Raw genomic sequence first — 72,089 nt, 5'->3', positions numbered from 1 at the left:
GAAGGAGGAGCGCTTATTCCTTTTTCATTGTCATTCCATCGTTCGTTTTTTAATGGACGTTTATAGTAACCGTTTTCCAAAGGATATGGGAGACTTTCTACAAATTTTGAATAAATATCAGTTAAATCGTCAACATTTATTTCATTTATTTCGCCTATTATTTCTTTAGTGTTAACCCAAACAATTTTAATATTTTGATCTATGAGATTTGATGGCATAGCTAAAATTTGTAACAAAATGTTTGGATTGGGTAAGATAACATTACCAGGGAAGAAAGTTATGTTCTGTGTTTGTTTAATTTGGGGATAAATTTTGTAATTAATACCAAAACTAGATAGAGCATGCCAGAAATATCCTAAATTATAGGTGTGTATTCCAATGTTATTAAGGCACATTTCATTATAATGAAAATCATTTAAAGTTTCCCGAAAGATTAAACCCATTTTCACATACAAACATGGTTGGCATATGGCAGATAAACTTATATAAGTATTGGATTTGGACAATTTTTCTTGCGCTTTCAGATAGAGTTGTTCAAGTTGAAGTAAATAATAATCTTATCTTCTGTTTATACATTAGATAAAATTGCATGTTTACAAATACATTGAGTACCTATCATATTTATTTGTTCTCTAATCATCGTTCTAATTAAATTATGTTGGGTTGAATCATCATTAATTTTAGAAATTATATTAATGACATCAGAATTAACTATGGGATTTTTTATTGAAAGTGATGATGTCAGTGATTGAGGTAAAGATGAAGACATTTATTTACCTTTTTATTTTAGTTTCTCCCAGAGAAACCCACAAACAAACACCATAACACAACAATCAGTAGTTGGTCTAACTCCGAATTCATCTATAACATCAATAATGGCCAATCCAAAAGTTAATCCAGAAATATCTGAAGTTCTTTCCAAAATTCAAGATATGACTAGATATATCAGTGACCCTAACCAACGTGCTTCTTTCATAAAAGCTTTGGGTCAACAGTTAAATATGATAGGTAATTCTTCTAAATGTGTTTGTATTCACGCTCTATTTCCTGACCTAAAATATGAAGAAAGAGATTATCATTTACAACAAATTGAAGATTTGTATAGAAAAGTGCGGGAAAAACCAGTACATAATATTTATAAAAGTTTGTCTGCTATATGTCCACCCTGTTTATATCTAAAAATGGGTTTGTTATCAACAGACGTGGTGAAAGATTTTAAAGACTCATCTTGTTCCAACAAAACTGGGCCTCACAAAACTTATAATTTAGGACCAATAGCTCATGTCTTAACAAGTTATAATGTTAATCAAAAAGTCTATCCTAACATGCAAAATGCTATGAATATATCTTTTCATCCAGGTAATATTCTAATCCCTGATTTAAAAATCTTTTTACAGATGTTAGCTATGCCATCTAATCTCATAGATCAGGGGGTTAAAGTAATTTGGGTTGATACAGAGGAAACTGTTCCTTGCGTTAATAATAACATTAAAGACCAATTGCAATTTTATGAAAAGTTTATGAAGGCTTTCCCTGCTTCTCTTGATAATGGTTATTACAAAGGTGAGCCTACACCAACTGACAAGAGTAAATTAATAACTTCTCCACCTCTTAAATTTGTTAAAGCAGCTAAAGGTGAAGAAAGTTTAGTTTTACTAAAAATCTTTGATGTAAATTCAGTTTTAAACATATTATTCTCAACTAATTCAATCACAGCGACGTTTACAAGTGAAAACTATAACAGATAATGATGGAAGTAGATTATATTTAAATCGAACCAACTTTGCTTGTTATGAACCCTTGTCCACACATCGAATACATGATTTTCTAACCATAGCGATTGCCCTCTCGAATAATCCGGAAGACCTTAAAAAATACCCTCCACTCAATTACGAGTGTATCACTACTCCACATAATATTCTCATCATTAATAATAAAGGGAAGGCCGTGTTTACTGACAGTACTGAACCTAAATCAACTACAGCCTGTGAAAAATTGAAACGAGGACTTAAAGATGGTACTAAATATCCACCTCATAAACGATTTGTAAATACAGCACATACCATGACACCTAATACAAATCTCAAACCTGGAGATCCTATTTAACCAGACAGTTTTCCTAACTTAAATAATACCACCTCTCCTGATCTCGCTGATATTGCTATGGAGAAACATATTAACGATTCGGAAATGTTTCGTAAGAATTTAAAAGCAAATATAGACAATTTGAAAAATTACTTTTCAGAGTTTAATGATGACCTGAATAAACCTGTTGATATAAATAATGTTAATTATTCGATTTTTGATATTGCCATTGGAATGTCTCCCTCAAAAATACTCGATATCAATCATAATCTTGCAGGTGAAAAACCCAATGATATAGATATATTTTCAGACTATCCCGAAAATGGCACAAATATTCTTGAAATAGCATCGCCTAATGTAGTATATTCAGATCAAATCGGTTTTGTTACTCTCAAAAGCCTATGTTCTAATGAGATGTTAGTATTAAAAAATACCATTGCCCATTTGCAAAATATTATGAATCGCAGTGTTGGGGTATTTAGGAAATTTGAAGTAACACAGGGAAACAACATTACAACTCTTCAACCTAATTATTTAGTACAAATACGAGATCCTTCTGAATATCTTCAAGTTGTTGATAAAACTATAAAAGCAGATACATCCATCCCCTACTTCCAAATAGAACCTCCTAATGTACATCATATACCACAAGATTTGTGCGATTCAATGTCATTGAATCAGTATGTAAATTTGTATACCCCACCTAAAACACAAGGATGTATATGGTAATTTATATTATAATTAGAACTTTTCAATTATAGTTAATAATGTAATGTAATGTTGGCCAATAAACGGTCTATATGGCAATTACCCAAAATACTTAGTTTTTTTTTTATGAATTACCCTCTAATATTTTTTTTATTTTGGTTATTATAAAAAAATTAACATTTATATATTTGTTGTTGGTATATGTTTACTAATTATTTTATTTTTAATGTGGATGAGAATCCAATCCACAAACAGCGACACCATCTCTCCACAATCAGAAGATGTCAGTGCCACCCCACCGACGAGACCACAAGTGGTTATTCCAGCGATGCCATCTCCTACTGTCACCTACACCAGCTCCACCAGCACTCCAGCTGATAACGCATAAATGATATTCCCACAATTTTTTTTAATAAATGGCTAAGAATTATTGAACATTGACAGGTTTCGTTTAGCATATTATAAAAAAAAAATAATAGACATATGTTGCATCTAGCAGCCAGAACGCCACACCTGGATCACTATGCAAGGCCCGACTTGCCCAACGAGGCAAGTTTCCCTGAATCTATATATTTTTCCAATTTTCCTATATGAAGTGATAAATCTGTCCACTTCTCCATGCACAAGTTAATTAGGTTAGGTTAAGATAGGTTAGGCTAGGTTAGGTAGGGTTGGTTAGGTTCGGTCATATATCTATGTCAGTTTTAACTCAAATTTCCAATAATCAACCCATACACAATGAAATGGACAGATTCATCACTTCACAAGAAAAATAATTAAAAAAAAATATAAATTCATGAAAACTCGGCCCATCAGGCAAATCGGGCCTTGCACAGCAGGCCAAATACGACGTTCCGGCCACCAGGCACGACATATATATATATATATATATATTTATTTTGGTGGTTGTTATTGCTTTTGTTGTAATACTAATTTTATACCAGATGTTGGTGTAATAGGTTTAAATGGGTTTCGGGAGACCTACCCGTTGTTCGTTTCTTCCTCTGTATGTGTCGTTTTACCCACTCACTTGGGATCCATTATGAGAATAAGGATTTGATGAATATCTCTTTAGTAACTGTAACTTACATTCGAATTACCATTCTCCCAGAGTTTTTATTATTATTATTATTATTATTATTATTATTATATTAGGCATACCACCACCTTCAATTAATAAAGTACAGTTAGATCTTAGAAATAGTTAACATTATAGAATATGAATTTTGTATATATCAAATTTAATATATTTCTTTTTACAACACACACACACACACTGTAGGTTTTTATGATTATAATAAAAAAAATTATGTAATTTTATGATCATTATTGATTACACTTGTATTAAAAAAAATAAAGCAAGCCCCTGTTTCTATGACTTGGTAAATGTCATACATTACAACAATTTTTTGGAATACTTTATTAATTTTACTGTGCTTCAAAATTCATTTGGTCTTTTTCTTCATTGTTTATAATTTTATATGTATTAATCGTTGTAAAAATCACGAGAATTACTGCAATTAGCCCAGCTATGGCATGATGTGACCCCATAACATATTTCATGTGATCACCAGATGTAACTGAATCCATAAATGGTATTTTATCATATATATTCATAACAGATGTTATTGTAATAAACAAACATAAGATGACTAATATAATAAGTATAAAATATGTGAATATTTTATTCCCGAACATATCTTTTTTTTGTTATTTTTTATATAGGAGAAAAATAATAAAATGACCATGAAATTTAATTATAATTTAATAATTTAATAGATGTATAAGCTGTTTAGCTGGAGGAACGATTTTTTGGGTTTAAGAAACAATTGATTTATATTGATATTGATGGTAAGTTAAGATAAATGTAATTAATAAAAGAGCCATAATAGCAATTACTATTGAGATTAATGATTTGGAAATATTTGTTCCCAAAGGATAAAAGGTGACTAATAAACCAACCAAAAAAGACAGATACATAATAGAAAGGGGCCAATTTGTTTTTTCTTAACAACATTCATTTTTTCCTGTGATATTTCCTTATTATCATGTCTCTCATTAATTGCGGGAGTTGTTGATGTGGTTGGTATTGGATTCCAATAAGATTCTTCATGTACTCTGTTAGCTATTCTCAAATCCATAACATGAGGTTGAGGTAGTAACTGAGGAAGTTGTTGATGATTCTCTCCTGAAGCCATTGTTGTTGTTGAAAGATAAGGATGTGCCATTGTATTTAAAACGATTTTCTTTTATTTTTTTAATTATAATTTTAATTTATGTTTCACTATTGAAGGGTATTAGTGTTTTGAGTCGATGACTGTTTATATGTATTAGGGCTTCTTCAAGTGGGAAATAACAGGCATATTTTTCTTCATCAAAGCGATGACTGAAAGGAAAACGATGCATATAATTCTTAATTGCACAGTTGTTGGTCTTATCATTTAGGTTGAAAATACATCCTAAAGTTCCAAGTATCCAATTTAAACATCGAGACCGAGAGTGTGTAAATTGAATTAAATTATTTGCATTTTCAGTTTCAATTAAAATACTATAATCACACTGATAGGTTTTAATATTCAGTGCTATCCATTCCTCTGATATCATTGGTAAATTATATTGGTTATTATGAATCATCCCCAATTTAACTCTTTTAATAATTGGTATAAAATCTAAATGAAAACAATGTGTTTCTTCCATAAACTCTCTAATTTGGGTAATTATCGGAATCTTTTGATCAATTTTTTTGGGTTGACCACGAGGAAGTGTATACTCCCCTTCTATTGTATTTCCATTACCAAACATATGTTGATATAAATTAACATATTCGGCTTGACTCATGGGGAAAAATTTTTCAAAAATAATAACATTTTTCGTTTTATCATTCCATTTATGTCGATAACTTTTATTATTAAGATACGAAATATAACAGTATGATGGAGAATGTAACATTAGGATTTTACATTTTTTTAATATAACTTTTTCGTCTGTCCTAAAACATTGACTGGCATCTACATATAAAAGCCCTAAAGATTTTTTAGTTTTATTATCAAAATTTATATGGTTTGGTTTTAATTGTATTAATGGCATATTTATAGTGGGAGGAAGATGTGCATTTTTGTAATAAAAATCAGTTTCTTTACAATATTTAGATGACATACTGACTATTTTGTATCTAAAAATGAATGCTGTTTATATAATAATTTATATATTTTTTTTATTCTAACGGAACATGGGTTATATTCAGTAATGTAGTAGGGGAGTGGTGGTGGTGGTGTGGTAATGTTGTTGGGGTGGTGGTGAGATTAGGGTGTATATTGTGGGTGTGGGTGATTATAAAGGTTGTGGTGGGGTTGTTGTGTTGGTGGGGTTTGGGGAGGGTGGTGGTGGTGGTGGCGGTGTTTGGGCTGTTGTGTTGGTTGGGTTTTGGGAGGGTGGTGGTGGTGGTGGTGGCAGTGTTTGGGTTGTGGTGGTTATTGTTTGGGTTGTGGTGGGGGTTGTTGTGTTGGTGGGGTTTGGGGAGGGTTGTAGTGGTGGTGGTTTTGTTTAGGTTGTGGTGGTTATTGTTTGTGAGGTGCTGGTTGTATTGGATGTGTGTGGGATTTTATTGTTGGATGTTGTGGTGGTGATGTTATTGTTGGTGGTAATGGGCATTATTATTTCAGAAATAAACCTTGAATTTGTAATTTCTTCATGTGATGAGCTAATCATAGTTTCCATATCTTTTAATATTTTAGGAGAAATTTTTACAAAATTTTTCCCAAATTGTTTTTCCTGACATTTCAACCCGTTCTCGCAAATTTAATAAGTCAATATTGACTTATTAAATATGTGCATAGGTGACATACTTAACATAATAGATACCCTTAAAAAGATTCATAGAAAACACCGACCTTACCTAACCTTGTTAGTATCTTAAGATAAGCATCTTATTGCTTCGTAATTACAATTATTGCCTAACCTATAATAGGTATAGGTTAAGTAATAACTGTAATTACGAAGCAATAAGATGCTTATCTTAAGATACTAACAAGGTTAGGTAAGGTCGGTGTTTTCTATTAATCTTTTTAAGGGTATCTATTATGTTTAGTATATCACCTATGCACGTAGTTAATAAGTCAATATTGACTTTACGAATTTGCGAGAACGGGTTGGACATTTATACCGAAATAAAATATATGAAAACAATACTACAAATTCTTTTTTTTCTATAGTTTCTTTTACAATACTATGTATAATATCTCGAGGTATATTATCATGGTAAATGGTTTGGCATATGGTATCCATTCCTTCAATTAAAGATTGAATAAGATTTTTTTTATCATTTACAGATACCTCTCGAAATTTTCGTATTGTAATCTCAATCTTGTTCGAGGATAAATCCATGAAACTTTTCAGAAAGCTACATTCTGGATTCCATTGAATATGAAGAAGTAGAGGCTTGTCAGAAATGTCAAAATTCCATAGCCCAAGATTACAAAAAGCACATTTTACATGATCACTAAGACCTGTATAAAAGAATCCAGTTGAACTTAGATCTTCTGAGTTTGGTAATGTAAGTGGCCATGTGCTAAAACTTTCCAGGCGATTTTTACAATCTTCATATGTTTGATCGACACTGGGACAATGAGGTGACAATGAGAGGACTAAATTGGATTGCAGAATAACTTCACATAACTCTAAAGGGACATTACCAACGGGTTTTCCCATGATAAATGGACAATAAGGAACTCTTTGTCTATGTTTATTATGTGGAATATCGTTTATTTGCCAGTTCTTGATAACTGTATTACAGAAAATACTTGCACATGCATCGTTTCTTTTAAGATAAAAAAAATCCATCCCTAGCTAAATTTAGAGGGGAAATCCATGGAAAATTCCAATTGTTAAATGTGTCTAGACGTGCACTTTCAAACTTCAAAAAAAAAATGTTGTTAAACATTCTGATAGGTGTTTTAATTTGTGAAATAAATGTACAATTATGTTCTGGATATACAATTGCATTACTATTTATATTGAATGTAAGTGACAAATGACACTATATACATTTCAATAGATTTTCTTGTTCGTTATAATAAAACCCATTTCGTTTTAAAATGTTTAAATTTATTTTGAAATTTAAACCTTCTAATGTTTTCATGCTATGTTGTCCACTCATTTTGGCATGTAATTAATGAAGGGTAAATTTATTAAATCCGTCTGACCGCAATATATATTTACTAGGCATAGCATTATATATATATATTTTTTTTTTATTTATATGTCGACATTCTTCAGGTTTACAGTAAAGGCTTCAAACTCTTCTTTTCAATTCAAATTCCATTATCATCACTAGTGTTCTAGGCGATTTGTGCGTCACTGTTCTATGGTATAAAAAAAAAAACTTGGCGGTTATATAATAAACAAATTGAACTAAAATTAAAATAGTGATAGGATGATATCAAAGCGAAAGAAAAACGAAGAATTTTGCAGCAAACATGAATTTGAGCTAAAGATAAGCCAAATGTTGGAAAAAGGTGGGCCTGGGAGTCGGAAAATTTTCACTCGAGAAAAATTAGCACAATACATTGAGGAAGTCAAAAATGCTAAAATGAAACTGAATTGGAAATCTTCTCATGAATATGATCTATTGTCTCGATATGATGTCAAAAATCTATTTGGGGATGCCGTCCTAGTAACCATCGACGAAACTGAACGAAGAATGAAGCGGGGTACCAAGCGTAAACTGACCAGTGACAATCATCATCATCATCATTCTACTACGGCTGTAACAACAACAACAACAACAACAACAACAGGAACAACAGCTGATCCTGGCCGGATGTGTCGTCGTTTCATACATCAAGGGCAATTGTATGATACGATTTATGATGCACACAGAGCAGTTTGTCACGGAGGAGAAAAGAGAACTTATTTTGAAGTAAGTAAAACTATCGCTAATGTCACTCAACAATCGGTGAAACTATTTATTTCACTCTGCCACATATGCAATTTGAAACGACTTCCTCGACGAAAAAAAGGGGTAATACGGCCCATTGTATCGGCCAGTTTAGCCGAGCGAGGACAAATGGAGTTAATAAATATGCAAAAAGAAGGAGGATGTGTGTATAAATATATTTTGCATTATGAGGATCATTTAACAAAGTTTTCCGTTATACGAGCTCTTCGCAGTAAACGGGCGATTGAAGTGGCACGCCACTTGCTCGATATATTTGCTCTCTTGGGAGCCCCACGAATTTTGCACAGCGATAACGGCCGTGAATTTGTGGCCGAGGTCATTCAAGAGCTAAACAACGAAATGTGGCCCAACATGCTCCTCATTAATAGCAAACCTCGTCATCCACAGAGCCAAGGGAGCATTGAATGTACAAAAGAAAATGTAATTAAAATGCTTGGCAGTTGGATGTGTGAAAATCAAACGCGAGATTGGTCAGCTGGACTTCCCTTTGTGCAATTCACCCAAAACACAGCATATTCACGTGGAATTGGCGTATCGCCTTACAAGGCAGTTTTTGGTATAGAACCGCCAATAAATATGAATAATAATACACCTTCAATAATAAAGATGATACAATTGAAATTAAGAGAAAAATAGAGGTGATGAGTTAATAGTACATTATTTCTTCAAATTTATTTATGTTAGTTAAAATGCACGTGCTAAATATCAAGGTTCATTATTAATTTATTTTTGTTTTTGTTTTTGTTTTAGGATACGAGAAGTTTGACTGAACTGAAAGTTGGTTGGGAATGAAAAAGACCAAATGAAACTAGTACTAGTGTCCCCCCCCCCCCAAAAAAAAAAGATATGAAAAACATACCTCATAAACCCAAAATGGTTCTGGATGGGTTCTACTGAAGATGGGTAGCATCACAATTGAAATTCATAATGCAAATATTGGATATAGGTTCGATGATAACTAAATTGTTTGTTGAACTAGTTTCCAACATTTTATTCAGGTAAGGTACAACACATACAAGTGATGTTACATTAATGGATTGATATATAGATAGAGCTAGTACATACAATGCCTAAAGCCACTATTACGCAATGCGTTTCGGGCAAGAAAAACATTAATATCTAGAACTTAATACTAATTGAGCATAAAGAATAAAAAGTGTTGAGAACAAATACAAATAAAGATAAAAATAAAAGGGGGGAACATGACTGAAAAAGCAGCACAAATACAATAGGTTGACAAACAGTGTTGATTAAAAAAAATAACATAAAAAAATAACATTGACCATCATATACAGTAATCAACTCAAAACTGGTATGGACCAGGGGAGTCCGACTGTCTAATTAAAACAAAGCAATGCGATGGTCAGAGATAGATGTTGATGTAATGTGATTTCTGCCCAGTGCTCTGAATGTCAAAGTGAAGAAATTCAAAGAAGCGCGGGTAAACGGCGTAAGTCATAAACTTCATGCTTGTAATATATATCATACAGTGGGGAATTGATGATTGTGATACATTCAATAGGCCGTTACATAACATCCATCAGATAATTAAAATACAATTGCCATTTTATATAGACTCTTTTCAATTCTGATAAAAAATTGGTGTTTTTATAAAAAAAAATTATATATATATAATATTATGCTAGACCCAGAAATCTTCACATGTTTCATATCCCTCATCAGTCTCATTCCCAACATTAATGTCATCATTATTTGCATCCTCATCACGATATATAAACCAGCAGCAGCAGCAGCAGCAGCAGCAGTGACATATAACAGTTAATAAATAACTCTTTAAAATGTCAATTTGATAATAAATAGATTTTTTCAATACATTTCTGGGTTGGAGGAGGCAGGCGCCATCACTCATTTCTACTCCTCTTTGAATGCTAATATATATATATATATATATATATATATATATATATATATATATATATATATATATATATATATATATATATATATATATATATATATATATATATATCCAACTCGAATTGATATACTCTCTTCTAGTGATGCTTTTTTAAATAATATTTAAATGAAGAATAAAGCTATTTAAAAACAACAACAAAAAATACATCATTTCAATACTACTTATTATTAAAATACTTATTTGTCAATTTAATTTTATGGAGAATAAATGTGAATTGCTATATTCAATATCATAACCAGATTGTATTAACATGTGATACAAATAATACAACTGTAAATTATTTAAATTTGTGGTGTCAATTTTCCAATTTGGTGATAGATGAATAGGATTTTCTTTATAATAATTAATCAATGCATCATGAAAAATTTGCTCATTCGGCATTAAAATAAGTGGTTTGTAAATTGCATCTGAAATTTTATTTGGACGTTTTGAAGAATTATAATACGGGATAACCATATTATTAATGATCATAAAAGCAAAGGTGAATTGGAATCATAAAAGTTGTTTTTATAATTTGAAACTTTTTCTTGTATAAATTGAACATATTTTCGTTTTTCTTCTTCATCATTTTGATTATTAATAAATATGTTTGTTTGATCCTCGACAATCATTAAATTTTCAGTATTATCTTCTTTGAACGGTGGCAGTGGTGATTGTGGCGTAGTCAGTGTCGGTGGTGATTGTGGTAGTGATGGTGATGGTAGGTGTGATAGGTCAGAATCCATTTTAAGGATTGATTTTGGGATTTTTTTTATACATTTTATATATATATATATAAAAAGGGGCTGGATTTTTATTACAGAAAGAAACATTATACTAAGATGGTGAACCAATGTTTTTAGGTAGGGGTGGTGGTGGTGTTGCTGCTTTTGGTAATAAACCTTCATCTTGATTGATAAACGTTACAATTTCATCCTTTTTTTCCGGTTTGAATGATGTCAATTAAGAGATGGGGATTTCGGGTTCTTAAAAATAACCATATTTTAGTTTTTCTTCTTCATCATTATGATTATTAATAAATATGTTTGTTTGATCCTCCACAATCATTAAATATTCAGTATTATCTTCTTTGAACGGTGGCAGTGGTGATTGTGGCGATTGTGGCGGAGTCGGTGTTGGTGGTGATTATGGTGGTGATGGTGATGGTAGGTTTGATAGGTCAGAATCCATTTTAAGGATTGATTTTGGGATTATATTATTTTATATATATATATATATATATATATATATATATATATATATATATATATATATATATATATATATATATATATATATATATATATATATATATATATATATATAAAAGGGGGGGCTGGATTTTTATTATAGAAAGATACATTATACCAAGATGGTGAGGTAGGGGTGGTGGTGGTGTTGCTGCTTTTGGTAATAAACCTTCATCTTGATTGATAAACGTTACAATTTCATCCTTTTCCCCAGTTTGAATGATGTCAATTAAGAGATGGGGATTTCGGGTTCTTAAACAATATTATCATTAGTCATCAATATCACTAAAAATACGAAAGTAATTCTCTTCGTCACATGATTCCGTTAATATGTCACAAAAAATTATTCCTGTTGGGTGTATTCATGTTAAATCTTTTACTGGTTTATATACCATTCTTCATAAACTTCAAACTTTCCAGTTAATTTCAAATGTATTTTTTTATACATTAGATGTTTATATGATTTAAAATAGTGTTGCCTTATCTAGATTTAAATAACCAAGTGTGTATGTATGCTTGTGGGTGCCGGATGTCACAGAGCGACTGAGGGGAGGAGCTGTGTGTGTGTGTGTGTGTGTGTGTTGTATAAAAGGAGGTGGGATCCGGGCAATATCTCAATTCTCATCCTGCCTTTCTTTGGATATTACTGCAGTGAACTTCTAAAAGTTATACTTACAACCATTGTGTTGTAGTATATTAACACTTACTAAGGCATGAGTATTTCAGTTTTTTTTTTTTTTTTTTTTTTTTTGAAGCAGTAGATAACTTTCAATTTTGGATTGAGATTGTTTCTGTTTCTCCTTGAATGGATTGATGATCATCTTAGTCTATTTCAATTATAATATATATATTTTCCAGGTGGGGAAAAATGAACCAAATGGATATTTATAATGGGGAAGCAGTTGGCATTGAGAAATTGGGAAATGATGAAGAGATGAAAGTAAATGAAGAAGGAGTTGAAGATGAAAAGGGAGATGAAGAAGGGGGAGAAGATGAAGATAAAAAGGTAACTGAAGAGGAAGATGAAGATATAAAGGTAACTGAAGAGGAAGATGAAGTGTTACGGCCCTCTTGGGTCACAACTGGGTTCTTTCTCTGATGTTAGTAGAGCTTGGGTATCCGGCCCCAAGCTAGTAGTGGCTTTCAAGGCGTGTGCTCCGTAACGCAAGTAAATTAAAGGGGAAGGGATAAAACTGCTCAGAAATAAATATATATTCACCACCACCAATAAATATATATATAAACAGTCACATGCTGTTACTATAACTACACGTAATTACAATCACTTGTCTTCCTCCGAAGACACAGGATGCCTGCTTAATGGTGCTCAAGACGAGTAGCCCTGGTTCTCTTCTTGTGGCCTCTAGACGAATCCTTAGATTCTCACAGCGAGTCTACCCTGGCCACAGGCCAGCCAAATCACAGTCCCACTGGGTGCACCGTCGTGGAGGCCGTCAACCACAAATCCAGCCTTTAGCTGGCAGGTTCCAATCAGCAATGCTGCGTAGGCCACTCCACGACCGATACTAGGGTTGCGAGCCCTAGGCAGGAGCCTCGTGTGATTTCACAGATCACTCTCCTCACCACAACACCCCAGTGGTTAGTCTTCTCCACCAGTCAGTCCCGGGTACGACAAATCCTCAACTGCCACGTCACAGGCAGGCTAACACAACAGTGTTCATCCAGGGGGTGACTCACAGCTTCTACAGCAAATTCGTGGAGGTTCTACGGCTGCCTTGGGTAGACTGATCCAACTTCCGATTCAGCAGTCCCAGGTCGACTTTGTAATCAGACACGTCATCAGTACTAATGACACTCTAGGGCACCTCACTCACAGGCTTAGACACAAACGTCCACCTATCAGCTCCATAGATGGCGTTGTTGTCCAAGCGTCACCTCACCAGAGGTCAGCAGCGGCTGTGTTATGAGTTGATCAGGACGGGAAACTAGCCCTTGTGGCCAGTATATCTCGTCCCCACTAGATGGTGCCGTCCATTTGGAGGGGTTTTCGGGAGCTAACCCACAGATGGCGCGGTCGTCACTGCTCCGTGCTCGGACGCACGGAGCAGTGACGACCGCGCCATCACTCTAACTAGTGATGGCGCGGTCGTCATCCGCGCGTGATTTCACAGGATTATTCAACTTAAACGAGCTGCCTCCCCATGTACTGACTTTAAGCGTCCCGCTGATAATCCATGGCTCAGATTATTGACTCAAATACATGATGACCAAAAGTCTATAATCCGAGAGCAGTCGGACCTGATAATGAAGCTTCAGAGTGATGCTTTGGCAATGCACAAGGCTAACCAAGATCTGTCTGCCAGAGTCGGCCACCTCGAACATGAATTAAGCTCTCTTCGGATCTCGGTTATTAACTTTAAACCAGCAGAAACCTCTAAGAAGCAAGAAGAGATGTTACAAAAGTTAGAGAACCACTTTAACTCCCTACAACAGCAACACACTGCAACCCAAGACGAATCAGACCAACTTAAGCTCCTTGATTCTGTCATCATCTCATCACAGGATTTTCCCCATGAAACTGACAGAGAAGACTGTACTGCCATCGTGATCCAGGAATTGCGTACTAAGTTGAATTATTCAATCGAAGCAAGAGACATTAAGTCAGCTTATAGAGTGGGTACCAAATCATCTGGTGCAAACAACAGAAGGATACGCGTGAAGTTAGATAGCTGCTCCCGCAAGTCAGACCTTATCACTGCTGCAGTCGCTAGGAAATCCAAGGTTTATGTGAACGAATGTCTTACCAGATTCAGACAAAATCTCTTATTTAAACTACGTGGAATTCGCAATAGATCCACTGCTATTAAACATTGTTTTGTGCGCGATGGTAAAATAATAGCTAGGAAGACTGACTCTGGAAAAACTTATGTCATAACCACTGAAGCACACCTCACTTCTTTCCTGGATGACTGTGGGATATCAGCTGAATAACCAGAACATAATTTGTAGTCTCACATACAACCAAAGTGTACTTAAGCTCTGCCTTTCCTTTCCAAAGGTGTTTATTTTTATTTTTATTTTAATTTTTACTTTATTTTTTGTTTGTCATCTTTGCCTGTTTTATACTCTTAATTATTTGTTCTTAGTTAATCCCCTTGTCACTAAACCTAGGGCTTTTTATTACCCTGTTAATTAACCATTACTAAGCTAATTATCTTCAAGATCATTTTTTTTTTATGATTATTATTTTTCTTATTATTTTTTATTTTACATTTATATTGTCAGTCTCTACTGATTTTTTGTGTTTTATTTTATGTAACTTCTGTGTCCTCCCTGGCTATCTATTGGATCTTTATTTTACTTCTAAATTGTTACTATTTTATTGTATCTGCTCTTATTCTTGTGTTTTGCTTTATCGTGTATCTTGTATCGTGATCCCTCTGCATCTCTATGCACACTGATATTGATCCTGATCAAAATCTTCTGTCTCATATCTATACCAACCAGCACATTGATCATCATTATTGTAAGTATTTCACAGCACACCAGGCTAAAAACAAACTCCAAAATAGCACCTGTCTATCAGTTTACAACCAAAATGTTAGATCACTTGGTAAACATTTTGACGATTTAAATGCACTACTCACAGCACTAGGTACTAACCTATCGTTCATTATTTTAACAGAAACTTGGCTAAATAAAGACTATACCCAACTCTACAACTTAGCTGGTTATAAAGCCATTCATAACTGTAGGCCTAATAAAAAAGGTGGTGGCACAGCTATATATTACAGAGATACATTTATCTGCAACAGTGTTATTAGTGACAGAGATGACTACTGTGAATATACTTTTGCTCAGTTTACAATTAAATCCCTTAAATCCTCTTTGACTATTGGAGCCATCTATAGATTTCCTAATACTAACATAGCTTCTTTCTCAGACAACCTAAGGAATCTTATTATAAACAACAATCTCAACAAAAACCACATCATTCTGGGAGGAGACTTTAATATTGACCTGGGTCAACAAAACTGCTCTCAAGTTGACTATTTCCTTAACAGCATGAACTCCTGTATGCTAATCCCCACTATCACCAAACCTACCCGAGTCACTCAAACATCAGCCACTACCTTGGACCACATATGGACAAACATAACAGCTCCCCTTGTATCTGGTATAATCTACGACAGAACAACTGACCACTATCCTACCTTTCTCATAGCGAACATGGACATAACACCACCAAAAAGCAAGAAACTTTCATTTAGGCTGCACAGTGAATCAGCATTAGACAATCTTACAGAGGCACTTCACAATATTAACTGGGATTCTGAATTCAATAATACCCATGGTATAAATTCATTAGCTAACCTCTTCCTCTCCAAAACTCTAAGCCTCTACAACCTTCATTGTCCCCTTCTTACAAAGCAAGTAACTGACAAAAGATTAAACAATCCATGGCTCACAAGTGGCATTCTCAACTCAATCAACAAGAAACATGAATATGAAAAGAAAGTTAGGATTGGCCTAGTTTCAAAGGAAGTAGCTAAAAGGTACTCATCAATGCTTACCAGTATCATAAGAAAAGCAAAACTTGCATATTATGTGAATAGATTCAATGAAGCAAAAGGCAACATGAAAAACACTTGGAAAACTATCTCTAGTATCCTAGGAACTAAACAACACTCACATAACCAAATAAAACTCTACAAGGATGGGGATTTACCGTCAACTGATTTAGAAATGGCAAATGAATTTAATAGTTTCTTTTCATCGGTTGGTGCTAATCTTGCCAGTAAAATCCCACAGACTCAGACACATAATAACACATATCTCTCAGGCAGCTATCCAAACTCTCTTCTCCTTTCACCAATCAGCCCGGCAGATGTTGTGTCCATCATACACTCTCTAAAAACCAAGGCAGGGAACACCAGTGAAATTCCGTCCATTGTGTACAAGAGAGCCTCCCATGCCCTTGCCCCACCCATAGCACTACTGTTCAACAAATCTATAGAGTGTCACACCTTCCCTGATATCCTCAAAAAAGCAAGAGTAACGCCAGTCCATAAAGGAGGCAATCCGGCGGACATAAACAATTATAGACCAATATCAAATCTACCCATTCTATCAAAAATATTTGAAAAAATTATTTACAAACAGCTCTATTCCTACCTCGTAAAATTCGACATACTCAGCCCCTGCCAGTTTGGCTTCCGGTCCCAAAAGAGTACCAATGATGCAATCATTAGTCTCCTTGACATTATCTACTCAGCCCTTGACAAAAATGAGTTTCCGATTGGACTCTTCATTGACCTAAGAAAAGCCTTTGATACTGTTAATCACAACTACCTCTTACTTAAACTCCAGCATTATGGAATCCGAGGCCTTGCCCTTGACTACATCCGATCCTATCTTAGTGACAGACACCAATATGTAACCATCAATGATACAACTTCTTCCACTCTACCAATTACCGTTGGAGTGCCACAGGGCAGCATCTTAGGACCTCTTCTATTTCTTATATATATAAACGATCTGCCTAATGTCTCTAATATTCTCAAACCTATATTGTTTGCTGACGATACTACCCTTATCTACTCAAACCTCAACCCACATACACTAAATAATGTTGTGAATAATGAATTAAAAAAAGTCCACTTATGGATGTCAACGAACAAACTAACATTAAACATCGAAAAGACTTACTACATCTTATTTGGAAGCAAATCATCAAATGCAATTCAGCTACAGATAGACAACATTAACATCAGTAATAAAAATGATGGCAAGTTTCTTGGCCTATTCCTAGACAAGAGACTCAACTTCAGCACCCACATTCAACACATAACTAAGAAAGTCTCTAAGACAGTTGGTATACTCTCCAAAATCAGATATTATGTTCCTAACTCTGCTCTCCTCTCACTATATTATGCACTAATCTACCCCTATCTTAATTATGGTATCTGTGCATGGGGGTCTACCACTGCAAACCACCTTAAGCCCATCATCACACAGCAAAAATCTGCTATCAGAATAATAACTAACTCTGCTTTCAGACAACACTCAGCTCCCTTGTTTAAATCTCTAAACTTGCTAAATATTAACTCCCTCCACACATTCTCTTGTGTCAACTACATTTACAAAACCCTGTTCTTAAATGCAAACCATGCTCTGAAACTCTCCCTGGACAGATGTAATAGGACCCATTATCACCACACCAGAAATAAATATCTCTTTGATATCCCCAGGGTCAAACTTAATCTGTGTAAACACTCTATGCAAATTAAGGGACCTAGTCTATGGAACTCACTCCCTAGTGAATTGAAAAACTGTAAAACTTTTGCCTTATTTAAAAGCAAAACCAAAAAGTACCTAACTTCATCTATTTAGTTTCCTACACTGAGCTTTAAATTTGCTCTGTACCTAGTGGTACCCAATCTCATAATTTTTATGTAATATCAAACAACCTTATCATTGTGTTCATTGCTGTCTTCTTTTATGTGCTAGCCATATGTTGTATTGTGACTACCAATTTTTGTCAACTACCATTCAAGCTGTCATTGCAATCAATCTTATATTGTTTCTGCTGTATTGTGCCTACCAATTTGTTGTCAACAACCATTTTAAGCTGTCATTGCAATCAATCATAGCTACCTATGTGCTTTAATATACTGTACCTATAATTTTCTCTCATCTTTTTTTTTTTCATTCCATGTAATCTGTTATCATTGTTTTGTCTATAAATTTTGCAAGTATTTACCTCCTTAAAATTTTCTTAGATTAAGGACCTGCCCGAAACGCTGCGCGTGCTAGTGGCTTTACAAGACTGTAATTACCATAATTGTATCCTCACATTCCTTATGTACATTCTTGTATATGCATAAATAAATAAATAAATAAATATAGGTAGGGTATCGACTACTGCCAACGCACATGTGCCGCTGAAGTAAGGCGAGTCGAGATGTATCGGCACTAAAGGTGCGATGTACCGCGTCCTAGGAAACCCAACCAGGACAACCTCTTGTCTCCCATCCACACTCACTCCCTCGGGTAACGAGTTTCTCACGATCAGGGACTGGGCTGCTCCACTATCTCTGAGCACTACTACCGATCTACCAGTATATTCACTCGTTACATACCCGCCTGAAGTGTTTGGGGAAAACAATCTTGGTTCTTCCTGCGTAGTCGTAGACTGGCTTCCTGCTAGTGATGTCACACAGCTCATCAACATAACCTCCCTACGAGCGTCGCTGCCTCTTCTGCCTCGGCACATAGCAGCTACATGCCCTTTCTGCCCACAAGTCCAGCACACCATATTCCTCCTCGGACTCCGGTGTTTCGGACTGCTAGGACTGGTCCTTCGAGGGCTACTTGGGGGCGTCTTCTTAGCGCTTTGTGGGACGGGGGTCTCCTCTTCGTCATGACGAGGTTTGTCAAACCGGCGTGGGTAATTCCTTGGGACGTACTTAGCAGAAGGCCTATGCGTTAAGATATACTCTTCAGCCGTGGTGGCTGCTGCATGTAAGGTCTCCACCTGCTGCTCTTCTAAGTACGTCTTCAGGTCTCCAGACAGAAAGTCTTTGAAGTCCTCTAACAGTATGAGCTGCTCGAGGTCTTCTTTGGTCTCCACCTTCCGAGAGGCACACCATTCCTGGAAAAGTCGCTCTTTGATGGTCGCGAATTCGGTGAAAGTGTGCTCTGAGGTCTTCTTCAGGTTTCTAAACTTCTGCCTGTAAGCCTCAGGTACCAATTGGTACGCCATGAGCACCACCTTCTTCACCATGTCGTAATCGCCAGAGTCATCAAGGGACAACGTGGAGTAGGCAATTTGGGCTTTCCCAGTCAAGAAGGACTGTATCATGATGGCCCAATTCTCCTTTGGCCACTCCAAAGAGGCTGCGACTTTCTCGAAGGCCGCGAAGAACTTCGAAACTTCCTTCTCGTTGAACTTCGGGACCATTTTGATGTTCCTCACTGGATCGAAAATACTTGTGTTCGTTGTTTGTCTTCGACCACCTAATCGCAATACTTCTAGCTCATGTTATCTCTCTTTTTCCTCTCTGTCTCGTCGTTCTTGCCTGTCTCGTTCTTCTCTTTCTCGTTTCTCTTCTCTTTCTCGTTCTTCTCTTTCTCTTTCTCGTTTCTCTTCTCTTTCTCTCTCTGCTTTCCTTTCTTCTAATTCTAAACGCCTCATCTCTAATTCTTTATCTTGTCTCTCTCTTTCCATTTCTTATTTCTTCCATTCTATCTCACGATTAATTTCCAAGGCACGCATTTTTACTGTAAGTAAGCTAATATTCAGCTCACCTGCATCACTGTCAATGTCACTGCCCTTATCTTCCTTTTCAGTGGAAGCTACTTCTTCACTTTCTTTTGTACCTTGTGCCTCACTTTCTTGTTTCTCCTCGGCCTTCAAATGCCGGTGAACCTTGGACAAGATCTCCACACGGGAATCACTGGCACGTATCTTGATCTCCAGGTAGGCACTCACCAGTACGAGTAACTGTTTGCCCAGATATTTTAATCTGGCAAGACAGTCCTCCCTGTTCAGAAAGACCTGAACATCATCCAGATCGTCGATGGTCGCTTTTTCTGCCATTGTCACTGAGATGGAGCACTAGCACTTAACACACCGCTTTCGTTAGCACTTAACGCACCGAGCACTGTTCTACGTCAATATTGCACTTTATCCCACCTAGCGCCTCACTTGCCAATATTGCACGTAATCACAGGGCACCGCACTGCACAATATTGCACTTAATCACAGCGAGCACTTCGCTATACAATGTTGCACGTAATCACTCCGAGCACCACACAGGACGTATAACGTCCTAATAGTCACACACAGGGGGAATTATTTACAGGGATTACGCCACTTCACCACCCCTGTCAAACATACTTGACAAGGGGTCAGATCCCACTGGGGATGCCAATTATGTTATGGCCCTTCTTGGGTCGCAACTGGATTCTTTCTCTGATGTTAGTAGAGCTTGGGTATCCGGCCCCAAGCTAGTAGTGGCTTTCAAGGGGTGTGCTCCGTAACGCAAGTAAATTAAAGGGGAAGGGATAAAACTGCTCAGAAATAAATATATATTCACCACCATCAATAAATATATATATAAACAGTCACACGCTGTTACTATAACTACACGTATTTACAATCACTTGTCTTCCTCCGAAGACACAGGATGCTCTGCTTAACAGTGCTCAAGACGAGTAGCCCTGGTTCTCTTCTTGTGGCCTCTAGACGAATCCTTAGATTCTCACAGCGAGTCTACCCTGGCCACAGGCCAGCCAAATCACAGTCCCACTGGGTGCACCGTCGTGGAGGCCGTCAACCACAAATCCAGCCTTTAGCTGGCAGGTTCCAATCAGCATTGCTGCGTAGGCCACTCCACGACCGATACTAGGGTTGCGAGCCCTAGGCAGGAGCCTCGTGTGATTTCACAGATCACTCTCCTCACCACAACACTCCAGTGGTTAGTCTTCTCCACCAGTCAGTCCCGGGTACGACAAATCCTCAACTGCCACGTCACAGGCAGGCTAACACAACAGTGTTCATCCGGGGGGTGACTCACAGCTTCTACAGCAAATGCTGTAGGTTCTACGGCTGCCTTGGGTAGACTGATCCAACTTCCGATTCAGCAGTCCCAGGTTGACTCTATAATCAGACACGTCATCAGTACTAATGACATTCTAGGGCACCTCACTCACAGGCTTAGACACAAACGTCCACCTATCAGCTCCATAGATGGCGTTGCTGTCCAAGCGTCACCTCACCAGAGGTCAGCAGCGGCTGTGTTATGAGCTGATCAGGACGGGAAACTACCCTTGTGGCCAGTATATCTCGTCCCCACTAGATGGCGCCGTCCATTTGGAGGGGGTTTCGGGAGCTGACCCACAGATGGCGCGGTCGTCACTGCTCCGTGCTCAGACGCTGGGCTCGGGTCCGTAACATGAAGATATAAAGTTAATTGAAGAAGAAGATGAAGATAAAAAGGTAAATGAAGAAGAATATGAAAAAATCAAATTTTTTATAAATAAATTTGAAGCTCCATTTAAACATGACTCTAATTTTAAAAAAATTAAAGAATTGAAAGTGAGCTAGATAGGATATTTCTTGAAACTAAATGTAAAGTTAAATGCTTAGAAAACTGTACATTGACTAAAGAAGAATTATCCAGATTTCAAGATTTTATTAAATATGACCATATGGACCGGATATATAATTATTTCATTTATTATGGTTGGTATTCCTCTATAACAGCAAGAATTAAGTATTATAATTGTTTGGTATATGTTCACATGTATTATGTTTATGCAAACAAATGTTGTAATATGTGGGTTACTGAGGATCCTCAAACATTTCTTAAATTTCTTGTAAATGAAGTTTTTCATCCAAGTAAACACCATTCCGAAGAAATTTGGATAGCTATGAAAAATGATAACTTAAATGTAGAGAAACCTCTACAATATACATATTGAGTTTTATCATGATGAGATGATGAAATGTAAAATAGGATTGAATGTTTTTTTTTGAAGATAAAAAACACAACACAATATTACCAGATTTTCTATGGTGGATGTGAAGGTCCTAATTCCACATACATCAAGTTAATATCTTGTGATGACCATGAATTCATCATTAAAAGGAAAGATGCCTTCGCCTCAAATTTAATTCAAGCTATGATGTCAGGTTCAACAAAGTGTATTGAAAATGAAAAAAATGAAATCCATTTTAAAATAATTCCATAAGTATAAAGCTGTTAGAACAAAGTGTTATTATATAAACTGTTATATTTAGAGAGAAACATATAAACTGTAATAATAATTAATTATTATTATATATAATAAATAAATAATTATAATACTTTTATTTTTTTATTTTATTTCTTCAGATCATATCTTCTTCAAAAAGCGTGTACATATTTCACCTACAATACTCAATTCAAGAAAAATGAGATTACTACTGATCCTGAATTTCCCATTAAAAATAATATTGTTCTAGATCTGCTTTTGGTTGCTGATTTCCTTGATTGTTAATAATGACATCCATAACCATATATTTTTTACTAAATGTTGAAAGATTAAAATATAAAAACAAGCTTCAATGTTATATTATTTTTAGTTTATTTTGTGGCTTGAAAATGATTCCCACCCTTTTATTATTATTATTAATATTATTATTATTATTAATTATTCCAGTAATTCCAATGTATCAAGAGTATGATTGTAATGAAGTTATAGTATTGAAAGATTCAATTAAATACTGGTTTGATAGAGGTGATGAGCAAATTAAATATAAACATGAAGAACTTTTCAATATAAATGATTTACTATCGCAACAAGAATGGTTCGAGTTCCAGTTAAACTTTAAAGACACTATACAGTTATATATACTAATAGGACGAAATTCATCTATTATACTTCCAAACCAAATAAACATAACTAACTTAGCGCAAATTTTAATAGAATGCCGTTATTATAATAATGAAAATGTACAAAGTTATCATGAAAATGTACAAAATTTATCTTTTATTAAAGATGCATATATGATTAGGACTCCTGATAAATATATGAAATTTTCTGTATTGTGGGATTATAATAATATACTACTATGTTGGAATCACTTGTCTATAGTAGTAGAAGGTATCAATAACGAAACTCAGGTGTGTAATAATTTACATGATAATTTGAATGTCATAATGTGTTGGTTATATTAAAAATATAACATTACAATCCTTGATAATAGTTTAAATATAAATAACAGTAAATATGTTACAAATGGGACCATTTATATAGGTATTACACACACCAAGAAAACGATATCATTATTTGTTAAGATATTTTTCATTATATTAACAATTGTTTTCACAATTTTAAATATTATAATTATTTTACATGGTGGTTTTAAATTGGTATGTTTTTTTTGTAATATACCCTAAATTCCCATATATATCGTATATATGACTTGAAATTTTAAAACAAGGCTATTGGCTAAGATATAATAACTTAATCCTCAATAAAGAGTTTTAATTTGGACTGACATTATTGTGAGAAGGGCCTTTGATATACTACTATGTTAATCCCAATTACCTATTATTTTTAGAATTTGAGACAAAGATATGATGATACTACCCTATTCAAACCCCAACCCTAAATAAATTTTGTTAACAATGAGTGAGTATTTCTATTTCACGATTTATAAATATGGCTCTCATTGTAATTGTGTTATGGACCCGACGCCTCCACAGAGAATGGAGAAGCGATGGCAGCGCTGCCATCTATGGGCCGTGACCCAAAGTACGGAAAAAGAAGGCGCCCTCTTCTGGTCAAAAGTACAATTATTGGTGTCAGTGGTGAGTGACTCTTACTGTGATTGGATACGGAATGGATTATTACAGTGCGATAGGTGTGGAGGAAGTGGACTCGACAAGGGTGTGGTCAGAGACAGTGTCCTGTGTGTGTCGCTCAATATAGCGACATTGACTCAATGATATTTTTTGGAGGCTACATTCAGTTTTATTATGTACATTCACAATGTACATGTACTTTCTATATATTTATATAATAAATAAATAAGTAAGCAAATAAATAAACTTTTATATTATTTATCTCTATTCTTAGTGTTGTATTCCTTCCTATATGTTATGAACCTCATAAATTCCCCTTATGAAGCCAATGTACGTGATTTGTTAAAAACACTGAGCCCTGAAGATATTAGGTGTCTGGCTCAGACATCAACAGGTAATCGCCTTCCACCTAAAAGTTCTCATGATGCCATTAACATCATCTTAATTTATACCTCAGACTTGAAACGCTTGTTTTCTTATCGACGTCTTACTGCACAAAATCTTTTTAACTACCTCTATAAAAATCAAGTACCATCAATGCCTTTTGCTAAGAAAATGGAATTGGTAATAGCTGTAAAAGAGTTTTGGACAAAGCAGCATGGTAAAATAGGTATCGGATATTCAACTGAACAATGAAGAGCACATTCAAACCCCAAAACCGAAATTACAATTGCTATCCAACTCTCAATACCCGGAAATACGAACATCATTTTATGTTCCAATCCAAGTTTTATTCAATATACAACTGGTGAAACCAAGAATATAATTCAAAATCCTAAACAATGCAGTTTTATGGGTACTGCAGAACGTACAAATTTAGGAACAGTACAATGTCAATGTGATTCATATATAAGTACACTATTACAGCATCAGACAGAAGAGAGTGAAATTAAAACTTTTACTCAAACAGATAATGAAAAAAAAAACCTGTCTTATGTGATGATGTTCCTAAAACTTCTATTCGAACTGTTAATGAAAAAAACAAATTTGTATGTGGTGTTCTTTCCCCCGGTAGAACATAAAATGGAAGTTATAAGAAGTGACGAGTTTATACAAAAATTTTGTAAGTGGTATTTTAGAATGATTAATCGTTTGCAACCAGAGTGTTTCCACCTACCCGGAGATACTTTTCGAGGTGATATTTTTTATGACAACAGTTACACTGATATTTACTTAATTGGCCAGTCAAATAGTGAGAGACATGCTTTTGGAGGAGGAAATACTTTCCAACTTTTAAAACAAACATTTCAAGAGTATAAGATTCAGTTTAGTCCTAATTTAGAAAATGGAATACAAGCTTATCAATCCAATTTTGGTATGGTCAAAATCAGTTGTTGTGGCACCATACATATCCGAAACTCATGTGTGGGAATTTTTGAACAAGAAATGGGTATGGTATGCAGTCCAAATGATCATGTATGGAAGATAATGTATATAAAGATAAATTTAAAACATGCTAGTACACATAAACCTCCAAGTCTACCTCCAAGTCTACCTCCATGTCAAGTGTTTGAAATTAAAATTTGAAATGGGTTTTTGATTAACAACGAATAAATAACAGAATAAGTGAAATCTATAGACTTTACTTCTCCGGGATGTAGACGTATTCTGTCAGGATATTCTTTTTGATTTATAAATATACTATTTTAATTGATATAATCGCAAGATAAAGATTGTGTAATAACATTATGTACTTTTGAATAATAATACATAATTTTTTTTTTAACAAAGATATAAAATATGGGTTCTGTACCAAGATATAACCATTAAGGTTCCTAGACTCATCACAAGGATAACTAGTGGCACTAAAAGGCAAGTAGTTATTTCAGTCAAACTAAAACGGAATGGAATTGGTGTATATATGACATGAATAGTATGGTTTGGCCCCATTTAGATCTATTTTCTTAACACGTTATTTTCATGTTTTTTTTCAAGAGGATATTCTAGCAATAATCATCATGGTATCGTCCTCCAAAATCAACAAAACCCCTAAAATTATCAAGAAAAATCCCACTTTTGATGATAAATTTTTTGAACTTTTAATTAATGAGCGAGTGAAGAAAGTGGTGGACATGCTTATCAGTGTCCATGGTATTTGTGGTAAAAGGAAAATTTATATCATCTCCAAGTTGGAAGATTGCTGGAATATGAATTATCGATCAACTATTCCACTAAAGCGAGACACTTATATAAATTTATGTTTATCATTGTTAAAAGATCCAACATGTTCCCATGATACTCTTAGGAAATTTAATGTTTTAACCCATAATGAATGTGGTGATTACATGTTTGGACATCCTGTTATAGTCAATGATAACCACCGAACAGGAAGTCAGCTTGAAATTCAATACGCATGTTCGGAAGTGAATATTGGGACAGTGACTACTGAACAAGGACTGGTCAATGGTTTCTTAAATACAGGAAAAATTACATTTACAAGTGTTAGGTGTACCTTTCTTGAATATTTAAAGGCTAAAAAATTCTATGATATGTTCATTTTAAATTGAACTAACTTTTTTTTTTTTTTTTTTTTTTTTAAGTCAGTTCATATTTAGGTAGGGTTGATTTTAGGTTTGGTCATATAGATATTTAGGTAAGGCTGCGATATTGACACTACTAAATACCTAACCATAAAAATACCTTTATGGTTTATATGACAGACAATCTGTAAAGTATTTTTTAATAAATGGAATCATCCAGTCTGCTATATCCATGTGGTTTTCATGTGAACCCTGTTTTGTTATAATAAGAATAACTTCATATATAATGAAAAAATTCTAATACAAGCATATATTTATTTATTTACCATAATTTTTTAAAATATATTTTCAACCTCAACTTTTTACGTTTTTGATTATTTTCTTCTATAAATTTACCATGGTCTGTTACTGTATGTGTTTACCACAGCTCTGTTTTTGTATATTTATACCAGGGGAGCCAGACAGATCACTGAAAAGTGATCCAGTCACCAGACACACTAGTGTGTTGTACCAGTCGCCAGGCACACTAGTGTGTTGTACCAGTCACCAGACACACTAGTGTGTTGTACCAGTCACCAGGCACACTAGTGTGTTGTACCAGTCGCCAGGCACACTAGTGTGTTGTACCAGTCACCAGACACACTAGTGTGTTGTACCAGTCACCAGACACACTAGTGTGTTGTACCAGTCACCAGACACACTAGTGTGTTGTACCAGTCGCCAGGCACACTAGTGTGTTGTACCAGTCACCAGGCACACTAGTGTGTTGTACCAGTCACCAGACACACTAGTGTGTTGTACCAGTCACCAGACACACTAGTGTGTTGTACCAGTCACCAGGCACACTAGTGTGTTGTACCAGTCACCAGACACACTAGTGTGTTGTACCAGTCGCCAGGCACACTAGTGTGTTGTACCAGTCACCAGGCACACTAGTGTGTTGTACCAGTCACCAGGCACACTAGTGTGTTGTACCAGTCACCAGACACACTAGTGTGTTGTACCAGTCACCAGGCACACTAGTGTGTTGTACCAGTAACCAGACACACTAATGTGTTGTACCAGTCACCAGACACACTAGTGTGTTGTACCAGTCACCAGACACACTAGTGTGTTGTACCAGTCACCAGACACACTAGTGTGTTGTACCAGTCACCAGACACACTAGTGTGTTGTACCAGTCACCAGACACACTAGTGTGTTGTACCAGTCACCAGACACACTAGTGTGTTGTACCAGTCACCAGACACACTAGTGTGTTGTACCAGTCACCAGACACACTAGTGTGTTGTACCAGTCACCAGACACACTAGTGTGTTGTACCAGTCACCAGACACACTAGTGTGTTGTACCAGTCACCAGACACACTAGTGTGTTGTACCAGTCACCAGACACACTAGTGTGTTGTACCAGTCACCAGACACACTAGAGTGTTGTACCAGTCACCAGGCACACTAGTGTGTTGTACCAGTCGCCTGGCACACTAGTGTGTTGTACCAGTCACCAGACACACTAGTGTGTTGTACCAGTCACCAGACACACTAGTGTGTTGTACCAGTCACCAGACACACTAGTGTGTTGTACCAGTCACCAGACACACTAGTATGTTGTACCAGTCGCACTAGTGTGTTGTACCAGTCGCCAGGCACACTAGTGTGTTGTACCAGTCACCAGACACACTAGTGTGTTGTACCAGTCACACTAGTGTGTTGTACCAGTCACACTAGTGTGTTGTACCAGTCGCCAGGCACACTAGTGTGTTGTACCAGTCACCAGGCACACTAGTGTGTTGTACCAGTCACCAGACACACTAGTGTGTTGTACCAGTCGCCAGGCACACTAGTGTGTTGTACCAGTCGCCAGGCACACTAGTGTGTTGTACCAGTCACCAGACACACTAGTGTGTTGTACCAGTCGCCAGGCACACTAGTGTGTTGTACCAGTCACCAGGCACAGTAGTGTGTTGTACCAGTCGCCAGGCACACTAGTGTGTTGTACCAGTCACCAGGCACACTAGTGTGTTGTACCAGTCACCAGACACACTAGTGTGTTGTACCAGTCACCAGACACACTAGTGTGTTGTACCAGTCGCCAGGCACACTAGTGTGTTGTACCAGTCACCAGGCACACTAGTGTGTTGTACCAGTCACCAGACACACTAGTATGTTGTACCAGTCGCCAGGCACACTAGTGTGTTGTACCAGTCACCAGACACACTAGTGTGTTGTACCAGCCACCAAGACACACTAGTGTGTTGTACCAGTCGCCAGGCACACTAGTGTGTTGTACCAGTCACCAGGCACACTAGTGTGTTGTACCAGTCACCAGACACACTAGTGTGTTGTACCAGTCGCCAGACACACTAGTGTGTTGTACCAGTCACCAGACACACTAGTGTGTTGTACCAGTCACCAGACACACTAGTGTGTTGTACCAGTCACCAGACACACTAGTGTGTTGTACCAGTCACCAGACACACTAGTGTGTTGTACCAGTCACCAGACACACTAGTGTGTTGTACCAGTCACCAGACACACTAGTGTGTTGTACCAGTCACCAGACACACTAGTGTGTTGTACCAGTCACCAGACACACTAGTGTGTTGCACCAGTCACCAGACACACTAGTGTGTTGTACCAGTCACCAGACACACTAGTGTGTTGTACCAGTCACCAGACACACTAGTGTGTTGTACCAGTCACCAGACACACTAGTGTGTTGTACCAGTCACCAGACACACTAGTGTGTTGTACCAGTCACCAGACACACTAGTGTGTTGTACCAGTCACCAGACACACTAGTGTGTTGTACCAGGCACACTAGTGTGTTGTAACAGTCGCCAGGCACACTAGTGTGTTGTACCAGTCACCAGACACACTAGTGTGTTGTACCAGTCGCCAGGCACACTAGTGTGTTGTACCAGTCACCAGACACACTAGTGTGTTGTCCCAGTCACCAGACACACTAGTGTGTTGTACCAGTCACCAGACACACTAGTGTGTTGTACCAGTCACCAGGCACACTAGTGTGTTGTACCAGTCGCCTGGCACACTAGTGTGTTGTACCAGTCACCAGACACACTAGTGTGTTGTACCAGTCACCAGACACACTAGTGTGTTGTACCAGTCACCAGACACACTAGTATGTTGTACCAGTCGCACTAGTGTGTTGTACCAGTCGCCAGGCACACTAGTGTGTTGTACCAGTCACCAGACACACTAGTGTGTTGTACCAGTCACACTAGTGTGTTGTACCAGTCACACTAGTGTCTTGTACCAGTCGCCAGGCACACTAGTGTGTTGTACCAGTCACCAGGCACACTAGTGTGTTGTACCAGTCACCAGACACACTAGTGTGTTGTACCAGTCGCCAGGCACACTAGTGTGTTGTACCAGTCGCCAGGCACACTAGTGTGTTGTACCAGTCACCAGACACACTAGTGTGTTGTACCAGTCGCCAGGCACACTAGTGTGTTGTACCAGTCACCAGGCACACTAGTGTGTTGTACCAGTCGCCAGGCACACTAGTGTGTTGTACCAGTCACCAGGCACACTAGTGTGTTGTACCAGTCACCAGACACACTAGTGTGTTGTACCAGTCACCAGACACACTAGTGTGTTGTACCAGTCGCCAGGCACACTAGTGTGTTGTACCAGTCACCAGGCACACTAGTGTGTTGTACCAGTCACCAGACACACTAGTATGTTGTACCAGTCGCCAGGCACACTAGTGTGTTGTACCAGTCACCAGACACACTAGTGTGTTGTACCAGTCACCAAGACACACTAGTGTGTTGTACCAGTCGCCAGGCACACTAGTGTGTTGTACCAGTCACCAGGCACACTAGTGTGTTGTACCAGTCACCAGACACACTAGTGTGTTGTACCAGTCGCCAGACACACTAGTGTGTTGTACCAGTCACCAGACACACTAGTGTGTTGTACCAGTCACCAGACACACTAGTGTGTGTTACCAGTCGCCAGACACACTAGTGTGTTGTACCAGTCACCAGGCACACTAGTGTGTTGTACCAGTCACCAGACACACTAGTGTGTTGTACCAGTCGCCAGACACACTAGTGTGTTGTACCAGTCGCCAGGCACTCTAGTGTGTTGTACCAGTCACCAAGACACACTAGTGTGTTGTACCAGTCAACAAGACACACTAGTGTGTTGTACCAGTCACCAGACACACTAGTGTGTTGTACCAGTCGCCAGGCGCACTAGTGTGTTGTACCAGTCACCAAGACACACTAGTGTGTTGTACCAGTCACCAGACACACTAGTGTGTTGTACCAGTCGCCAGGCACACTAGTGTGTTGTACCAGTCACCAAGACACACCAGTGCAATGACAAAACATACATGCTCGAATCCTAGTCACAGGGGGGGAGGGAGGGAAGGTTATCTTCTTTGAGATGACTTTGGGGCTATTTAGAATTTATTTCAGAAAAATTATGGTAAATCGCAAATATATTAATAAACAAAGAAGATAACTATTTAATCATAGAAAGAAATTGGTATAGGTTATAAAATAAAAATGAATAAAAATCTTCTAATTGATAATAATAAGATCAATGACAAGTTTTTACTAAGCCTAACTCTAATTATAAATCAAAATTTATGTTTAAAACTTTCAAATTTTTCTTCATTCCAATATTATGGAAGAGATAATATACTCCATATACATCCTGTATTATGTGAAATGAAGCCACTAGGTTTACTGGGCCAGTCATTAGATTCACTTTATCTTTCAAAGAAAATTATACCTAAAGAAATTCAGATAATATACATTAGCCCTCAATATATTTTTTTCTCACGAAACCAATGGCCAAATTACAGCTGATTTACTCTTAGGTGGTTTCAAGAATAATATTACGCCACTTTATCTCTTAAATGAACATGATCTAAATTCCCTTGTTGCAAATCCCTCTCACAGATTTAGACTTATAGATGGTCGATCGGTAGAAATGTTTGATAATATGTGGAAGCTAGGAACTAATGATTGTGCAATTGATAGTAAAGATCATCATAATGATTTATTGGGAATTCGTCCCATTTTGGGCTTGTGTGATTTATTTTCTATTTTTAAGCGTTTAATATATTTAACCCAATTGAGCGATTTGATCAATAAAATTCACCAAGTATTTAATATAATTAAATATTTTCCCTATCTAATACATCCATATCGTTTGCTGGTTTCTGAAACAGGGAAACTTTATATTATGTCATTTAGTCTCCTTCATTATTTATTTTCACCTCATGCTGAAACCAAAAAAATTAAAGATATTGTCTTTTCTCATCCGCAATCTTTAATACAACGTACTGAAAATATTGAAAGTAATAATCTAAATAGAATCAAAGTTAAATGCAAAGAAAATTTAATAATAGCTAGCAAAGACTTCAAAATATATCATAATTATTTAGCTCAAAGTAACTGTCGTCTACTTCTCGATATGTTACACTCTCTATTTGTAACTATTATATGGATTGCTAATGGTGGAGGAGTTATACATAAACAACATACATTGGTACGCAATTATTTGACCTTACAAGGGAATATTACCCTAAAACCCACCCACCCCAAAAATCCATATAAAGTTACATCACGAAAACCAATTCATAATCCTAGACTACCTTCTTCTTCCCAACCACCATCTCAACTTGAACTAACATAATCTCCACCATCACCGTTATCTAATAATGTTAATCAACAACTGAATTGCCAGAATCCATATGGTTTATGTCATGCACAGATTATTTACAGCTCATTCCATACAGATGAAATCAAATGTAATGTGGCTCAACATGTTCATAATTATGGTTGCCTTCATTTGTTGAATTATACTCCAACAGTTCTTGAGGAAGCCTTTAGTGAAACATTAACATCACACCGAGATAATATTCTAACTGATGTAATTGAAAATGAGATCAATATAATTTTAGCATTTATATCACAGATAAAAAAGGAGCTCGAGTCAACAATAATTTAATATATATAAATATATATATATATATATATATATATATATATATATATATATATATATATATATATATATATATATATATATAAAATATATATATATATATATATATATATATAAAATATATATATATATATATATATATATATATATATATATATATATATATATATATATATATATATATATATATATATATATACATATATACTAAATACCCTGAGATTATCTTGAGATGATTTCGGGGCTATTTAGTGTCCCCGTGGACCGGTCCTAGACCAAGCCTCTTTCTGCCCCCAGAAAGCAGCCCCCCTGACAGCACTGCTAGGAAACAGGGGTATCAGGGTGAAAGACGCTATTCAATGTTCGTGTCCACTCAGCTGTGCGGTAGTCTAAATGGAAGATTATTCATGTGTAGATTCGAACTGAGGATAGTCGTAACCCCTGCAGGTAACCCCACATATTGACTAGAGGACCGTCGTATCAAAACTAACACAACTAAGTCAACAAGAATGTTGTTTCGTTTCATATATAATATAATCATTAGTATACATTATTAGATTAGATGTGAGAGACATTTTTTTATATAAAATAAAATAATAATGTCACTATCAAATTCCTTATATATTATAATATTTATGATATTTTTAATTGTGATCTTTTTAATTATATATTTATATTATTCAAGAAATAGGTCAACAATTTCAACTCAGCATCCTCAACTGTCAATGAATTTCATTACAAAAACTGATACTGAACCTACTGGTCTGTATGTTGTCTTTGAAAGTAAGTATTATATGGACCAAAATCGTGGTTACGATATGATTTCTCATGTAAATACAGTTAATTGTAATGATGATACAACGATTATTCATGATGATAATAATAATGTATTTTGTAAATTTGATACATCCATATTTGATCAATTTAGAAAAGAGAATTGGTATTTTAATACCTTAACACTGATAATTTTATTATCTATTCGTAATCTTCGAAATTTTTTACCTATTGTATATGAGAGAATTGAAGATCTTCCATCCTCTGCAGATTATGAGATTACAAGCCTGCGTGAAAATATGAAGAAAAGCTCAATTGCTAATGGTAATAAGTTACCAAAATGTGTATGGGTATCTTGTTCACATATTTGGGTTAATAGTCCAAACAAATATACTCCGCAAGGTTTTCCTGTTTATTATTTTCCAACCAAGGAACATATAGATGGATATTATGCACCACTTCTTCCTATTGAATTGAAACTTAGCCCAGGTGAAAATATTATAAAATGTAAAATGTGGGCAAAAAATATTAATATAATGAGTGATCCATTTGCTGTGGTTAAATTTAGGATCATGGTTAAAATGTAGGATTTATAATACTGTAAAGCATGATATAATAACCTGTTTAAATATTATTACTAAAAAGATAATTATATAAAAAATAAGGTATGTAGATTTTTCTTGTGGAACAAATTATTCATTCTACTCTTGTATCAACACATCTTTATATATTTCTGAGCTTATAATATACAAAGAACTATTTTTTTTTATCATTTTCAGATAATTATAAAATGATGGTGATATTGGTTCTATTTGTTCTTCAAGATCCCAACTGTCAACAAGGGTGGCGCAGTTGCTTTTTTTTTTTTTGTAAACCATGAAAAAGCAATATGAAATCTACCCCAGAAAATATTCTGTTATAATACTAGCAGCCCCCCAAAATATAATTCAAGTGTGGGATAAAATTGTCATATGGAGAAATAATTTAAAAATAAAAGTGGAATTTTTACAAAACTTTAATCCAACAATACACTTGTATCATTTAGTGGAAAATTCATTTTTACTTATATTAGATAATGTTTCATCGATAAATGTAAGAAAAACATTGCCGACGTATTAATTGATCTTCAAAACAGTAAAATAATTATTATAAAATGTGCTTCAATTACTTGGCCCTCAATAAATAAAGTGGAAAACTTTAATTTAAAACATTTTGAAGATGTTAAGATTATTTTAAGTATGAATGACTGGGAACGAAATTATGTATTGGTAAATAAGTACCTTTCATTTGAATTTGCAGACATTAGTATTAAACACCATTTAAAATCTTTAAATATTTTAACAGAAGATATAGGGAGTATCAATTCAGAAAAATTGAGAGCAAATCTACTTGATACTTGGAACAATGAAATACCCCCTATATACCCTTCTGAAGTTCTCCCAGAGAGTGAATATACTGTTACTGAAGTAAATAGCAACAAACGAAGCCGTGAGTCACAATCAAGTTTAATTGGTATGCCTTCAAAACATAGGAAGTATTACTGCCTGGTGTTATAATGGAAGGGGAAGAAGATACTGCTCATTGGGAAGCGTGTCAAAGAAAAGCAGCACAAGACACCGCCAGAGTAATAAGCTCCAGCCCTGTCAACGAAAAGAGCAAGGTAATTTTGCCTGCTCTCTTCATGTTACTAGGTCATAAGCCAAATTTTAACAAAATTCATATATTTTTCCAGAAATTTTCTACCCTATCCTATCATAACATTAACCTAAACTAACACAATTAAGTCAATAAATCATGATTATAATGTAATATAATAGTAATAATTCAAATAAACAAATTGGAAACAATTTATCGAAAATAAAGAAAAGCACTCAGCCTATTATGCAAGGCCCGATTTTCCTAATAAGCCAAGTTTTCATGAATTAATTGTTTTTCGACTACCTAACCTACCTAACCTAACATAACCTAACTTTTTCGGCTACCTAACCTACCTAACCTAACCTAACCTAACTTTTTCGGCTACCTAACCTACCTAACCTAACCTAACCTAACTTTTTCGGCTACCTAACCATATATATATATATATATATATATATATATATATATATATATATATATATATATATATATATATATATATATATATATATATATATATGTATGTGTACCTATTTTAGTTTACATAAAATATAGGATGGAAGAACATGTACGTAGTAAATTAATCTCTTTTTTACTCAAAATTCAATAATTTCATTCGTTTATTATGCTATGATAGTGAACACAATGTTAAAATAAATATTTTATTTATTTATTTATATATATTTTTTTCAGATGATTGAACCCTTTTTGATTAAAAATCCAGGACGTTTTACACTGTTCCCAATTAAAAATCATGATATCTTTAAAATGTAAAAGAAGGCGCTAGCATCATTTTGGACAGTTGAAGAAGTAGACTTGTCAAAGGATATTGTAGATTGGGAACAGAAACTTAATGAAGAGGAACGTCACTTCATTTCACATGTTCTAGCATTTTTTGCCGCATCAGATGGTATCGTCAATGAAAATCTTGTTGAACGTTTCTGCCAAGAAGTACAAATACCAGAAGTGAGGTGTTTTTATGGTTTTCAGATTGCCATGGAAAATATTCACAATGAAATGTACAGTTTTCTTATTAATACATACATAAAAGATTTACAGGAGCAGAACAGATTATTTAATGCTATTGAAACGCTGCCAGCTGTTAAGAAAAAAGCTGATTGGGCTCTAAGGTGGATTAATGCCAATGAAAACGTGGTTTAATGCCAGGTCTAACCTTCTGTAATGAACTGATTTTTAGAGATGAAGGGTTACACACAGATTTTGCTTGCTTGATATTTAAGTACTTGATTAATAAGCCTGATCAGAAATATGTATATTCTATCATTGATAATGCTGTGAAGATTGAACAAGAATTTTTAACAGATGCCTTGCCAATCAAACTTATTGGTATGAACTGTGATCTAATGCGGAAGTATATAGAATTTGTGGCTGACTGACTTCTCTTTGAACTCAGTAATAAGAAACTTTATAATGTAGAAAATCCATTTGACTTTATGGAAAATATCTCATTACAAGGGAAAACTAATTTTTTTGAAAAAAAAGTAAGTGAATATCAAAAATATGGTGTAATGAATTCAGATCAATACAGTTTTTTTTACGTTGGATTCAGACTTTTAGTTAATTAGTTGATGGATGGATTAGAACATGTTTTTTTTTTATATAGAATATAAATAATTTAATATAAAAATAAAAATATATATCTATTATCTTTTACTATTTTACTTATCTTATTTATATTTTGACTTGATGAATAATGAATTAAAAACCTTACATTCTCTCTTTCCATTAATTACAAGACTACAAAATATGAGGTATGTGATTATGGACATAATAACCAAACCATAATCTTCTTTGTAAAATATCAACATATCACATGATTACCAAGCAGTGCTACTATCCTCCGATGTAAACACCAAGTTTGGTTATCGCCACTGAATCAACTTTTCTATTTTATATTCACCAATGAATATGATTCAAAGAGAGAAATGAATCATTACATTAAGTTCCCTGCAATATGCCGGTGATACAATATATAAGAGCCTCCGTATCCAGTCCAGTCAACCAGTATGCCAGAATCCTGTTCAGTAGTAATACGGGCTACTGTGTAATGGAGCTATCCAAGGAATCTTGTGGTGTAAGTACGCCTAAAAGTTATTTTATGATAAGCATGAAGCTTTGGACACTATATTATAATAAATAAATAAATAATGTCTCAGGTGCATTTGTGATGAAATCTAATCTTTCCAGGATGATATTAGCGATATCAGTGAGGGAGCCGAAGAGAAGAAGATAAAAGAGAAAAAAGATACTACTTACACTAGCAAGTCTATTATTGTTAAAATAGAAGAAAACCATATCCATTCCAATGATGAAAATGTGGCTTTGAGAAAGTTGGTTAAGAAAGAATCTGTATCTATAACGCCTGAGACTATATCAAAAAAACAACGTTATTGTTAAATTATTACTCAAAGTTTATTACAAATATTAGAATGGTTTGCTAACCACGATGGAACCGATGTGTTGCTGTATGAATTTGCCCACAGTGCATCATGTCAAAAAAAAACTTGTACCCCGATTTGTCTAATGTTTCGCCGGGTTCGTCATCATGTAATAGTTTCTAGACATCCACATTGTTCGGTGTTAATCTTATATTCAACCCTCTTGCATACACATGTGTCTTCATGTGTTAATGATGATTGTGGGTTGCCTGCTTGTCATAGACTGAGAACCACCAGATCAACTATAAAGTTTCGTCTTGCCAAAAAGAAGTGTGGTTGTTAACTCAATAATTGATGTTGTCTGCTGGATATATATTATAGTTAAAAATTTTAATTCGACCTATCAACATTTAATGGGGCCCTCTCAACTATAAGTCAATGTTTAGTGTTCACCATCATAGAAAGCGCATGATGATATTGATTTGCACATGTTAAGTGTGTTGTTTTTTTTTTTTGTCCCCTAATATTTGACAAACGAACCTCTGTGAAGAAAAGACGCTTTCCTATTTCTGCAACGGAGGCCTGCCGCTGTATATTTATTGATTTGTACTAGTTATTGATATGTTGTATTGAGTGTTTTCACCATACCACTGACTAGTTAAATTAATATACATTTACAAACATAAGGCAATTGTGATCTGTTGTAGGTCATTTGGTGAGATGGTGTGTTAAATGGTTTCACCATAATGTGTGAGGATTCGTTCAACATTGTTTTTATTTCACTGGTCGAATCAAAGAGGGGCAATCATCAGTTTCAGATGCTTCACCGACAACCGGGCTCATCATCAATGGCATTACATATTGCAATCTGTGCTCCTTCCTACTTCAATAATGAAAATGATGAGGTCTTGCGAAAGTGGAATCAACTTCAAGCTTTTGGGGGGTTTGGTAAAGGTAAATATGTGGAGCTTTTTTTTCGTTGAGGTAGTGAGTATACCCTTATGGAAAACTTAGTAGATTTGACTAGTTGTTTATAATATTGTAAAATGTATATAATTAAAATAAAGTATAATTTTATGAATTTTATTCCAGGTTATTATTCGTCCAATATGTCACCTGTAGAGTTCACATCTGAAAATCCATATTGTCGTTTCAAAGTAGTTTGCTATGCAAAAATTTCCAATTATCATAATGAAGATGGTATTGTGCAAATTATAATTGGAAGGGGCCTTTCAGAAGTGGAGTAAGTAATTAATAATCATATACTTGTATAATGTTCTAATAATTTTTCATTGTTAAATATGACTAGGATCCGGGAACATTAAAAAATGTTTTTTTTTTTTATTCTTCCAGGGCCTACAAACAGGAAGTTATTTCAGCATTGAGTCTATTATTCGGAGGTAATGAAGTTGTTGTTAATGAAATTTTTGCTGCTGAAGTACCAAACAAAACAAACTTCAGATTTTACATTCAGCAAGTTTTTCCTAATGGTAAAAGAATTTAAAAATTTTATAATGTTTTCCCTAATAATAATTAATATCATAAAAGATGATTTCAAGTATGGTATTATGCAAACTGCTCTATATTATAATATACCTTCTAGGAGAGATTCAACGTGCATCTACCACTGACACCTTTAGTCATATATTAAGAGCATCATACAATCCAATTTTTAAGGTAAGCCTAAGTAAGCCTTATTATAGCTTGCACCAATCTATTTCATAGGATTTGATATCAGGTTGGCTTAAATAATCAAATTAGCTTAAAAGGGACATTGTTAATGGAACGTTTTTGACAGACAGGCAGGTAGATAGCCAGACAGAGACAAAAATGCCTACTTTTTCTGTTTCAGAATTTGTTTATTGAACAGATTATTCCAATGTTGACTTTAACTGAACAACAAATGAAGAAATATCTTGATACACCGCAAAGAGGTAAATGATTTTGATATGACCAATCAATCTACTTATCGTGACATAATGACAAAAGTGAAGATATTACGGGGTATTTTTTATTGTACCTACATTTGTGGAATTAAAAATTAAAATGAATTATTTATTGTTTATAGGAATTGATCCAGCATTGTGGGAACTGGACAAGCGAAAAAATCCTGACCCAAAGAAATTGATACCTGTTGTAAAAGTGGGATTTCAGGAATTACAGAAACAGTTCAAGTATCAAGAAGAATATGGCAATAAACTTCATAATAGTATGAAGAATATCATGGATGATATAAGACAATTAAGTTGTATGCAGACGACAATTAAAGCTGCCATTCAGAATTTTAGGTTGAAACAGACAAATACAATGCGCCGAGTTCTAAAATTGGGTCAGCACAAGAGGTGGAAAGGAAAAAAACTCTACCACTAGAAGAAACAGAGGATCAGATTTGACTGCGATTAGAAAACTTGTACATGCAGCTGCAGGACCTCAAGGGATGTTTGAATGAACTAATGGCTCAGTCTATAAAGCCTGGTAGTTTTCCGCGAGCCCAACGGTATGGACTGGTTGTTGACAAAGTGCAGGATATATCACAATACCTAAAATGGCAGCAGGATGCACTTCAGGCTATAGTTAACATACTTAAGGAAGATATACAAGTGGTCGTTAACATAAAGAAGAACATCAGCTAAGTTTTGAGAGTTAAGGAAATTGGCTAACCGTCAACCAACTTCCCCAAACAACATTCAATCATTGGTAATTAACCCTATCATTGTTTTGCTTTTAACACCTCCCTTCACCCTTTCAGGGAGGGTATGATGCTACACTGAATTTTTTTGTTCGTAACCAGCAACACACATTGAACTGATGATATTTCACTCTCTCAGGGAGGGTATGATGCTACACTGATTTTTTGTTCGTAACCTGCAACACACACATTGATTTGATGATATTCAATAAATTAAATTTTAGTCTAGTTCCTTGTTTTTTTTTGTTTTCCACATACAATAAGTGCACTCTGCCCATTAGGCAAAGTATTATAATAATTTTGCTAGGTATTGATGACACTGACATTTTAACTGAAACTTGAAATAATTGACCTAGAATGTAACAACAATGTTTGTGTTGTCTTACTGGAATAATTTAGTTAAATAAGCACAAACTGTAAACTGCCAGCTTAACCAAGAAAGCCTGCCAGTGATTGGTCAATATAAAATATTCAGCGTGAGGTTTAATATCAGCGTCAGTCGATTTTGCTCCAGCATGGAGGACACACCTACAATTTCCTCTCCATTAACATGTGGACACAAACAACAAGTAAGAAGTGATAATAACAATACTAGTGTTGATGAAGAACCATTACCTTCATCATCCACGTCTTTACCTTTGGGACAAAAAGTTAATGAAAGGCGTGAGAGAGAAGAAGAGGTGAGACAAAAAAAGGAATTTGAATTAAAAATTAGCCAAATGTTAGAAACAGATGGGCCTGGAAGCCGGAAAATTTTCACTCGAGAAAAATTAGCACAATACATTGAGGAAGTTAAAAATGCTAAATTGAAACTGACTACAAAGACATCTCATGAATATGATCTATTGTCTCGATATGATGTCAAAAATCTATTTGGGGATGCCGTCCTAGTAACCATCGACGAAACTGAACGAAGAATGAAGTGGGGGACCAAGCGTAAACTGACCAGTGACAATCATCATCATCATCATCATTTTACTACGGCTGTAACAACAACAACAACAACAGGAACAACAGCTGATCCTGGCCGGATGTGTCGTCGTTTCATACATCAAGGGCAATTGTATGATACGATTTATGATGCACACAGAGCAGTTTGTCACGGAGGAGAAAAAAGAACTTATTTTGAAGTAAGTAAAACTATCGCTAACGTCACTCAACAATCGGTGAAACTCTTTATTTCACTCTGCCACATATGCAATTTGAAACGACTTCCTCGACGAAAAAAGGGGGTAATACGGCCCATTGTATCGGCCAGTTTTGCTGAGCGAGGACAAATGGACTTAATAAATATGCAAAAAGAAGGAGGATGTGTGTATAAATATATTTTGCATTATCAGGATCATTTAACAAAGTTTTCGGTTTTACGAGCTCTTCGCAGTAAACGGGCGATTGAAGTGGCACGCCACTTACTCGATATATTTGCTCTCTTGGGAGCCCCACGAATTTTGCAGAGCGATAACGGCCGTGAGTTTGTGGCAGAGGTCATTCAAGAGCTAAAAAACGAAATGTGGCCCAACATGCTCCTCATTAATAGCAAACCTCGCCATCCACAGAGCCAAGGGAGCATTGAACGTGCGAATGGGGATGTAATTAAAATGCTTGGCAGTTGGATGTGGGAAAATCAAACACGAGATTGGTCAGCTGGACTTCCCTTTGTGCAATTCACCAAAAACACAGCATATTCACGTGGAATTGGCGTATCGCCTTACAAGGCAGTTTTTGGTATAGAACCGCTAATAGTTATGAAGATTCGTCTTTCGCCCTCAATATATAGCCAATTGTTCAATAACTGTCACTATGATGACAATGAAGAAGAAGAAGAAGACAAAGAGGAGAAAGAAAAAAGAGGCAAAGAAGCAAATGATCCTCAGGTAAAATTCCTTAATATTTATTGGTTTTGTTTTCAGTTTAACCTTTGAAAACAAGAGTCCTCAATTAATTTCGGTATACTAAAATATTTTTTTTTTATGATTGCAGTATTCCTTGTCATCATCAAGTCCGCTGCTGCGTCAGATTTCTTCACCGTTACCAGACATGGAAGAAATAATTTTTGATGAGGTTGAGGAGGTTACTGTTACTGTTTCTGCTGTTGCTACAACTGCCTCTAGTTCCATGTTATCCCCGCCACAAATACCGCCACCTTCATTACCCCTATATTATCACCACCAACACCATCATCACCTGCTATTGTGCTGTCGCCTGAAGTAATAATAAATAGAAGATTATGTAATTTAGAAGATGGTAAACCTAATGATAATAATAATTCTGAAGTAAATAACGATTCATATAATTTACATATTGAAAATTTAGGAACTATTAGAAGCAAAGTTTATGAGCGTCAGATAACTAATGCCTCCAAAATGTTACAATTGTCATCGGCAAATGTAACACCTGTTAGCCTATATGATGCTGTTAATGTAATAATACCTAAAGAAGATAGGGAAAACAAAACAGGAATGCAAACAATCAGTGGAATTATCATCAAAATAGATAATGAAAGAGATTTATATCGTGTAGCTTCAAAATTTGGAACGATTAACCAATATCTGTCAAGAAACGATTTTGATAAAACAATCGAAAGAATAATGCCAAACGAAATTAATAAGAATCAACAACTTGGTCTTCGTGAGATTGTTCATAGACAATCAAATTACTTTTTCAGTGATAATAGATACCTGAAACAATTAGTATGCCACTGTAAACTTTTATCCTGTTTAAATCATCGATGTATTTGCAAAAGAAATAATCAGAAATGTACCAAAAAATGCCGGCATAATGAAAATTTATGTAAAAACTCGTAGCACCAAAAAATAAAATGCCGTTTTGCTCGTTTTTCAATATATATATGGTTTGTTTGGTTTAAACGCACATCAATAAAGAATAATATTTTGTATTTGGACTTATTATTTATTACCAGTTCACAAACTGTTATTTTGATTGATTCTGACAGGGTATAGAACACAGGTGAGGAGACTAAAAATAAGCTCAGCCGTATTAGGTAAATGGGGTCTTTCTTGCACAGTAGGCCGAGACGTACGTTCTCTGGCATAGAACGTACTTCTCAGCCACTATGCAAAAATGACCCCATTTGCCTAATAAGGCCGAGTGATTTTCTTGTTGTGTTAGTTTATTTAAGTTAATACGTTTTAACTCAAATATAAACAAATTAACTTAAACAAACAAGAAAGTTGTAGGCCAAGTGCGACGTCCCCTAAAGCCTATAAAAAATTAGAGGTCATTCATACAATTAACTATAGTATTTGGAGGAGCCACTTTGCAATTTCCGAGAACACGCCAGATTACATCAGACTTCTGAATTACAAAAACGTTTCCTCTGGGGAATAGCAAATGAGTATATATGACAGGAAGGATTTTGATATTTCGAGTCAGTAACCCAAGACAGACATATGGGCTGAATAAGTATTGGTCATCATTATTTGATATTATATAACCATCAATTAGGTTATGACTGAATCTATCAAATATCTGAGACTCGTATACGAGACCAACTGGCTCATAACACTTTACACACTGTGGATACTTATTTATTTTTTTTTTATCTTTATTTGTATTTGTTCTCAACACTTTTTATTCTTTATGCTCAATTAGTATTAAGTTCTAGATATTAATGTTTTTCTTGCCTGAAACGCATTGCGTAATAGTGGCTTTAGGCATTGTATGTACTAGCTCTATCTATATATTAATCCATTAATGTAACATCACTTGTATGTATGTATGTACCTTACCTGAATAAACATATTTATTATATTTATTTATTTATTTATTTATTTGCCCACTCCTCCTGCGAGTACAACTCCATCTTTTCTTTAAGGCTCCCATGACATAAGTTTTTTCGTCCATATTCTGATTACTGGTTCCTAAAGCCATTACGCCTAAGGTTATAGGCTCTTTCAATATTTCAGCCCTTTTATAACCAAATTTGTATAATATCGGCGAAGGTACACAGAGACCAATGGGAATTTTCTTGCCTTGTAATTTACATTTTATAGTCCTCTTTGCAGTACATTCCCTTTCATGTAATGTCGTTGAAGAAGCATTACAAAGGTCAGGTATTTTTAACCTCTCGAATATTGAACAAATGGAATATTATACTCATCTTCATTAAACCACTCACAGATTTTTCGTTTCCTTTTAATTTCAAAACGGGGATGAATAAATGTCAACCTTAGATCTACTGGATACAATTTACAAACTTTTTGATCTGTTTTAAATGAAGGAAAAATTCCACATCTTTCGGCATCAGTATCCATAGTTTTTATTACTTCTTCATAAAATCTCCTAACAATATCGGAAAAGTTGAGAGGTTCTCCATTGTCGAGGGTACCATTTGCAACTGTGAACTTTGATGTAATTTGTTCTTTCCAGGTAATGTAGTTTTTAGGTAGCAATACTTGTATTGACGGAGACTCAATGAAGTATATCAATACTGGTACATCTTCCGGATGTATTAATTCAGCGATTGCTATGAACCCTCCTTCTTTTGTTTTTTAATTCTTTGCAAGTGTATAACCCGAATATTCGATGGGAATGAAGTTTGAAAGTTTATCAACAAGCCAGTCCTTCCCAATGATGCAATATATTTTAATATCTTTATAATTGTTCAACAGGCCTAATGTGGCAGAGGCATATTCTCCAAAAATGGCAGCTGATCCTCTTGCTTGACCAATTATGTAGCTGGCAAGTTTCATTTTAGGGGTATGGATTGAAATCATAATTGTAATCTTACCTAATAAAAAATATCTATATCCTTTTATAATGAATAAATATAAAAAAAAATCCACTACCTGTTAACAGGTAGAATTAGCTATGTTATCATCAGTGCCAACCAGGCAAAGGACCACACAAGATTGAACAAATGGGAAAAAGTTTATTTAACCCTGAATGCCCCACCTGGACTTAATCAAGCCTTGTTATACTTTTAAAAACATTAAAATCGAGCCGGCAGAACATCAAAGCCCCCAAAACATAAACGTATATAATAATAATTAATAATTACTTGTTTTATATAATAATAATAATTACTTGCTGTTTTCCGTTTTTGGGGTATACGGTTGGTTTGGTTTAATAACACACATCAATAAAGCCAACTATTCAAGGTTCGATTTGCATAATGAACAGGAGCAATATCCTCCCAAAATATATATAAAGAAGTGTGCGACCAAGAAAATCAAAGTCATTAATCCTATAAATTAAGGTAATGGATTGGAATCAATTATTATTATTATTATTAATATTGACTGTAAGAAAAATTACTACTGTTTGTTTTGCTCATTCTATAATTCCATGGGCTCCATTATCTATTAAAAGTCCATACATGACATTTATAAATGACCTATTCCATCCTACATGGCAAACAAGACATCAACAATCAAAAACTAAATTATTTAAAGAAATAGTAATGATCCCAACTGTTTATAATATTTCATTTTCTATAACATGTGGTGCATGTTATACGTACTCTTATTTCTTATATCCAAAATTAACCATAAATGTAGATATAAATGAAGAAACAGAGGGACGCTTATTACACGAAACATTTCCAGATCCTAATAAATACTATATAGGATGCAAAATATATGAATGTAAAATGACCACGGTTAAGATTAAATTAAATAACCCTTTGGAAACATTAGAGGGAAGAATAATTTGTCATTTGAATCGTGGTATCCAACATACTAAAGAAATTCTACTCTTTAAAGGAATAAGTAGAGTACAAATACGTAAAGTAGAAAACAACAAGTGTGCACTTCCTATTAACTTAACATTGTTGAATTCTTTCATTTCAAGCCGAACTTTTAGCAAAAATGAAGATATTTGCTATATATATCCGATAGTAAGTAGTACTAGATCGTTTCTTTTCCAAGAGGAAACACAGTTATTAGTATACCAGATTAACTATACACGTCAATCAAATCATGTTGGATTATCTCAAGAATTGTGTTTTAAATTCCAATGGTTGTTTTGGGTTTTTTGTTTGGCGCATTTTTGATACATTAGACATTGATAAAGAAATAGTGTAAGTTTTTGATGGGATGTTGATGTTTATTAACACAAATTTATTTTAAAGTGGTTCGGGAAGTTCGTATGAAATATACTCTCCTATTTCTTCCTGCCTTTTTTTTTTGTTTACTTTTAACACAGGTAATATAATATAATTGAATAATTAATAAACTTACTGAAATTATTATTATTATTATTATACTCAAAACAAACAAATATTGATGCATATAGGTAATAGCATGCGAATCAATACTTTTTTTACAATTACCAATACACTGTGCTATATAGAGTGTCCCATTTAAATCTTCTCGAAGAACTTTAAGTATAGGACGAGTCTTATTATTATATGTTGTTATATTGTCAAGAATGCTATCTTGTTCATCTAATATTGTAATATTATTCTCATCGTACACAAATTTGATAACAACAGACGACATCCTATTTAAGGTATCACACCTTTCTGATAATTTATTAACATTATTCACAATCTTTATTTGTGAATGACTGTGATCCAAACATAGTGTCTTTCTTTGACCATCTATTAAAAACTTAACATAGGTATCTGCTAAGGGCGTCAGAATAAGATATTCTTCTTCGTTACCTGAGGCAGCAATTTGTAAATCATATTTCATTGATGAAGATAATTTTCTGTATGGCCAGCCTTGAGGGCAACCTAGAAGAATATTGATATGGCTAAATATTACAACTCTTCCTATTAATTTACTTGTTGTGTTTAGATTCAGTCGTCTTTTTGCTGGTAATTGAAATTTATTTAATATAAATAGTTGTGAAACATTCCCAAATTTTAACTCTGCATTTAACCATTTATGTTGTTCTGTATTATTATATCCTAATAATTCATTAAAATTTCTATTGTAATAAATAGATATTATAAAATTGAGGTTATTTCTTACAAACCAAAATTTAATTGAATCTTCAAATATTGTTAATCTTTTTCCATTTTCGTTGACTGCACATTCAGTATATAAATGGGGATTGTGACTAACTATTACTCGTACTGATAACAAAACAAGAAGAAATATCTTTCGTGAAATTGTATTCATTTTTTTAAAAGGTAAGAGTATTATTTCGATGTGTCAGGGTGGTGCTGTGCGTTCTAGTGGTCTCAACGGAGTTCCCCCACCCCCCTGCCTCCATCCGGGAGAGTCCCATCCTGTCAGGGTATAAATATTAAAGGACTCGAGGTTCCACACACATCAGTGTGTCCCTGCTACACCCAACAGTATGGACCATGGGGTCCCTACTATAGATCACCTCTCTAAGGGTTTAGCAAGAGATTTTTCCAGTAAAGTAAAAGGTGAGTTGCAAGTCTTTTCTGTTTTTAAGGTGCCGTGACCCTGGAAGCCATTCCCAGAGATAAAGGATATTATTAGCCGTAGTCTTTGTAGTCTTTGCGATGCAGAATGGTGATGATCATACATACTTCATAGGATCAATTCAAGTGTATAACTGCCGAGTTCCTTGTCCAAAACTCAGGACAGAATACTCTTATGTACTACTGTGGTGGCTATAAAATGAAAAATCATAGCAAAAGATTTTCCTAGCCCTAGCTTGTTATTTATTTATTTTTTATTTTTTTTATAGATCCAGATCCTGAAATTCAGGATACAAGGAAAAGAAGCATGTCCTTTTCCGAGTTACTGGAAACGGAAAATATGGAAAAAAAAATGCCGGATGAAGATTTTAATTGGACTCCTACTTACTCTCCTCCTCTAATTACTCTAGATCAATCTTACTCTTATGATTCCCCTTCAGTTAGTGTATCTTCCTTCCTTGCCTCAACACACCCACAATCTCATTCTCCTCCTCCTCCTCCAATTAGTTCTCTAGATAAATCTTCCAATACAATTTCTATGACTCTTAAAAGTTCCCAATCCCCTCCTTCTCCTCCTCCTTCTCCTCCTCCTTCTACTCCTCCTCCTCCTCCTCCTTCTCCTCCTCCTTCTCCCCCTCCTTCTCGTCCATCTCCTCCTCCTTCCCGTCCTCCTCCTCCTCCTCCTCCTTCGTCTTCTCCTTCTCCTCCTCCTTCTCCTCTTCCTCCTCTTCTGTAACTCTTTCCAAAAGTTCCAAATCACTTCCTCCTTCTCCTCCTCCTCCTCTTCCTCTTCCTACTCTTCCTAAATTCCATTTCGTACTTACATTCCACTTCCAATTAGTTCTCATCAATCTTCCTCTACAATTACTACGCCACTCCAAATTTACAGTAGGCTACAACGAGTGAATACAACTAATGATATGCTTGAAGGAGTGAATATAACTTAAAACTGATATATGCTTCAATTGGAACTATTTTTTATGGCTCAACAACTCTAAGACTTCACCCGGCCCAGCCCCTTCAATCCCCAAACAAATAATGTCTAACAAACACACAACTTAGTTATTTGTTTCATTTCGTTTGTAGATGACAAAAGTTCCTCAACGCCGCCCTCGCCGTCGTCATTTATGTCGACCTATCTTTCTACACAAAAAAATAAGAAAAGAAGATGCCCAGAGATATGGCGAAGCAATTAAGGAACTGGAACCACCTGATAGGCTGTGTATCACTCTACCAACCGTTCACAGGACTCCTGAAGAAAGGATTTTAAGGAGTAAGCCATGTCAAAATAAATTTACCTTTTTTTTAACCTTTGACCCTTTTGAAAAGAAAGATATGCACTTTGAGTTTCAAGCCAAGCAAAGTACTATTACCTTTGCTAATGTAAGGATATATTTGGGATCATCACATGATTTTTTTGAAATTTTCAAAAGAATTTTATATATTATCCCTAATGTTAACTTAGCCAAAATATTTAAGATTATCCCATCCTATGAGGATAAAGAGGTTTTGAACCTCTCTAACAACCTTAAAGCAAATTTTTCAATCGACTTATATAAGTGTATTTTTGCAAATTTTTATAGGAAATTATTCACACCTGACATTATAAGCCAATTGGTTCATCACATTGGCTACTAGAGCTAGCTGGTGTCTTAAATAATCACTGAATGTTAATATATAAATATATATATAAGTAAGTCACTTCACATCATTTTAAATTTTAGTTTAAGTTTGTTCCCCTTATTTGATTTATATATCTCTTGTTTGTTTGTGCTACTTCTATTATTTTAGAAGGTGTTTTTTGTATATTATAACTAATGATGATCAGTCAGGAGAGTGGTTTCAGTCAGTTACGAGGTCCACAAGCCTGAAGAGGTTGTTGTTTCACATTAATTTGGTTGAAGTTGTACTTCTTGGAATAGCACTGAATGATCATGTCTTTTTTAATAAATATTAAAAAAATGAGTGAATTCCTCAAAAATACTGAAGAAATTTATTTTTATCTACAAATAGATCCGTTATATATTGATAAGACGGAATTTCATATTTTAAAAGTTTGGGATATTATAAAAAAAACATAAAAATTCAAATTTAACATATAACAATATTCTAAATTTATTCTATAATAATGAATGTGAAATATTTTCCAATGAAATATATTTGAAATTAGTTAATGGTTTTTATATATTAAAATTTGATATAATACTTAATGTTATTTGAAATTTAAATTAAATTTCATGTTTATAAAAAATGTATATAAATTTCTCATATTTGTTATTAATTAATCCCAATATACATTGATATTTCTCTTTTCTTTTTGAATAGCTTCTACTAATAATAATATTACATCTTTCATAAGAAACGAAGAGCTGACTTTTATATCATTTTGCTTAATAATTATTTCGAAAGGTGACCTAAAAATAGTGAGTGTTTTTTTATTCTCACTTTGGTACCAACACTTATTACAATTTCCTCTCTTTACCACAACATTTTGGAGATTAGGTAAATATAATACCCAAGAATTTAACAGCTTTTCAAATTGTTTTACTTCTGTTGGTACAGCTATAATTAAGTTCTCTGATTCTTCAATATACTTTATAATATCTGTAAACTTTTGTCTTACTCTCTTTTGGTAATAAGGCTCGTCATCCATTATGTCAAGTTTCAATAATAATAATAATAATAATAGGAGGATTCAGCTTCCAGTCCCTCTTCAAGACTTATGTATGTACAAAGGATCAGCAATATAAAGAAAATTATAGAATATTAAAAAAAATATGAAAATTGGTAACAAGAATTTGAAGAAAATACTGTTGTAGTTGGCCTGGCAGAATTCAGTGTCATGCGCCAATCATATTTGCACGATAACAAGCACCTGCTAACCCTAACTTTGAATATGTGTGTCCCGTGAGAAAATTAATTACTTTTCTTAAAAAAATATTTTACTTGAAATACAGCTATATTATTGAAGTACAGCTATATATATATTATTGAAGTACAGCTATATATATGAAGTATATTGAAGTACAGCTATATATATCTTAGGTTCTCTGATTCTACAATATCCTTTATATTATCTTGTAAGCTTTTCTCTCACTCTATTGTTTAGTAATAAGGATCATGTACCAATATGGCGAGTGTTTCATTCAAATATCGATGTATTGAGACTTCAATAGAATTTACTAGTATCAATGAAATTAAACAGGGACACTTATCCACTAGAAATAATATTTTTGAAATAATTATTAATATTAATAATAATAATAATAATAATTTAGGAGGAGGAGGAGGAAATGTAATTAGTCGTCCTAGGTTGGTTTTAAAACGATCGCTGCATCAACCAAAAATTGAACAATTTAAAAATAAAAACAAGAGATAATTACAAAAAAATGTGCTGAATTATTATGTAAGGAGCCATATAACGAACTCTCAGCAATGAACCAAAAATGAAAAATGGCAATGTAATATTTTTTGTCCTTTTCATGAAGTTCGTGGTAAATCTCGTACACCTTCAGGTAGACTTTATATTGATCGTCATCGTTTTCACTGTTATTCCACAAACTGTAATAAAAAAGTTTCAACTAAGAAACTCCTAAAATTTCTCTTAAATAAAAACCAAAAATGATTTCTTCGTCACACCAGTATTTTCTTCAAATTCCTGTTATCATTTTCGTACTTTTTTTATATTTTTTAATTTTCTTTTGTATTACTGATCGTTTTTACATTCATAGTTTTTTACGTCAAAGTATTAAAGAGGGACTTGAAGCTGAAGAAATTGCATTTGAAGAAAGACACGAATTTATTGATCTACAAGGTTGGCTAAATTATAATGAATATGATAATAACAATGACATTAAAATCAATAAATGTAAGGGAATGATTTTAAAAGTACCTAGTTCTCAGTCTCATGACAATCAAATTTGTCAAAAACTTGGGGGCCGTAAATGTGGACGTTATTTAGAAAAGGTAGTAATACCTATATCATCTTCTACTAACAATATAAAATATTATTATGGAGGTGGAATCCTCAAACCAGGATGCACATACTGTCTTTGGAAACAACCAGAAGAAAAATTTTGTGACCCAGTATGGGGTTTTTACAGTATTCATTTGAAGAAGATCGATGGAAGTGTAAATCCTACCTACCAGGTCTTTATAACGCAACTACAAATAGATTAACTGCATGTGAACCAGGAGAAACTTTGGTTAAAATTACCAATGGGCAGGATGAAGTAGTGAACCTTACTCAAATGACACCCCAAGACTTTTTTATACCATTAAAAGAACAAGAAAAATATATATGTCGATGTTCCCCTGGATATATTTCTAATCCAGATATCTCACGTTCAGCCTGTTTCCGCGATCCTTGTCTGGTACATTTACCATCTGGTGTAATTACAGCTCCAGGTTATTCTAATGGTCTATGTGACTGCGGTCCTATGTATACTAACTTACATGACAATAAATATTTTCCGTGTACAGCGTGTCCGGATCCCTATTTGATGAGGAAAAACAAGAATTATCTATTTGGATGAAGTGTAAGATTGATAAAAATAATATTGAAATACATAAAGGAACATATCCATGTTCAAATTTTGAAGATATTGAACGTGGATGTGCAAAGGTAATTTTAAAGGCAAAATTTGTATCCAAGACTGATTTGATTGATTACGAAAATACCGAAATTTTTTTTAATCGATTTATGAATTCACTCAATATTAAAAACAAAACTAAATAATGTTTGCATGTAACTCAGATGGTAGTATAGAAATCCCATTATCTTATTTCAAAAAATTACACTTTTATCCTCCTGCTTTACCTTTAGGAACAATTGTGCTAACCAACTATCATCATCATAATATAAATAATGTTGATAAGAATGATGATGTTACCTTTGAAAATAATAGTGTAGAAGACTTACAATTATTCGTACAATACTTACTCATCAAATTGAAAAGGAAATTTATTATGAAATTGGATTCCCATTCAGTCTGTGATTACTCTCCCAATATAAATAATGTTGCACAATTCTTAGAAAATGGGAGTGGGAGTGGTAATATTAACATTTTATTTATTAATATTCCAATTTTCTTTTTCCCTGATATTAAAAAAAGATGAGCCATTACATAAACGGATATTACGAGTTGTATCCAACACTCATAAAACTACTCAGCTAGTGGAAGAATATATGTTTTCAAAATACAAATCCTCACAGAAAAAATAATGTTATATGATAACGTTACAACTTGTTTTGAAAATTATGGCATTAAATGTCTCTGTAATGCAAATTTTCGAATGGATTATTTTGAACAAATGACTAAACAAAAATTCAAATTTTCCTTTTTTACAGTAGGAAATGTAACCACTTTTTTTGAAAGAATATATGGGAGAGACAATTTAAAACATCCGATATGGTCTCTGTCAGTACACACAACAACACCGGAAGAGTCCGTTATGGTTTTGAGAATCTTAAACGTGAAATTTTGTAATGGATGTAAGAAAGAAATAATAGGAGATGGTATACCTTCGTCTTACCATACTGGATCGCTAAAAATTGTTTCAAACAGTCCTCCCTCAGTTCAATATTTTGATAATACAGGACGTGAGTTGTTTCGGAGTATAAGCAAAAGTAATAATTTTGTAGCAACGGCTGCCTACTATCTCTATTGTGCATTAAGTGATGATGAGTATCCCTTATGTAATTTATATGGGAAATGTTTTTGTAATGAAAATTACCGATGGAATTATATTTTATCTGTTCTGAAGAAAAGCTTCAAACCTAAGGAGATGTTACAATCAAAAATTGAAGATGCAGTTCATTTTATATATGGAGATAAACCATACTTTTTAAACATTACAAATAAGGAAAATAATCAATATCATATTGTTATATCAAATTTAAAATTTCGATGTTTCAAAGAACGAGGTTCAATGAATATTCTTTATGATCAGGAAAAATGTTGTATACAAGTACAATTTTTAGATGTTTATGGAAACATTTTACCAACTTCTTGGTTTAAATTATTCGATGAATATTATTATATCCAAATTGGCATTCGCAAAGTTATTACTCCCATAATGTTATTAGCATTTGTAAGTCATTATTATTATTTTGTATTTAGGGATTTTGAAGTTGGCATGTATTGTTCGTTCTTCAAATGGATTAATGATGAAAATAGTGATAATATAGATTATAATTATGATACAGAGGCGAGTAACGACTACAAAGAATATGGAAGTAGTGATTATGAAAGTAGTGATGAAATATTTGTTTAATAAAAAGAAAATATATATATTTTTTCAGTTTTTTTTTAATTTTATTTAAAATAAATGTTTATAAAACAAATAAATAATATATAAAATGGCTTTGAGTGACTTTTTGTTTGTTTTATTTTTATATAAAATATCGAATTTAACTATAAAAGGGAAATGTTATTTCGGTTTTCTTTAATTTTATATCAAATTATAAAGTAACTATGAATATTTTAATCAAAATGTATATTTTGTTTTTTTTATTTTAAATATAAATAAAAAATTATAAATAAAATTAACAATATTATATATTTAATATATGTGATAAATAAAATTATTTTTATAAAATTAGCAAAACTTAAACGTCAAAAATTTTATACTATATAGGAATGTTTATAAGTTTTATTTTTTAATAAAATTTTGTAAAATATATAAATCCATAAAAGAATTAATTGATTCTCTTCATTTTTTTGGTCTTAATTAAAAAATAACCAATACAAAATTTGGAGTTATAAATAAAATTTGATGTCTTATTTGGCAAACTATTCAAGATCCGATTTGCCTAATAAGCCAATGAATGGTCCACCACCGGCTGTTGGTCCACCACAGGGTCCCCACTGACTACGGGCTGGTGGTCAACCCCATTTTTTTCCACAAAATATTTTTTATGGATGAGATACCATCTCTAATAAAAAAAAACGAATGATGTGCTGTTACAACAATAAGTAACGCTGCCCCTAGACATCATTCGGTTCCCAAGAGTTCGACTTAATCAAACCAGAAATGCTGCTCTTCAAATCAAGGGTCTTAAAATGTTGAATGCCCTTCCCAATCATATCAAAGACTGTACCTCTCCCAACCAGTTTAAGAAAAAATGTAAAGTATAATAATAGTTTTGGTGAACTTTTGGGATTCCTGTGTCTGTGTGTGTGTGTGTGTGTAAGAATGTGTGTGTGTGTGTGTTTTGTATGTGTGTTTGTGAGAATGTGTGTGTGATTCCTGTGTGAGAATGCGTTTTGTGTGTCAGAATATGTGTGTGTGTGTGTGTTTTGTATGTGTGTGTGATTCCTGTGGGAGAATGCGTTTTGTGTGTCAGAATGTGCGTGTGTGTGTGTGTGTGTCTTTGTGTATGTGTGTTTGTGAGAATGTGTGTATGATTCCTGTGTGAGAATGCGTTTTGTGTGTCAGAATGTGTGTGTGTGTCTTTATGTGTGTGTGTGTCTTTGTGTCTTTGTGTGTGTGTAAGTGTGTCTTTGTGTATGTGTCTTTGTGTGTGTGTGTCTTTGTGTGTGTGTGTCTTTGTGTATGTGTCTTTGTGTGTGTGTGTCTTTGTCTGTGTGTGTATTTGTGTGTGTGTGTCTTTGTGTATAAGTGTGTGTGTGTGTCTTTGTGTGTGTGTGTGTGTCTTTGTGTGTGTGTGTGTGTGGCTTTGTGTGTGTGTGTGTGTGTCTTTGTGTGTGTGTGTGTGTGTGTGTGTGTGGCTTTGTGTACTCACCTAGTTGTACTCACCTAGTTGTGTTTGTGGGGGTTGAGCTCTGGCTCTTTGGTCCCGCCTCTCAACCGTCAATCAACAGGTGTACAGATTCCTGAGCCTATCGGGCTCTGTCATATCTACACTTGAAACTGTGTATGGAGTCAGCCTCCACCACATCACTTCCTAATGCATTCCATTTGTCAACCACTCTGACACTAAAAAAGTTCTTTCTAATATCTCTGTGGCTCATTTGGGCACTCAGTTTCCACCTGTGTCCCTTTGTGCGTGTTCCCCTTGTGTTAAATAGACTGTCTTTATCTACCCTATCAATTCCCTTCAGAATCTTGAATGTGGTGATCATGTCCCCCCTAACTCTTCTGTCTTCCAGCGAAGTGAGGTTTAATTCCCGTAGTCTCTCCTAGTAGCTCATACCTCTCAGCTCGGGTACTAGTCTGGTGGCAAACCTTTAAACCTTTTCCAGTTTAGTCTTATCCTTGACTAGATATGGACTCCATGCTGGGGCTGCATACTCCAGGATTGGCCTGACATATGTGGTATACAAAGTTCTGTATATGTGTGTGTGTAAGTGTGTGTGTCTTTGTGTGTGTGTTTGTGTGTTTTGGATGTGTGTTTTTTTGTGTTTGAGTGTGATTTTGTGTGTGTATATGTTTTTGTATAAAAAAAGATGAATAAAAATGATAAACTTTCAATTAACATACAAATCGAACATATAAATAATGAGAAGTTTAACATTAAAAAAAACCTGGATTATATTATTTTCCCCTGAGATTTAATCTAACAAGACAATTATTTATAGCTGATAAATTATATTATAATAATAATATCGATGATTCTCATATTACTTTTACTTATCCAAACAATCTTAGCAGAAGACAATTAATATATCATAAAATTTATGACATGTCTGGACTAACAGCTGATAATAAATTTGTCTGGTATGAAAGGTTTTTCACGCAAATTCATAATCAAAATATTGTATATGAAGACGATGATCAGGATTTTTCACTTTCAGTTTATTCTAGAACTCATTCCCCTTTTAAATTGGAAAAAACCAAAATGATACTTTTTATCAATGAGGTTCTTTATTTAATGTTGTTTATTTTAGATGGGGTAAGAGATATTACCCAAAATTTAAAACAAAGTTCATTAAGGGAGTATATTATTAATAATTGTATAAATTATCAAAAAGCATTAAAAGCAAATAAAAAACTCTTAAAACTATTGATATATACATTTGTATTGATGATGTAATTAAATATGATGAGCTTATCATTGAGCATCTTATTAGATATTTTGAAAAAGATAAAAATTGGTCAGAAAGAAAACATATATCATTATCCACTGCATGGCATATGCATTATGAGTTATTGCAAGAATTTACTATGATTAAAGAAAATAAAAATATTATATCAATACCAAGACTTGCAAAATTTCATTTACAACTTTTCCCTGATTATCAAATAACTAAAGTGATAGCTTACCTTCCACAACAAAGCGGAAATAAATCTATTTGGAACAATCAGTACAAAAATTATTATATTAATATAAATGGTATTATTATTAAAAAGAGGAAGGCGTTGGATGAGATGGAGGAGGGAGGTTTGGAGGATGTGGAGGATGAAGCGGATCAGGTGTTGGAAGATCAAGTGGATCAAGAGATGTAGGAGGTAGTGGAAGAGATTGATGATGATGGAGAGGAAGTGGAGGAATATATTTGTTCAACATACCATGGTGCACGGCTTCGGGCTGGGAGAATATGATGGAGTCTGGTGGGATGATCGGTGATCATGAGTCTATGTACCGGTTGATTGACCGTTCAGAGCGGGACCAAGGAGCCGTGGCTCAGCCCCCACAAACACAGATAGGTGAGTGCACATGCTCACACTCACCAGCACACACACACATACAATATTTATTATGGATCTTTAATTTAACCAAGGCGTAGAAAGAGACCAATATATATAAAAACAATTACTTATGCCTAGTGTATAAAAAGAATAAAGTTGCTTCTTGAAGAGAAAGAGGAACAGACTGACAATTAAAAATATCAAAGCTAAACATAAAATTAATATATCCCTTTTAGAAATTGAAATTAAATTTTCTACTTCTTGTAATTCCAAATCTGCAGTTTGAATGGGATAATGTTTATATTTGGCTTCATTAATTATATAATTACTCATATCTATCACTTTAGAATCTCTATCATAGGTTTTAGAATTAATCTTGTGAGTAATTGTTTGACCAAGGCTGTTTACATCAAACTGACTAAGCAGGCTTAAAATCATCTTGTTCTCTTCTAAAGAATTTGTGGTAGTTCCATCCATACCAATTATGTTTGTACATTGGGGATAAATGCGTATTATTTCATTTATGGCAGATAAATATATCATATCTGGCGTTATTTGTGGTGTGGTTATAGACTGTGGAGGCCCCAATTTAATATATTGTCCAAAGTTTATATATTGTTCTAACAATTGATTAATTATTTTATGGCGAATGTTTTCTAATGCAGCATGAGTTATTTCATTATTGTACCCACCAATATTACCTATTGATAAATGTAATTCTAATGGTAACAACACTAATCCCACAGATAAAACAAGGGATAAAGACGAAGATAAAACGGATAAAAGCCGTATTGAAAATTGAATGCTCATTTCAACCATAGATGATCGAATGATCATCGCCAAAAGTTGAATAATCATTTGTTGAGATGAAGCTTCTACCATAATTACAGATAATAATTCTTGAAGAGCATCATGGAGAATGTTTTCGGAAAAATATTTTAACAGTCTTGAAATTATCTTAGGCACTCGAGTTGTAACTTCAATTTCGGTTATAGTAATAGCCTCATCTTTTATTAATGATAATAAATCGGAAAACTCAGATTCTAAACGTGTTATTATAACATCTATGAAATTAGTAGTAGTAGTAGTATACTGTTCAATAAATGATACATTTTCGGAGGATACTACTATATCTGCTTCGTCAACAAATTGTTCTTTTTCGAGTATTGACTGTGGAACAACTGTTTCAATATAACCTCGGTCAACATCCATTTAATTTTGTTTGTTCAATTTATCCATAAGAATCATACTCATTACTGCTGCCGGATTAAGTAAGTCCACTAATTCACCATCGGTTAATTGGTTGATAACTTGATTGCCAAATATAAAACCTAATATCTGGCGGTGGACATGACTATGACATTGATCTGACTGGCTATCATAGTATTTATTAAAGAATTTGCAATAGATGGAGTTAAAGTTTATATTCTGTTGCTGAATATTCCATGTCAATGGTGGAGCATCGATTAAGCCAGCAACAGCTTTTCTCAGTTGATATTTATTTGTATTCTTGGCATAGGCAATGGTGTTCTTTTGATAAGATTGTAAATCGTTTTCATTAGAAGGACTCCATCGACTTGAAGGTCTTAGAGCCAATGTTTTAAGGGCAAACAACTGTACACCACAATAATTTTCGTTAGATTCCTTGACATTAATCGACCAAGTTTCAACGGGAATATGTTTCGAGAAATAATGATTGTCTGTTTCTGTATTGTTTAGAATAGATTTTAAATCATTACCAAATTCTTTCTTGAAGAAATTCAAGGACCTCATTATAAACAGCATAACATGCTTCACTACAGGCATATTCACGTTCGTTTATTAAAATAGCTGATCCAGATCCGGGCTGACAAGCAGTTTTTACATCATAATAACATTTTAGCATGTTGCAACCTAGTGTTGTGAATTTAACTTCAAAGTCGTTAGGATTTTCATCTAAGAAAGCTTTGGGGAAATTGGGAGGAATATTTTTCCATGGTATATCCTGAATGATAATATTTTTAAAATACTTACTTCCATTTCTTTGTTGAAGAATCTCCATTGTTTTTCGTTGTGATATACGATGTACTATGTAAGTTGCAATTGCAATATCAGAGACTGTAACAGTTTTCATTATGAAATTGTTAAGAGTATTTATTTATTTCTTTAATATTGATCAATATAATAAAGAAATTTGAGGATTCATTTACCAGAATACTGAGAGGAATCATGGTGGAAGCTGGAGTAAATGGTGATGCTGAAAGTTGGAATAGTGGTGGTGGTGGTGAATAATATGGGTGTCATCGAAGTGATTATTATTATCAACCAACCATTCCACAAGTACCATTGCAAACAACTCAATATATGATTGTACCTTATTATATGACTTCAGTGCCAAAATCAATTTATGTAATTCCACCTTCTTCATGTTACGTTTCTGATTTTCCTTCAAAATATTTTTATCAATTACCACCACCACCACTACCACCACCACCACACCAACCACCACTACCACAATCATCAGAAATTTATCCCATTCCAGTGTTGAAGTTCAATATGAAATTTCCTATTTAGAAAAGGAAAAAGAAAATTTAAAAATCATGGAAAATTTTACGAAATATTGATGGACATATAACAGAGGTCCCATGGGGTATATCCTTCTTATACATTGCATATGAATATGGTGGGTTACCTCGAGAATTATTTATGAAATATGTTAATGAATGTTGCAATGGTAAACATTTTCTTGGCAAATAAGCTCAGTGAGTAAATATTGTATATTATTACATCAATGCACCATACACCACACCACCCATTAGTGCACTCATATGTCGCTATTTGATCACCATTATCAATGGGCCTAACATTATTATTAATAATAAAATTAAAAGTATAACCCAGCCAATATTTTTAATTGATTTCAATATAAACTGCCATATATCAGATTGCCCAATGCCTTGAATCACTTCGCCAATACCATCTCCTAAAATTTCGGCAATATTTCTTAAAATTGTTCCCTGTTCACATTTATATATATAAAATATTTCTTTATTTTCTAAATTAGAAATAGGTTCATAACCCTGGACAAATTGTGAAAGATAATTGTAGTTATGGGGAATACAAATTCCCTTACAGCCCAAATTTAATATGTTTTGGGTTTCTGCAGAATTTGGAATATCAAATTGACAGTTTAAGACTTTTTTATTGAACAATGGATGAGTATTATCATTTAGTATGTCATAGTTAATATAATCAACCCGATTGATAGGGAATTTGCAAAATCTGGTCAAATATACTTCTCGTTTTAGGGAATGTCCTTTTCCAACATGGTATCTAAAACAACCACTGTTCTTCCGATTGTATTTGTTCAAATATTCAAGAAAAGCAACACCTACACCTAATAATATCGCAGATTTCAATATCAAACTTTTATGTTTACCAGCCCATTTGGTCATAGTGTTAAAAATTTTAGTTAATTTGGAATCAGTTGGTGAAGGATTACTTTCTAAATATTCAAGAAATTGAGTTTCGTTTTCAAACCCAAGATCTTGGGCAAGTTTATTTACATTGTTAATGTGTTCTTCATAGAGTTTAAATGGGTATTTTTTTAACATATGTTGTTTAAGAGCTTTGTTTTCTATAATATTTAGAATAGGGGATTCTACATCACCATGCAAAATGTTTTTGATAATTTTATTAAAATCGTTTTGGGATTTAAAATTTAGGTTTTCATTGATAGAATTAATAAAAGATTTGACTGGGTGATGAAGATTTGACAATTTAATGTTTTCTGTCAAATCTGTCAGATACTTATTTGTATTTAAAAAAGATTTATTTTCATCAACCAAACTTTGGGTGATGTGAATAAAAGGCTGAAGACCATGGTCAATTTCTTTTATCATCAATTCTGTCATCGAGCTATTCTTCCTTTTTTAAATAAGTATTAAAAAAGAGTTAACTTTACTGTTTTAAAACAATTAAGTGTTTGGTATGTGAGTAGTGGTAGCTGTGTGGCCGGTCTGCTGTGATTGGCTTGATGGAGCACCAATCACGGGTGAAGTGGGCGGAGCCAACGAGAGGATTTTCAATAATTCCCTATTCAAAATAGTATATAGTAGTGTGTGTGTGTGTGTGTCATCCGGTGGTATTCTGAGGCCCAAAAAATAACAACTTGGACCATTTTTATATAAAGAGCTTCACACCAACAGAGAGATCAGACAAAACCATATTCGTCTCGTTGATAGAGCCGGTGCCTGTCTAGGTGTACGTCTTTATGCTGGGTCCAGTCCCATTCCCCTTTCTAATTCTACTAACCCCAAAGGTTTTAGTGAGTAAATGTCCTCCATTGTACAAGGTGAATGCATGCTTGTCAAAACTGTACGTGGCAAAGACCCCGATCCCCTTCACATAGAGCAACATTAAAAAAACTTGGAGCACAATTTCACAAATGTTGGGATCAAAGAAGACTTTAAATAACAAACCAACACTCCTTTCCAATAGCGATGGTCAGCTTTCAGCCTCAGATTCTGCTAATGAGTTCAATAGGTTCTTCTCTTCCATTGGGTCGTCCCTTGCAAATGATATTCCATCTTCCAGTACTGACGTTAAGGACTATCTCACAGGTAACTATCCACAGTCTCTGTACCTAAAGCCTATTAATTCCACTGACGTCAATGAGATAATCCTTTCCCTTAAAACCAAGTCTAGTGCCCTTGAGGAGATACCAACTTTAATTTACAAAAAAGCCTCCAGATCTTTAGCCCCTGCTATTGCTTTGCTCTTCAACATGTCACTTATTTTATTTTATTTTATTTTATTTATGCATATACAAGAATGTACATAAGGAATGTGAGGATACAAATATGGTAATTACAGTCTTGTAAAGCCACTAGCACGCCCAGCGTTTCGGGCAGGTCCTTAATCTAAGAAAATTTTAAGGAGGTAAATACTTGCAAAAATTATAGACAAAAAAATGATAACAGATTACATGGAATGAAAAAAAAAAAAAGATGAGAGAAAATTGTAGGTACAGTATGTTAAAGCACATAGGTAGCTAAGATTGATTGCAATGACAGCTTAAAATGGTAGTTGACAACAAATTGGTAGGCACAATACAGCAGAAACAATATAAGATTGATTGCAATGACAGCTTGAATGGTAGTTGACAAAAATTGGTAGTCACAATACAGCATATGGCTAGCACATAAAAGAAGACAGCAATGAACACAATGATAAGATTGTTTGATATTACATAAAAATTAGGAGATTGGGTAACACTAGGTACAGAGCAAATTTAAAGCTCAGTGTAGGAAACTAAGAAGTTGAAGTTAGGTACTTTTTGGTTTTGCTTTTAAATAAGGCAAAAGTTTTACAGTTTTTCAATTCACTAGGGAGTGAGTTCCATAGACTAGGTCCCTTAATTTGCATAGAGTGTTTACACAGATTAAGTTTGACCCTGGGGATATCAAAGAGATATTTATTTCTGGTGTGGTGATAATGGGTCCTATTACATCTGTCCAGGGAGAGTTTCAGAGCATGGTTTGCATTTAAGAACAGGGTTTTGTAAATGTAGTTGACACAAGAGAATGTGTGGAGGGAGTTAATATTTAGCAAGTTTAGGGATTTAAACAAGGGAGCTGAGTGTTGTCTGAAAGCAGAGTTAGTTATTATTCTGATAGCAGATTTTTGCTGTGTGATGATGGGCTTAAGGTGGTTTGCTTTTTACTTGATGCTTATTTTGCTTTGCTTATTTTACTTTTACTTTACTTTTTACTTGAACTCCAAACCTTTCCAGATGTTCTAAAAAAAAGCGAGAGTGACGCCTGTCCACAAATGTGGTGATCCCACAGATGTTAACAACTACAGACCTATTTCAATCCTGCCTAACTTATCAAAAATTTTTGAAAAACTAATCTACAAGCAGCTTTACTCTTATCTAGCCAAGCACAATATACTTAGCTCTTGCCAATATGGCTTCAGACCCAAAAAAAGCACTAACGATGCACTTATTAGTATGATTAACTTAATTCATGCAGCTCTTGATAAAAATGAGTTCCCTGTTGGGTTATTTGTGGACCTGAGTAAGGCTTTTGACACTGTCGACCACCAAAACCTTCTTATTAAATTACATCATTATGGAGTCAGAGGACACTCCCTACAATACCTCAAATCTTACCTTACTGACAGGCTCCAGTATGTTTCTGTGAACAATTCAATTTCTCCCACCCTACCCATCAACATTGGTGTTCCTCAGGGCAGCATACTTGGCCCTCTCCTCTTTCTTATCTTCATTAATGACCTTCCAAATGCCTCCCAACACCTCAAACCTATTCTATTTGCTGACGACACAACCTTCATTTACTCCAGTCCTGACCCCCTTGCTCTAAATGCCACAGTAAATACTGAGCTAAATAAAGTCCATCTTTGGCTAACTGCCAACAAACTCACCCTTAACATTGACAAAACTTTCTATATTCTGTTTGGCAATAATCCTCTAATCAAATAAATCTCAAAATAAACAATACCCAAATTTGTAACAAATTAGATGGAAAATTCCTTGGCGTTCTCATTGATCACAAGCTGAATTTCCAGGGACACATTCTAATTATATCAAGAAAAGTTTCAAAAACTGTTGGCATTCTTTCTAAGATCAGATATTATGTACCCCGCCCTGCCCTGGTTACTCTCTATTACTCCCTCATCTATCCATATCTCAACTATGGTATTTGTGCTTGGGGTTCTACTACCCAAAATCATTTACATCCTCTAATTACTCAACACAAAGCTGCTATTAGGACAATATCCAACTCTAGCCCCAGACATCACTCGGTACCCTTACTCAAATCTCTGAATATGTTAGATATTAAGTCACTGCACATTCTCTCTTGTGTATTATACATATACAAAACGCTGAACTGTAATGCCAATCCTGACCTCAAAAGCTTCATTGAAGGTTGTAACAGAACCCATGAGCACCACACCAGAAATAAATACAGTTTTGATATTCCAAGAGTACGACTTAATCAAACTAGAAATGCTCTACAAATCAAGGGACCCAGAATGTGGAATGATCTTCCCAACCATGTTAAAGACTGTACCTCTCTCAACCAGTTTAAGATAAAAACTAAACACCACCTAATAAATTCCCTGTAACCTACCTTACCCCTCTATTGTCAACCTATGTCTGTTATTTTTTTTTTTAATTAACACTGTTTGTCAACCTATTGTATTTGTGCTGCTTTTTCAGTCATGTTCCCCCTTTTTTTTATCTTTATTTGTATTTGTTCTCAACACATTTTATTCTTTATGCTCAATTAGTATTAAGTTCTAGATATTAATGTTTTTCCTGCCCCGAAACGCAATGGCTTTAGGCATTGTATGTACTAGCTCTATCTATATATCGATCCATTAATGTAACATTACTTGTATGTATGTACCTTACCTGAATAAACATATTTATTTTATTTTATTTATTTAAACATATGGAATGGTATCCGTATGGATAATTCCCTTCCCCAAAATAGCATGTCATTGTTCACTCTGAACAAAATTGACCCAGATGAGTTTCCCTTACTCAATCTACCCCAGAACTTTCCCCCCCCCCAAAAAAAAATCACCTTCCCTCCATCTTGTAAACCCATTCACAGTTCCAAAACTGACACATTTTTTCAATTCAACATCAAAAAGACATCATCAGATGATAATGATCTTAACCCACCCTTCAAGAAAAGAAAGAAGAATTGGCAGAAGAAGGATTGACAAAAGAAGGATAAGCTGAAGAAGGATATGAAGATGTTAATAAAAAATGCCATCAGAAGTAGGTTTGGAGTGGTGAACCGGGACGACGAAGATTCATCTGAAGATTCATGTGAAGATTCATCTGAAGATTCATCTGAAGATTCATCTGAAGATTTCTCCTCGGAATCCTCTGATGAAGGGCTTCTCTCATTGCTCAAAAAGACCTCATCAGATGATAATGATCTTAACCCACCCTCCAAGAAAAGAAATAAGAATTGGCAGAAGAAGGATTGGCAGAAGGATAGGGAGAAGAAGGATATGAAGCATCAGGTCTATAAGATAATATTCAAAAGTATTTTTAACCTTTCAAACATTTCCAGCCGAAGTGGGTTTGGAGTGAACCGTGACGACGAAGATTCATCTGAGGAATGAAGATTCCTCCTCGGAATCCTCTGACGAGGGGTTCCTCTCATTGATCAAGTAAGTAATGACATTTCCGATAAATATTGGTGTTGGCGTTATGGTGTGTTAACTCAACGGCTCCCTGAAGTCCATTGGGCCAAATATTATATACGAGTATCGGAGACCTGAGCTCTTCGTCGCTGGCCACTAGATTGTCCTCAAAGAATAAAAAGGATGTGATAGCTCCTTACTCCCTCAGTCTACCTCGTAGTTCACGCCCAGTGACAACATGTGTTTAAACCCTTGAAGAAATCCATTCAGTATAGTGAGTGAAGTCGTATTCTCGTCGTTCCTTCTTAAGGGTTATAGTATTCATTTTTTTTTTTGTGTGTGTGTGTAATTTTTGTAATTTTTGTGATCAATAATTGTCTAAAATTGAATTTTATGGAATGCCTAGGGATGTAAAAATTACAATGTAAAATTTACCAGCAATGAATATTGTTTCTCAATGATCATAGGGTTCAATTTTTTTTTTATGGTTTGGATGTTTATAGACTAATTTAATAATGGTCTGATGTAACAACCTTTATCCCTAAAAAAATTTCAGGACCCCAGTACTAAGCGGCTCATCAATCATCTGAACATGGCGCATGTTGGACCTGACACACAGCCCTCTTCCAACCCAGACCAGAAAATCCCACCACAAAGAAACTGTCACTCAGGCAGTTGTCTAGAGGCTGGGTTTGTGCCCCGGGGCAGTGACAATGGACAACAGCAACCATCTCAACATAACATTTCTCAGTCCCAACATAGTCAAGGGCGCATCAAAGATGTCGCTGGTGGAGGCCATGAAGGCATGGACGATGGGGCCATGGGCGAGACGAAGGGACAAAAAGTGTGTGAATGTGGCACTGTGGGGGGGGGGAGGCTCTCGTCTCCTGGCGATGCCCACATCAACACACTCTTGCCTGGTTAGATGAACAATCCCATCAACAACAACAAAAACTACAGCAACCACCTCAACATAACATTTTGGGGAGTAGGGATGATGTAAGAGATGCAGATTCTGCCCAGACCACTAGTAATGGAAAGAAGGTTTGTTCTCCACGTTTCAGTGACTATTGTGAGGGTCAGTCAGCTCCATTCAACGCTCAGGCTAATCCCAAGGTTGTAAGCATTGACTCGTCGTTTTACCCGTCCCTGTTGGCACCCCTCCGGTTTAGCCTACTACCCTCCTCTTAACAATGGTCATGCAATAAGAGCAGATGGAAATGAGGTTGATGATCAACTGATTGATGATGTACAACCGATCGATCTCTCCCTTAAATCTAAACCATCAGCATCGCCAAAACTAACCGGTCCGTCTAACTACAAAAAACTAGCACATGCTACACACGCTTCAGAAAACTTCCTGCCAATACGTTAGTAATGAATAAATATGATATATTTACTCATTACAATGTTGGTGCTGAACATACAACATGAAAAAACATAATTTTAATCCGAAAAAGTATCTTTTTATAAAGAAATTAGACGAAAATAAAGAGCAGGTGACGCCAAATCAAGTCGACGATCCAAGCGTCAATGTTGTGGAGCGACTTATCCAAGACAGATTGTTGCCTGGAGAGTGTTTGCTGGCATATCAGCCTCTTGTACACACGTCGTCACAAATTGAAATAATGGTATAAACTACAATAATGCATAGTTACAATAATATTTAGCATAAATAGCCAGAAAATATTGAAATTGTATTGAAAAATAGGTGTCTGGAAGTGAAATTAACTCCATGGGACAATAGTTTTGTTATATAGATGCTGATGATTATTCGCTGGTATGCGTTCGCTATACATGGACTCGCTCTGGGTGTGTGTGTAGTGTGATATACATTCAATAACATCATTATAGGGGGTAAATATGTCATATATCTTCATTACTTGTGTAATGCTAGAAGGCCGGAGTAGCACTAGGTAACTATGGATATAGCTTTGGGAAAATACATGGACCCGCTCTGGGTGTGTGGAGAGCTACACACCAGCAAATCAATTGTCTAATTAACATGCATATATATGCTAATTAACCTTCAAGATTTATATGTCAGAAGAAAGGCAGAGATGTAGACATTACTGTAGCTACATTTCAAGTAATATATATAATTTATGTGAAAGGCATTATATTTTTAAATAAATAATACTACATAATCGCCGGTATCCGGACACATGAACACTACATTCAATGCCATCATTATAGTCGGTAAATATGTCATATTTCATCAATACTTGTGTAATGCAAGGAGGTTTTATCTTTTTTAAAGATAAATATTTCAACTTTAAATATCTTTTCAAATATTTGTCATTAAAGTATATATTCTGAAAATAATCATGTATTTTATTTACCCCAAAGTAGAGCATGCATATCATAGTGTCATATCCTGTGATTAGTAATTTATTTTGCACCCCATACTCATTCCTTGAAGATTATTTACATTCACTCCTCGCTGGATAAATTCAAGATCTTTTGAGTACATGAAAATATGTTTTAGAATTAAAGTATTCAATTGAAATTAGTAGCGTATAGCTAGCTCTAAGCAGAACTACTACTGTACCAGTAACCAGTAAAACATTTTAATTAACATTTCAGATCAGGTAAGAATTGAGACCACAAAAATCCAGTAGCATTTCTATCACATTCGTCTATATTTGAACCATTAAGAATGTCTCTTAACTGTTACCCAAGCACACATGTTTGTGGAGACTAAAGTTATTATCAATAGAAAGCAACAAGGCCAGAAGGGTTTATTGCACCATATATGACAGAGGACTTTCTAAGTGAGCAGAAAGACATCAGATTAGTGATGTGAAAGGAATTAGATTCTCTGAATCTTTATCCTGGGAATGTGTGTGTGTAATACTAGATAAGAGAGAAAATTAGGTCTGGAGTCAGTACATTAGACAGCAGAGGGTTAGAAAGGCGGAATCCAAGAGCTTACAGCTTTAGAACATAAGAACATAAGAACAAAGGTAACTGCAGAAGGCCTCTTGGCCCATACGAGGCAGCTCCTATTTATAACCACTCAATCCCACTCATATACATGTCCAACCCACGCTTGAAACAATCGAGGGACCCAACCTCCACCACGTTAAGCGGTAATTGGTTCCACAAATCAACAACCCTGTTAACGAACCAGTATTTACCCAAGTCTTTCCTAAATCTAAAAGTATCCAATTTATACCCATTGTTTCGTGTTCTATCTTGTTGTTACGAACCCGGATCCAGCGTCCGAGCACGGAGCAGTAACGACCGCGCCATCTGTGGGTCAGCTCCCGAAACCCCCGCCAAACGGACGACGACACCTGGTGAGGACGGCGAATACCGGCCACAAGGGCCAGTTTCCAGTCCTGTTCAGCGCTCCACACAGCCGCTGCTGACCTCTGGTGAGGTGGTGCTCAGACTACAACGCCATCTATGAAGTGGATGTGTCGGGCGTTTGTGTCTGAGCCTGTAAGTGAGGTGTTTTAGTGTCCCAGTTATTGATGACGTGTCTGCTTACAGAGCCGACCTGGGACCGCTGTGTTGGAAGTTGAGTCAGTCTACCCGAGGCAGCCGTCTCCATACCTTGTACTTTGCTGCAGCAGCTGTGAAGTCGCTTCCCGGAAGAACACTCTGGTGTTACCCTGTCAGTGGAGTGACAGTAGAAGGATTACCCGGGGCCGACTGCTGGAGACGATTATCCACTGGGGTACTGAGGACAGGAGGGTGATTTGTGATATCACACGTGACTCCTGTCTAGGGCGTTACCCTAATATCGTTCGTGGAGTGGCCTGACCAGCGTTGCGGGTCCGGAACCTGCCAGCAGACCGGCTGGATTTGTGGTTGACGGCCTCCACGGCGGTGCCCCCAGTGGACCTGTGTTTTGGCTGACCTGTGGCCAGGGTAGGCTCAGCATTCTCAGAGGATTCGTTGTGAGGCCACGAGAAATCACCGAGGACTCAGCACCGAGCGTCTGGATCCAGAGTCTTCAGCAGAAGACAACTGTGTAAATAATCCCCTTGTATAGTGTTAATACCCCTCCCCCTGTGCACTCTTTTATATATATATTTATTTATTTGGTGATGGTGAAAATTATAGTCTTAAGTTCTGAACTTTCTTTCCCTTCCCCCTTTAAGTTTCTTGCGTCACGGATCACATCCCTTGAAAGCCACTGCTGGCTTGGGGTCGGATACAACTTCCTCTAACAACATCAGAGTGAGAACCCCGTTGCGTCCCGAGAGGGCAGTAACACTTGTATTGATACTTTTAATACCCTATTAATATCCCCTTGTTTTAGATTTCGCTACATAGAACGAAGTGTCCATGTAGCACGGGCTATTAGGAGCTCGCAATTGAGTTCGGTTATTCGCGATAACCTTGTTTCTGTGATATTTGAGTCTAATATCCCCTTTGTTATGTCCATTCATGCACTTGTAAACCTCTCTCATGTCACCCGTAACTCTTCGCCTTTCCAGTGAATGCAATTTAAGCTTTGTTAATCTTTTTTTATATGACAGGTTTCTAATTTCTATGTTCTCTTATTATTCTTTAACATATATTATTCATTACTTCCCACCTTTTGAACTGAGAGGATTAATATATTAGCTACCTCGTCTCTCATTAATCTAATGGCCGAGGCTACATATATCTGTGAAATTCTATCCTCAATACTCATCATATTCAATTCCTTCCTCATTATCTCAATCATAGCATTTCTTGGGCACCCTAAGATTATTCTCATGGCTAAACCATAGGTTTAGCCTATGGATACAAATAGCAAATACACAAGCAATTCATTTCATGAGGATCCCGGGGATCCTGTAAATTACTATCCTCCCTTCTCATCTAATATTGTTCTTCCGAAGAAATTACTATCTATTTGTTTGTGGTATATACAAGAAGGTACATTGGATTTGTCAGAGTACATAACAGTGGTGTTCTTACAATTATTGTAAAGCCACATAGTTTTGGGCAAGTGCTTAATCTATCAGGGGGGGCCCGTCTGGCGCCTCCCTTTCCCGGCAATTAAATGTTAACCGCATAGAATGTTACAGTATTACACTGTCATTTTACCCAAGGTAGCACTTTTACTAATGTTAAATGTAATAGCCCCATTGTTAGACTTATTCTCTGGAAGTTACACATTATTACATTTACCCTTGTTACACTTACTAAGTTTAATATACAAGGTTATTCTCAGGATGTTAACCTTCAAGCCATGTTAATCAAACCAGTACAGTGCATTGTTAACTTACAGCATTAATGTAAATAAGTTATTTTACGCATGATAAAAGTTTTACCAATGGTTGTTGACCAGACCACACACTAGAAGGTGAAGGGATGACGACGTTTCGGTCCGTCCTGGACCATTCTCAAGTCGATTGTGATGAGGAAGATTTATTTTTTTATTTATTTATTTATTTATTTATTTATTTATTTATTTATATATATACAAGAAGGTACATTGGGTTTGTGAGAATACATTGGATAGTACAGTATTTACATTCTTGTAAAGCCACTAGTACGCGCAGCGTTTCGGGCAGGTCCTTAATCTAGCAGATAATTTTAAGTAGGTAATTTCAATCAGAATTGATAAATGATAAAGATACATTACAAGAGAAAAATAAGATGAGAGAGATAAGTAAGTATATTAAAGCACATTGTTATATTAAAGCTCTGATTGATTACATTGACAGCTTGATTAGTAATTTAAACAAGATTAATAGACACCATACAGCAGATTGACAGCACATATAAGACAGCAATGATCACAATGGTAAAGATGTTCAGATTGGGTACATAAAGATTGGGAGACTGGGTAGCAAACGATTCAGATAAACAAGATTTATAAACACCATACAACAGATTGGCAGCACATATAAGAAAACAGCAATGATCACAATGGTAAAGATGTTCAAATTGGGAACATAAAGGTTGGGAGATTGGGTAGCAATTGATACAGTGCAATTTTAAGGCAAAAAGTGAAAAACTATGATTGATTGATTGATTGATTGATTGATGAAGACTAAGCCACCCAAGAGGTGGCACGGGCATGACCCCCCGTAAGTGGTACATTTTTTTTCTCAGTATTCTGAGTTTCTATTTAACCATCAAGCTGTTTAACCATCAAGCTGTTAAGTTTTCAGTTGCATATTGTCCTGGGGACCATTCAGGCTTGTTCGCATTTGTGTTCCTCACGTGTGCCCCAAAGAATGAGGTGATTTGGTAAAATGCTATGCCCAAGATTACTATCCGAGTGCCGGCGGTGGGGTGGTTCAAATAGCCTCGGCTATCACCTCATTATGTCCGGTCGTGATGGTCAAGTGGATTAAGGCGTCTTGTACATACCAGTTGCGTTGCTTCTGGGAGTATGGGTTCGAGTCACTTCTGGGGTGTGAGTTTTCAGTTGCATATTGTCCTGGGGACCATTCAGGCTTGTTCGCATTTGTGTTCCTCACGTGTGCCCCAAAGAATGAGGTGATTTGGTAAAATGCTATGCCCAAGATTACTATCCGAGTGCCGGCGGTGGGGTGGTTCAAATAGCCTCGGCTATCACCTCATTATGTCCGGTCGTGATGGTCAAGTGGATTAAGGCGTCTTGTACATACCAGTTGCGTTGCTTCTGGGAGTATGGGTTCGAGTCACTTCTGGGGTGTGAGTTTTCAGTTGCATATTGTCCTGGGGACCATTCAGGCTTGTTCGCATTTGTGTTCCTCACGTGTGCCCCAAAGAATGAGGTGATTTGGTAAAATGCTATGCCCAAGATTACTATCCGAGTGCCGGCGGTGG

The 72,089-nt window shown here is 35.0% G+C and overlaps 1 protein-coding gene and 2 pseudogenes across 1 annotated transcript; all 3 read left to right on the top strand.

Moving 5' to 3' along the window:
* The first annotated feature begins 12,785 nt into the window (after nt 1-12,785).
* On the top strand, nt 12,786-25,761 carry LOC138350730 (uncharacterized protein C3orf38 homolog). The gene is made up of 5 exons (XM_069301935.1): nt 12,786-12,953; nt 22,451-22,577; nt 24,136-24,240; nt 24,509-24,798; nt 25,273-25,761. The coding sequence occupies exons 1-5, from the start codon at nt 12,786-12,788 to the stop codon at nt 25,759-25,761; spliced, it is 1,179 nt and encodes a 392-aa protein (XP_069158036.1).
* A 10,054-nt stretch (nt 25,762-35,815) lies between these two features.
* Nucleotides 35,816-36,691, top strand: LOC138350711 (ribonucleoside-diphosphate reductase subunit M2 pseudogene; annotated as a pseudogene).
* Nucleotides 36,692-38,258: 1,567 nt separating this feature from the next.
* Nucleotides 38,259-40,335, top strand: LOC138350729 (nuclear pore complex protein Nup54-like; annotated as a pseudogene).
* The last annotated feature ends 31,754 nt before the right edge of the window (nt 40,336-72,089 follow it).

Source organism: Procambarus clarkii, chromosome 47 (assembly GCF_040958095.1).
Source record: "Procambarus clarkii isolate CNS0578487 chromosome 47, FALCON_Pclarkii_2.0, whole genome shotgun sequence".
Taxonomy (NCBI): domain Eukaryota; kingdom Metazoa; phylum Arthropoda; class Malacostraca; order Decapoda; family Cambaridae; genus Procambarus; species Procambarus clarkii.
The sequence above is the reverse complement of the archived record's forward strand: the minus strand, read 5'-3'. Positions and strand labels throughout refer to the sequence as shown.

Coding starts and splice junctions, on each gene's coding strand:
- LOC138350730 (XM_069301935.1), top strand. CDS start 12,786: ATGAACCAAATGGATATTTATAATGGGGAAGCAGTTGGCATTGAGAAA. Junction 22,578..24,135: donor AATTCAAGCTATGATGTCAG/GTTCAACAAAGT, acceptor ACGCCTCCACAG/AGAATGGAGAAGCGATGGCA. Junction 24,241..24,508: donor TACAATTATTGGTGTCAGTG/GTGAGTGACTCT, acceptor CTCTATTCTTAG/TGTTGTATTCCTTCCTATAT.